This window comes from Pristis pectinata, chromosome 27 (genome assembly GCF_009764475.1).
Source record: "Pristis pectinata isolate sPriPec2 chromosome 27, sPriPec2.1.pri, whole genome shotgun sequence".
NCBI classification, from domain to species: Eukaryota; Metazoa; Chordata; class Chondrichthyes; order Rhinopristiformes; family Pristidae; genus Pristis; species Pristis pectinata.
In genome coordinates, this window is record NC_067431.1 from 27,358,539 (window position 1) to 27,430,627 (window position 72,089).

A 72,089-nucleotide genomic window follows, 5' to 3' on the forward strand; every position below is an offset into this window, starting at 1 on the left:
CACCTTAAAGCTATGCCTTCTAGTATTTCTATCCTGGAAAAAGATTCAGCTGTCTACTCTATCTATGCCTCTCATAATCTTATAAACCTCTATCAGATCTCCCCTCAGCCTCCGACGCTCCAGAGAAAACAACCCAAGTTTGTCCAACCTCTCCTTTTAGCTTGTACCCTCTAATCCAGGCAGCATCCTGGTAAACCTCTTCTGCACCCTCTCCAAAGCCTCCACATCCTTCCTCTAATGGGGTGACCAGATCTCCACACAATACTCCAAGTGCAGCCTAACCGAGGTTTTATATCGCTGTAACATGAACACTTTAAAAGAAGAATCCAGCCTGCCACATTGGACAAGGTCACAATGGAGGATCAATAAGGGACCAGGTCCATCTGAAAATCAGGCAGTAAAGGGGTGGTAAACCGACCAGTCCAGTTTCGAGACTGTTAAGCACAGGGTAGCATAGCTAGTCTCACAGCTCCAGCAACCAGGTTCAATCCTGACCTCCGGTGCTGTCTGTGTGAAGTTTGAAGATCCTCTCTGTGACCTGGTGCTTTGGTTTCCTCCCACATTGCAGAGATGTGTGGGTTGGTAGATTAATTAGCCACTAAAATTGCCCCGTATGGAGGTGGATGGTAGAATCAGAGATAAGGGGTAGGGTGGCATTTATTGGGGAAGTGAGGGGAGTAAAATAGGATTAGTGTGGGTTTAGTGTAAATGGGTAGTTGATGGTTGGCACAGACTGGTCGGCTGAAGGGTCTGTTTCTGTGCTGTGACTCTCCGACTCTGACTGGGTAAAGCAGGGACCTCTACTGCATCACTTGAGTTGATACAGTGTTGGACTGGTGCTCTGGTAATGTGCATAATGGTATCTTTAAATATCAGAGTACAAATCAACACCTGTTAATTAGAACACTCACAGTGCAATTCCAGTGAATGCTTCGTTACCTCACCCTTTGACATGAACTTATGGAGTATTTCTGTTAGCACATTACGATGAGCATTATGAGAAGACATTTTGTTACTCCCATGAGGTAGAAGGAGAGGACTTTTAAGACCAGAGGTCCAGGGATGACCACAAATATACGAAGCGAGAGCAGAGAAAGTAGATAACTCAAGGGAGGACGTGTGTGGACACAGAGAGACAGTGAAGAAGGAAGTAAGAGCACTGAAGAGAAAGCATGAGGAAAGACTGTAGCAAAAATAAAAGGGAATCAAAAGATGTTCTAAAGACATGTGAGCAGGAACAGGGTTATGAAACGGGAAATGAAGCCAATCATGGATCATGAAGGGTATTCACTTATGCAGGTAGAGGGCTTGGCTGAGATGCTAGCTGAGTACTTCACAAGTGAAGAAGATGTTACTGGAGTCTGGGCAAAGGAAGATGCCAATCAATATTCTGGATAGGGTAAGAACAGGTGCTCAGAAGGCAAATTGCACTTAAATCCAGGTGGGATGGATCCAACATTACTGAGCGAAGAAACTGCAGAGGTCCTGACTAAAAAAGCAAAAAGTCATGATGAACCTTTATAAGACACTTGATGTGGCCAACAGTGGGAGTACTGTGTGCAGTTCTGGCACCACACTAGAGGGAAGATGTGATGGCCTTGGAGAGGGTGCAGCAGAGATTTATCACAATAATTCCAGGACGTTGGACTTTACTAAGTGTGGATAGACTGGAGAAGCTGGGGTTGTTCTCCTTGGAATAGGGGAGGTGCAAGGTCAGTAAGTGTCAGAGCATAACAAATACAGATTATATACCTAATTAGAGTCATGCCCTCTGCTCACTGCTACCATCAGGCAGGAGGTACCGAAGCCTGAAGTCTCACACCACCAGGTTCAGGAACAGCTACTTTCCTACAACCACCAGGTTCTTGAACTGACCTGCACAACCCTAACCCTACCTCAGCAACAGAACACTACTGACCACCTCTTGCACTGCCGTGGACTTGTTTCTCATTATGTTTTTGCACTAATGTCTTGTTTTTCAGTGTTTCTTTTCACTGTCCTGTATAATTTATGTATAAATTATGTTCTCTGTGGTTAAATCTAAGTCCCTGTGATGCTGATTCTACCTGTACCTCACTGTACTTGCGCACATGACAATAAACTCGACTCGACTTGATTTGAACAGGGGACGGAGCAAGGAGACAAAATTGAGGGATCTTTACCTTAAGATGCCCAGCATTTGTAACAAGATAGATGAATTTATGGCAGAAATTGAAGTAATGAGTATACATAAAGATGGCATTCCCCCTAACAGGTGAATGTTGAACCAAGGGTCACCATCTCAAAATAAAGGGTCGGCCATTTCGCACAGAGGTGAGAAGCATTTCTTCACCCAGAGAGGATTGTATCCCTGAAGTTTCTCTCCTCAAGAGGGATGTCGAGTCTCAGTGCCGGGTACATTTCCGACAGTGGTCATTATCTTTTGAGATGTTAATGGAATCGATGGATATGGGGTTCGTGCAGGAAAATGTCAGAGCCATACAGCACGGAAACAGGCCCTTCAGCCCAACTCCGTCCATGCCAACCGAGGTGTCCACCTATGCTAGTCCCATTTGCTGTGTTTGTACCGTATCCCTCTAAACCTTTCCTATTCAGATAATTATCCAAATGTCTATTAAAATTGATCATTATACCTGCCTCAAGTACTTTTCTCTGGGTGCTCATTCCATGTGTGCACAATCCTCTGCATGAAAAAGTTGCCCTTCAGGTCCCTTTTAAATCTTTCCCCTCTCACCTTAAACCTATGCCCTTTGGTTATTGATCCCCTTTCCCTGGGAAAAAGACTGAGTGCATTCACCCTATCTCTGCCCCTCATGATTTTATACACCTCTATGATGTCACCCCTCAGTTCCCTCTCTCCAAGGAATAAAGTCCTAGCCTGTCCAACTGCTCCCAATAACTCAGGCCCTCGAGTCCTGGCAACATCCTCATAAATCTCCTCTGCACTCTTTCCAACTTAATAACAGGGTGACCATAACTGTACACAATACTCCAAGTGTGGCCTCACCAACGTCTTGTACAAGTGGAACATAATGTCCCAGTTTTTATACTCAATGCCCAGACTGATGAAGGCCAGTGTGCTAAGCACCTTCTTCACCACCCTGTCTACCTGTGACACCACTCTCAGGGAACCACATACCCGTACTCCTAGGTCCCTCTGTTCCACAGCACTTCCCAGGGTCCTACCATTCACTGTGAAAGTCCTACCCTGATTTGACTTTCCAAAATACAACACCTCACACTTATCTGGATTGAATGCCTTTTGCCAGTCCTCAGCCCACTGACTTAGCTGATCGAGATCCCTCTGGAATTCTGATAAATTACTTCACTGTCTACGATACCACCAACTTTAGCAGCATTGTGTAGGTTGTGTAGGTAAAAGATCAGCCATGACCGTATTGCAAGGAAGAAGAGATACGAGGGGCTAAATGTCCCACATCTGCTTCTATTTTTTTAATGTTCTTATGCAGTATTTCTTTGTGGGAGCCTGCTGTGCACAAGTTACCTGCTCCATTTCTTACACTGCAACAGTGGTAGCTCCTGACTGATGAAAAGTGCTTCAGGATGGTGCAGAACAGCCTTTCATCACTGCAGACCCTCACCATCCAGGGCATGCCCTCGTTACATTACTACCATCGGGGAGGAGGTACAGGAGCCTGAAGACCCACTCAACAATTCAGGAACAACTTCTTCCCCTCTGCCATCAGATTTCTGAACGGTCCATGAACCCATGAACGCTACCTCGTTATTTTATATTGCACTATTTATTTATTTATTTTTAAATTGGTAACTGAGGTACAGTGAAAAACTTGTCTTGCATACTGTTCGTACAGATCAATTCAATACAATGCATCAAGGTAGTACAAGGTAAAACAAAAACTGAATGCAGAATAAGGTGTTACAGTTACAGAGAAAGTGCAGTGCAGGCAGACAATGAGGTTCAAGGGGATAATGAGGTAGATTGTGAGGTCAAGAGTCCATCTTAATGTACTAAGGAACTGATCAATCATCACAACAGCAGGATAGAAGCTGTCCTTGAGCCTGGTGGTACGTGCTTTCAGACTTTTGTATCTTCTGCCCGATGGGAAGGGGGGAGAAGAGAGAATGTCCAGGGTGGGTGGGGTCTTTGATTATGCTGGCTGCTTTTGAAACTTCATTTATATAGCACGGTAACAGATCCTTCCGGCCCAACGAGCCTGCGCCCCCAATTACACCCATTAACCTACTAACCTGTACGTCTTTGGAATGTGGGAGGAAACCGGAGCACCCAGGAAACCCACGCAGACACGGGGAGAACGTACAAACTCCTTACAGAGAGCGGCGGGAATTGAACCCCGATCGCTGGCGCTGTAATAGCGTCACGCTAACCACTACACTACTGCGCCACCCCAAGTCGGCGAGGAGTGTAGACAAGAGTCCATGGAGGGGAGGCTGGTGTCCGTGACGCGCTGGGCTGTGTCCACAACTCTCTGCAGTTTCTTGCAGTCCCGGGCAGGGCAGTTGCCATAGCAAGCCGGATGCATCGGATAGGATGCTTTCTATATTTTCGTAATTTATAGTAATTTTATGTCTTTTCGCTGCAATACTGCCGCAAAACAACAAATATCACGTCATATAAGTCAGTGATAACAAATCTGATTCTGCAGAAAGCTGTTTTCCTTTTAGACCAGCAGTTGAAACTAATGGCCGTTGGGTGGCGGTGCCGAGCCTTGTACGGATGTTCAGGGGGCGCACCGGCAACTCTCGGGAGCAGGCGAATGCCGGAGGCAGATTAAATCCTCCAAACCCCTGAAGTTGTGACTTTTTTTAAAAAAAATCATTTAGAAGCCACTCGTTATATTTCTGGAGGTCAGTGAGCGCTGAATTGGGGAATGGATTTAAATGGGGACTCAATTGGGATTGGGACCTTGAAGGCTCTGGTTAATCTTGAAGAAACATTGTGCGAAGTCAGCTCAGGAGGACACGGCTGTCCGGGTCCGCCAACTGTGCCCGCGGTGTGACAACACTACTTGTTCTCACTGCATTGGCTGCCAAATGCGTGGGAGCGTCCCAAGGGATGTGCCGCCCAGCGCTTGGGCGAGAACCCCCGAACACCTCCCCCTCCCAATGCATCAAACTATCACTTCCCACCACTCGCCCGGGTGAACGCCACAGCCCGTGTCGCTCAGGTGTTTTAATCAAACTGCTGAAATGGCTGCAATTTCTCCAAATTCCAAGCGGCCAGTTGCAAAGCGGCCCGGGATTGGGGGGATCGGGGCATTGAACAGTACAGTACAGCACAATACAGGTCCTTCGGTTCATAATGATGTGCTAAATGATAAACCTCGCCTAAGACTATCTAACCCCTTCCTCCCACATATCCCTCTATTTTAGATTCCACCGTATGCTTATCTGACAATCTCTTGAATTTGACCAATGTGCCTCAATTGACCAATGAGTTATTCATTGATGAGAACATGCACCATTCAGACGGATAGGACAGGGTTAACCACAGCGTTCCCCCCAGTCGCAGGGACAGTGGGCATCGGTAAAGGTGCAGCGATCCCCCGACCCACTCTGGACGCTGCGTGTCCAGTGGTCAAACCCAGCGGAGGGGTGGGTGGGGGTGCGACCCCAGAGCTGCGCTCCTGGTACAGAACCAAATGAATGGTTTCACGTTCAGCCCCAACCCTGCAGCCGCTGCGGAGGACGCAGAGCGGCCGGGATCTTTCCCAAAACTCTGCACAGATCCGCACCGCACAATTCCTGGTGCACGCAACACATCCGTGAAGGTAGCGAGCAGGCAGGGATGCGCGCTGATGGAATTTTACTGCCTGACCTGCTGAGTTCCTCCAGCATTCTGTGTAGTTTTTGCACCGTATTATGGTTCATTTCCATTCCCAACGACCCCCCCCCCCCTTCCCCGGGAAATTCATTGCAATGAGAAGCCCGGGAGACCCGCGCGTTATTGCGCGGACCGGTGTCCGCCGGGCAAACGAGCGCAGGCAGACATCAGGGTGGCTACACCCGCGGGTGCCCAGCTGTCCGAGGCGAGGAAAGGGTTAAGCGAGAGGGTGGCGGGGTGGGGTAACGGGGCAACGTGCCTGATAATAACCGGCCACGGTGCGACCTTCTGACTGGGGGTGGGGGGGGAGGAGGGGGTGAGGGTCACCACGACCCCATCGCCGTCAGATAGAAGTGCTGGTGTTCAGTGGGTATACGCTGCTCCCTAAGTGGCTGAAACGCTACATTATATTGAAAAAAAAACACACGACCAATAAGCATTTTACAGGAGGTTCTCGTTCTGATTTGCTGCTGTTTACACATGACGGAATATATATAAACCCCAGAGCTCCGGCATACTCCGAGACACAGGTAGCTGAGGTGATGAAGCAACTTTCAGGCCGCCGTGGATTTTACCTCCTGGAGAGAACAGGCTGCAAAGAAGAGATTGCTGGATTTTCTATTATTTATCCAAAAGGGACTCCTTGCACTTTAATATAAAGGATCCATTTCGAACTTTCTGTTCTTTTTTATTTTAAAGAAACGAATTGCACCATCCCCTCTTTTCTCCCAAGAAAAAAATATTAAGAATCTGGCAATGCTGTCGGAGAGTCGCCGGCTGATAGTGATGGGGTCTGTCCTGGGATTGTGTCTTTGCGCTCTCTCCATGGAGAGGCAGTTTGTCAGCCCGGTGCGTTTGGACTTCGTGAACACCGGGCGCAGCGAAAATGCCAACGGGCAGAGTGTGGGGTTTAAAATCGAGGCGTTTGACCAGGAGTTCTTCCTGAATTTGGTGCCCGACTCTAGTTTCCTGGCGCCGGGCTTCACCGTGCAGTCGGTGGGCGCGTCTCCCACTGTAGCCTGGGGTACCAATGTCAACCACTGCTTTTACTCCGGTTTGGTGAACGCGGAGCCCGAGTCCTACGCGGCGCTCAGTCTGTGCAATGGGATGCGCGGCGCTTTTGCCTCCAGTGGATCGGAATATCTCATCCAGCCCGTGAAAAACGAGAGTGGCAGCGATGCCACTCATGTCATCCACCGCAGGAGTGTGTCCACGCCCCTGGGTAACGGCACCTCCCGCTGCGGAGTGAGTTGGACCCATGCAAATATAGCGGTGTTGGAGAAATTCAAAGGTGACCTGAATATTTCTTCTCTCTCTCTCTCTCTCTAGTGGAAATATTTGCAATGGTAGATTCATTTTAATATTTGCAAATGTTTCTAAATCTTTTTTCCTCGAAGGGACACGGGATAATGTTTTATAGAAAGCTCTTGGCAGTCCCTGGGAAGTGTGGATTGTTCACAGGCTTCCTGCACCTGGTGGTTTGCAATGTTTGGCTGACGGTGATTTTGCAGCCCCGGCTCTCTCCTCCTGCCCCGACACTGGTGAAGTGTTCACCCTGTCGCTCCCACAGCGGGGTGATTTGCACTGGCTCCCTTCCGATTCTGCAGCTCTGGCTTTCTGTGGGTGAAATATTTATTGAATGCAACCCCCAATGGCAGTCTTGGGACGCGCAACGCTGTGGGCAGCGGGTGGTGACTGCGCTCGGCGGCTGTGGTTGTACCTGGTACCCGGGCAGGGCACCGCTCCCTCGGTCAGAAGCCGCCCACCCCCTGGGCTCCGTGTTCCCGCTGTGACCGTCTCCCCCTCCCCCGGCAGCCGCGCATCTGACACGCGTCTGGTGGCGCTCTGTCCCCCCGGTGGTGGGGCTTCAAACCCGCTAGGTGGGAGGATCGTGGGTTCGATCCTGGCGACGGCCTATCCATATAGGCGACTGGAGTATCGATCCCGCTGATCAGAATATTGCACCAAATGATTGGGGTATCGGTCCTGATGATCGGGGTATCGATCCAAGTGATTGGGGTATCGATGTTTTTGATTGGGTTTTCGATCCAACTGATGGGGGACCGATCTTGGCAATCGGGGTATGGATCTCGGTGACAATGGTATCGATCTCGGTGATAGGGATATCGATCCGAGTGATCGGGGTATCGATCCAGGCAATCGATCTCGATAATAGGGGTGTCGATCTCTGTGACAGTGGTATCGATCTCGATTATGGGGATATCCATCTTTATGATTCGGGTATCGATCAGAGTGGTTGGGGAATCGATCCCGGTGATGGGGTATCGATCCCGGTGATTCCCAGGGCAGTGAGCGCGATGCCGTCTCTCCCGGCGGATTTGCCCCCGACCGGTGATGGCTTTAGCCGTTAACCCTTCGGGCTCCGCAGCGTGTGATCCCACATGTGATGAATGTTTAACTTCAGCCTTTACTGCGCGATCCTCTGCACCTTCACTCCTGCAGCGGCCATTCTGCCCTCGTGCTGCCTGCTTGCCCCTCCCGCCACCGGGCGAGCCCGAAATCACTGCCACTCTCACTTCACCCAAGGGTGACCGGGCTCCTCACAACCTCAGCCCTCTGCCACCCTGGGCTGGGCCCCGTGAAAGTATCTCCCCAACCCCTCACCTCACCCCCACCCCCCCCCCTCCCCGAGCCTGGGATCCTCCTGTTCCCACGCTCCAGCCACTGACCATTCACAATTCTGCCGCCTGTACACCAGGTCCCGCCCCCTCACCGACCCACCTCTGCCCGGTCCACTAATGCCCCCTCGCTCGCCTTGCTCCGGGTCTGCGCTCTCCCGGAGCCTCGCCTGGCTGTTGGCGGATGTGCTGTCTGCCAACTCTCGGGCATCCAGCTCTCTCTCGTTCCTTTAAATTCATCCTGTCCTGGCCAACATCTCCCCTCACCTCACCCAGCCTCCCCACACCTGCCCCAGCCTCACCTGCCCCAGCCTCACCTAACCTCACCCAGCCTCACCTCACCTGCCCCCACCTCCCCACACCTGCCCCAGCCTCACCTGCCCCAGCCTCACCTGCCCCCACCTCCCCACACCTGCCCCCACCTCCCCACACCTGCCCCAGCCTCACCTGCCCCCACCTCCCCACACCTGCCCCCCTCCCCACACCTGCCCCAGCCTCACCTGCCCCCACCTCCCCACACCTGCCCCCACCTCCCCACACCTGCCCCAGCCTCACCTGCCCCAGCCTCACCCAGCCTCACCTCACCTGCCCCCACCTCCCCACACCTGCCCCCACCTCCCCACACCTGCCCCAGCCTCACCTGCCCCCACCTCCCCACACCTGCCCCCACCTCCCCACACCTGCCCCAGCCTCACCTGCCCCCACCTCCCCACACCTGCCCCCACCTCCCCACACCTGCCCCAGCCTCACCTGCCCCACCCCTCCCCCACCTGCCCCCCCCCACCTGCCCCGCCTCACCCCCTGCCCCACACCCCTCCCCACACCTGCCCCCACTCCCCACCCTCCCCTCACCTCCCCCCCACACCTGCCCCCTGCCCCCCTCCCCGCCCCCCCTCCCCCCCTGCCCCACCTGCCCCCCCCTCCCCCACCCCCCCACCTGCCCCCACCCCCCTCCCTGCCCCACGCCCCAGCCTCACCCAGCCTCACCTCACCTGCCCCCACCCACACCTGCCCCCACCTCCCCACACCTGCCCCAGCCTCACCTGCCCCCACCTCCCCACACCTGCCCCACCTCCCCACACCTGCCCCAGCCTCACCTGCCCCAGCCTTCACTCCCTTGACCCAACCTGTCTGCTTTCCCAGCCCCTTTTGCCCTGTAAATGAGCTACACAAATGCAGATAACTGTTGCCCACAAGTGGCACTTTCTGCATCAAGTTGGACTTTGTACTGAGCAATGAACTTCAGTGCTGGCGGCCGAGCTCTCCCGATCTCTCCGGCGCGGATCCAAACTCTCCCGTCATCTGTCAGTTGTCAGTTCCAAGGGATACCTGGGCCCCGCAGCTGCCACTGTCATCAACGAGGCCAAGCAGCCAATCACATTGAAGGATTCTTAGAAAGCAAACCAGGAAGTAGAAAACTGCATTTTATTTTAAACTAAAGTTTTAAACATTTTTCAGAACATGGAATGAAGTTTGGGACAAACACAAAAATAAAGAGGAAGTTGAAATATCATAATCAAATTTTAAAATTTAACATATATATTAATTTTTAATTAGGTAAGGACTATTTGGGGAAATTGCTATTGCATTTTCAAGTTGTTGATTATGGGTCAGTATGCCGTTAAAATCAGTTCAATAAGCGTGAAGGTTTTTAGGGCTTTGCACGGTGGGAATTATTCAGAAGCACCTGAAGTTCTCAACAGATCACCGAGTTCCTGAGGTTGCACTGGGGAGTGTAAAACTGTGCCCGCTGTACAGGAGTAGAGAATCACTGACGGATGCCACTGCAGCTCCTGTCAGATTTTCCTCCATTCTTTTCAATTGGATTAAAATCATTACATTCATCCTTTGGTAATTTAGAAAGGTATCTTCAGATTACAGCCTGGGGATCAGAATGAAAGTTCTAACATCTATAAAAGTGGTTTTGCTGAAACTTTTGGCTTCTGTTTTTAGATCAGAAGCAAGCGCTCCCAATCCTGTACACTTATTGGGAGATGTGAGGAAAGTCTCGTTTCATGCAGTGATTGGTAATGATCTACAGAGAGTCAGGGAAATGATCTGCCTGTGGGTAAAGCATGGGGGAATGGGACTGGGACTCGGGGACAGCCACAATGCAACAATTCGATGCTTGAACATTCATTATTAACCATAATCTACTGGGAACAATTTGTGACACCTTCTTCTTGCCAGCTGAGAAATTCACCTTTTGTTAACTAGAACAAGACCAACTATTGACTGACTCAGAGTTCAATGGTGGGATTCATTCACGGAATCCTAAACTGATTGCAATCCATTTGAGATCTGGAGATTGACAGGGGTTTCATAGTCCTCAGATTCACAGGGTTGTTGATATTTTAGTAGGTAACCAGTTTTTTTAAAAGGTATAGTGCTGAACCATAAAGGTTGAAAACCTCTGGGCTGAACATGTGGTTGGGAGCCACTGCTTCAGTCCCAACCTCCAGTCATATCACCTGCAATGGTTTCTTTGTCTACTCCTCACTGTTACCTCTGGTGCTTCCCAAAGATCGATCCTGACCCCTAAAATCACCTGACGATATGCTGTTAGTTTCCACACATCTCCATCTCCCAGTTGTCTGACGTCCAGCAGTAAACGAGAAGTTTTCTCCAACTAAGTATTGGAAAGGTAGAATCCCTTCTGTGTCCTTGACAACTGTTCAAAGCAGAACCAAAGAGTTTGCAAACTGCTGTCATACTTGTTTCTGGAAAAAGTTCCTAGAACATAGAACAGCACAGTACAGTACACAGTACACAGTACAGCACAGGAACAGGTCCTTTGGCTAACAATGTCATGCTGAACTAATTAAACTAATAATTAAGTGCTAACTAAACTAATCCCTTCTGCCTATAAAATGTCCACATCCTCCATTCTTTGCACATTCATGTGCCTGTCTAAGAGCCTTTTGAACGCCTCTATTGTATCTGCCTCCACCACCAGTCCCAGGCAGCACATTCCAGGCACAAGTTTCTGATCCCATTTCCTTGACATTATTGAACCACCTGCTTCCACTCTGTGACTTTACGCAGTTCTCTATGAAAAATCGGTTGCCACATTCATTCTCCATTCATTTGAATCCATTCGGCTTATCCTCTCTACAAATACACATTCCATTCCCTGATGGAACCAGAATAACAATTGGTTGACAGTGATTTAAAATTAATGATATTTTTGATGTATGAAATTCGGTGGCATTTAAAAGACTCTTGGATAAGCTCATGGATAGGAGGAGTTATGGGCCCAACCCAGGTAAATGGGACTAGTTAGAGATTAGCACCATGGTCAGCATGGACGAGTTGGGCCGAAGAGCCTGTTTCTGTGCTGTATTACTCTGTGACTCTGTGGTGGGTCTTGCCTCTGTACAGGCACTAGCTGATCTAAAATGTTTCTGTTACATCTTCAGTTTTCTCTATGGCTGGCAGCATCTGTACATCCTCTTAAACGGTGCATTTATTGAGTTTAGGGTCAAGCCAACATTGCTAACTTCTGTCAGCAGTTATCCCAATGCAAGTTTGGCAGATTTGCTAATGTGGCTGCTGGGAAAATCTATTTTAACAAATCCTCCGGCTTAGCAATCTGGCAGCTTCACCATGGCCACATCCTCGTGTGTACAGCCATTACAGCTGGTCACACCAACACCGTGCAAACTGGACCCTGTCAGTATGGTGCCAGGGAAACTTGTGGTCATCAATCATCGGCCTGAAGATCTCTACAAATTCTGCAAAAGTCGGGCAGCAATTATTTAATACATGGATAGTTATTCTTATGATTATATCACCTGGTTATAGTAATATGCCAATTTCAATTCATCAGACCTGTCACAAGCCCTGAATTGCTCCAGCTTCATGAGATGTTCATGTTAGGAGCTGGGATTGCTGGTATGACCATTAAATGACAATATAAAATTGGTTTAACCTATCGTTGGCTTGATATATTGTCAGATATTTCATTCAGGTGCATTTTCTATTAATGTGCATAGCAATTTTACTTTGTGCATTGTTCTACTAGTAAAACTAATGTCCATTTAATGAAGGCTACCTCAGCAAAATGACACTCAGAGTCGCTAATGTTTTAATTTTCTCTTTTAAAGCATCCCATACCATGGATCCTTCACCTAAAGGGAAACTTGTGGGGAGAAAGCAGTAGATCCAAGCGATTTGCATCAATTCCCCGCTTTGTGGAAACCTTAGTGGTGGCCGATGAATCAATGGCCAACTTCCACGGTGATGATCTTAAACATTACGTCCTAATGTTAATGGCAGTGGCAGCCAGGTTATACAAACACCCCAGCATACTCAACCCTATTAGCATCGTGGTGGTGAAGTTTATGGTCATCAATCATGAAGAGAAGGGCCCGAAAATCTCCAGCAATGCTGCATTAACGCTGAGAAACTTTTGTGCATGGCAGAAAAAGTTTAACAAGGCCAACGATAAGAACCCAGAGTATTACGACACTGCGGTACTATTCACAAAACAGGTATGTGCCTTTCACCACTGTGTCACTCAGTTTTATCCACAAGGAGCACAGTAAGTTCAGTCTCCAATTTTGTGGTATTTTGTTTTCCATGTAAGTACAGTCCTTCCCATGCAAGTCTGACAGCACGGCCACTTGTACCTGGACAAAATAAACACCCTTTCAGACCATTCTCTGCATCCTGTTTCATCGAGAATTTTTTCTTATCTGTAAAAGGAAATAGTTTGATTTGGATGCCATGTTACAAGATGCATCAAGCATTGGCCACGACACACTAATGCCTAATAAATCATGTTTTGTGGTTCCTTCTGTAAGAGAAGAAAATAAGCAAAACACCCATTTTATGCCACATTTTTAATTTATTCTGTCTCAGACCTGGGTGTTACTGGCAAGGCCAGCATTCCTTGGGCATCTCTGATTGCTCCTGAGTGGCTCAGTTATCTCAGAGGTGGTTAAGAGTTAATCGCAGAGCTGTGGGCCTGGGGTCACATTGAGGTCAGACCAGGTAAATATTTCCTTCCCTGGAGGAGGTTAAACCGCCAGATGGGTTTTATGACACTCTAATAGTGACATGGTCACCATTACTGAATCTAGCTTTTTATTCCTAGTTAATGATGTGTATTTAAATTCCCCAGCTGCCGTTGTTGACTTCAAACACATCTCCAAGATCAATGATCCATTTGGATTACAGATCCATTGCTTTCAGACAAAATATATTATGTAGGATCTTGATCATTTCATCTTGTACTTTATCCTGTCAAAAACAATCAATATTTCAGGATTTCATAGTCCGACAATATTTTGTGTAATGGGCTACTGAATGAAGGGAATGGCTATTAGAATGAGGTCATTCTGTCAGCTGAAGAGGTTTATCCTTCCATATAGCTCAGTAGTTATGGAGGTTATGCATCAGATACAAAAATCTTGGCAATGAGCTGGATTAAACTGGTCTTAATTTGGCCTCCCCAATTCTCATGCAGATTCATGCACATTTGTTTTTGTATGCCAAAGTTTAAAGTGCATGAACAGCTTTATTTCTAGATCACTGGAACGTTGACCGTGACATTTTTGTCCATTCCTCTTCATTTAGACAGCTTTTGTGTTTTACTTTATTAATCATTAACTCCTTGTGTCTCCTTGGGTTCACAGAGCAAGTTTTTTGATGGTTTGGTTATTAATGAGACTTGTTTGGTTTAGATACTTAAATATATATCAGGTCCGGCCAAAATGTCAATGCTAAACCAGACTTTAGTTTAATCTGATTCAATCTGGTAATGTTCCAACATGGTAACAAGGATTTGTGTGAAGTGATCCAGCCAACTGAAGAGAGATAAGATTGATAATTCTTTGCACAGACTGATATAAAATCAATAATAATCATTACAAAAAAGCATTCTTTTCTCTGCTCCCCTTCTCCATTTCCAACTCTTTCCCCATTCCCCTTTTCTCCACTTCCAGTTCTGACCCTCTCTACACAAGCCACTCTTAATTAACCTAGACAATAAGTACCACCAGAGTTTTCATAGCCGAAGGCCAACATGAGATGACCTTGATTTGGTTCCTCAGTGAGTGCACAGCAGAGGTTTTAGTAAATAAGAGTGAGACCTTGCCTTATTTCAGTTTCCTCTCCTGAGCTCAGTGGCACAGACCAACCATGATAGGTTTGTTGAGTTTGAAACAAATGAAGTGACTCCAAAAATGGAGGGGTTGTGTCATGAGGAAAGATTGAAGAACATGAGTACATGTTTCTGGCTGGAGAGGAATGAGAAGATTTAGTCAAATGTTTAAGACTCTGGTAAATTTAGACAGGAGGGCTGTTGGAGGAGACACAACGGTCTGCAGATGCTGGAATCTGGATCAAAACATAAGATGCTAGAGGAACTCAGTGGGTCAGGCAGCATCTGTGGAAGGAAATGGACAGTTGACGTTTTGGGTTGAGAACCTTCATCAATCCAACCAAAGGGTCTCAACCTGAATCATCAACTGTCCATTTCCCTCCACACATGCTGCCTGACCCACTGAGTTCCTCCAACATCTTGTGTGTGGCTGTTTGAGGATGTTTTGTTTGGTTGGTATCCAGAAATTGAAACATAATTTCAGAATAAAGGGATACCAATTTAATACAGAGATGGGGAGGAATTTCTTCTCTCAAAGGGTTTGAATCCTTGGGGCTCTCTACATCAGAAGACTGTGGAAGCTGAGTCCTGAGGCACATTGAGGTGGATATGGAAATCAAAGGTAGGAAGGTAAAGCTGAGGCCAAGATCAGGTCTTATCGAAATGCAGGGGGAGCTGGAGGGGTGTAGGGCCAACTCCTGCCCCCGTTTCTCATGGTCTAATACTTTTAAGGTCCAAAGTAAAATCTTGATTGCAGATTTGAAGCAGTGGTGGATGAAATGTGAGTTGACCATTCTCTGCCACTTCAGACGCGCCTGTGAGTGGTCAGGTTAGCTGAAACTGCCGACAACCACTTTTGTGTCTTGGAGCAGCCCTTGCAAAACTTCAACCCCCACCATCTGTGACCAGTTCAGCATTGGAACGCTGCCATTTCCTGGTCTCCCAAGGCTGATGTTGGTCTGTTGTCCGTGGCTCACCAATTCCATTGCAATGAGGCCCTTGATGCCAGTGTCAGGCAGGTGATGTGGTAGCCCTACCTACTCTGAATGATTCTCAACACCAAGATAAGAACACTGAGAAAGATTTAACTATGATTTCATTAGCCTATGGATAACTGTACACTTATTTCTGTAGTTTACTGGTATAATCAGATTGAATAACAATACATTTTGATCCCGTGTAATTCAGTTTTTGATGGGAAATAATATTTTCCAAATTTAGTTCATGTGCAACTATTCTTACATTCAAAAAGTGACCCTGTTATGGTGAAACCCATTTTCCATTGTTTAATCAGTCAGAGGCAGCAGAATGTTGGGCTCAGAACAATGGAAACTCCATTCACAAAGTCTGTAATTTCTGTCTGCACACTGTGTGGAACCTAGAATTTAAACAATGATATTATCAAATAAATGTTTAATGCATTAATGTCAAACTCCTCTGTCCTAAATGGATGTGTTAGCCAATTTATTTATAAAATTATTGCTTCTGTTGACGTATTCAAGGAATGTGATGAGTGCTTTTACCGTAAAGATGGAAATAGTGAGGTGTGGAAACTCTTCAATTTCACTTCCATTGTCAGGATTATTATTTTTTGTTTCCCATTCATTTGGAGTTTGAAGTCCTGAGTTTCAGTTGCTGCCATTTAAGATTATCCTACGAATGTGATAACTTTGACCATTGATGAAATACTTCTTGAAAACCGGAATTGTACTCTGGCAGACAAGTCTCCCTTTGCAATTGGTTCCATGTCCAGAATACACTTGCTTGCAAATTTGTAGCTAGTGCAATATATAAATTAAGGTTACAGGAGAATAGTTGAGACACACTTAAAGGTTTAGAGGGATAGCATGAAGAATTATTCACGTGTGGGTTTAGTGTTCTGTCTTGAACACCACGCCGAACCCCAAAGTGCTTGTGGTCATGATGTAGAGCTGAGACAGTGGTCCTTTTTGTTCTAAGCATATGGATTAGAAGCAGAGTAGGCCACTCGGCCACTCGAGCCTGCTCTGTCATTCAACAAGATCATGGCTGATGTGATTGTCACCTGAGATCACCATTCCTGCCTACCCCTGGTAACCTGTCACCCAATTGCTTATCAAGTATCTACCCACCTCTGCTCTAAAAATGATCCAAGACTCTGCTTCCACCATCCTTTGAGACTTCTGACCCTCCAGAGAAATAGGATTGACCTCATCTCTTCTATGGTGGGTAACCCTTTATTTTTAAACAGTGACACATAGTTCTAGATTCTCCCACAAGGTGAAACATCCTCTCTCAATCCAACCTGTTAAAGCCCCTCAGGGTCTTATACATTTCAATTGTTCCTTCTAATCTTCTAAACTCCAGCAGATACCAGCCTAGCTTGCCCATCTGTCAAGGTATTAAACTAATGAACTTTCTTTGAACTGCTTCCAATGCATTAACATCCTTCCTTAAATAAGGAGACCAGTGCAGTGAACCGGAATCCTGATGTGGTGTTACTGCTGCTGGATATAATTGAAACACAAGCTCCGTATTTTTATATTCATTTCCCCAAGTACTAATTGATAACACTCTGCTAGCTTTCCAAATTACCTGCTGCAGCAGACTTTTGTGAATCATGCACTAGGATACCCAGACCCCCTCTGTACCTCAGAGCCCTGCACTCTCTCTTCATTTAGGAATACATCAGCATGTTTTGTGTTTGCAGACATAGACCTTTAATGGCACCTAGAGCTCCAAGCATTGGGCAGACCATTTATATTTATTACACTGGAAGTGAAGCATCACTGGGGCCATATGTAAATCTGTTCCGTGCTGACTGTTTGGGCAATCGCTCTTTCTGTGAGTAGATGAGCTTTTAACCTGTTGGTAGAGGTAGATAGATTTAATTCTAAATAAGATAAGATATCTTTATTAGTCACATGTACATCAAAACACACAGTGAAATACATCTTTTTGCTTAGTGTTCTGGGGGCAGCCCACAAGTGTCGCCACGCTTCTGGTGCCAACATAGCATGCCAGCAACTTCCTAACCCGTATCTCTTTGGAACGTGGGAGGAAACTGGAGCACCCGGAGGAAATCCACGCAGACGTGGGTAGAACGTACAAACTCCTTACAGACTGTGGCCGGATTTTGAACCCGGGTTGCTGGCACTGTAAAGCGTTATGCTAACCGCTACACTATTGTGTCATGTACAACACAGAAATATTGCTGCCTTTTAGATGCTACATAATCAGGCACAGGAATCTGAACCCTTCTCAAGTCAAGTCAAGTCGAGTTTATTGTCATATGCACAATAAGGTACAGGTACAATGACAAACTTGCTTGCAGCAGCATCGCAGGCACATAGGTTCAGACAACACACGAAACATAAATTATACAAGACAGTGAAAAAAATTATACATTAGTGAAAAAAAACACAATCAGAGACAAGTCCATGGTAGTGCAAGAGGTGGTCCATGGTGTTCCATTGCTAAGGTAGGATTAGGTTGCTGAGGTAGGATCTGATGCATCTGTATCTAAGATGATGAGGGCCATGATATGCGGGCATATCCCGGAAGCTGACCGCGATCCTCATCTCATTTTGAACTTACAGTAGTGATCAAGCCATGAGCAGCACTTTGCAATTGTTGAGGTAGCTTGTAAAGGTAGGTTATGTCAACAATGCTCTGCTCTTAGACCTGATGGTATTAAGATGAGCTGTCATTGACAGCTGGAGAAATGATGCCAATGATTCAAAGGCATGTGGCAATCTTTTAGTTGGTGCAGCCACTTTACATTCCAGCTCTTGGCCTAGGTAGCAATCCAAGCTTGCTTTTAGGAGTCCTGATGCAGGGTTTTGACCCAAAACATTGGCAGTCCCTTTCACCCCACAGATGCTGCTCACCCGCTGAGTTCCTCCAGTAGACTGTTTGTTGCTCCAGATTTCAACATCTGCAGTCTCTGGTGTCTCCAACCTTTTAGTAACCATCAGGGTAAACACAAAGTGGTAAATTAGTTGATGTGGCTTCACTGTGTCGCTGGCCTCATAAGCATAAACTTGTCTGTACTGAGAGCATGTTAGCCATCAATAAGATCTGACCTAAAGAGGGCAAGGAACATCAAGAAACCATGGCTGACATGTGGACAAGGCAGAAAGAAAACTGCGGAAAAGTATTACTTACTTTTATTAGTTGTGGTAACTTGTCAAGGTCAGCAGCCATATTAACTTCCGGGTGAAAGCATCCCAAACCGCAGAAACCCTTTATATACTTTAAAACACCGTGCAATTTTTTATCTCAGTATCCATCAGTTTTTCATAGAATCATAGAACAGTACAGCACAATACAGGCCCTTCGGCCCACAATGTTGTGCCAACCTTTAAACCTTGCCTAGGACTATCTAACCCCTTCCTCCCACATATCCCTGTAATTTAAATTCCTCCATATGCTTATCTAGTAAGCTCTTGAATCTGACCAATGTACCTGCCTCCACCACCACCCCAGGCAGCACATTCCATGCCCCAACCACTCTCTGGGTAAAAAACCTCCCTCTGATATCTCCCTTGAACTTCCCAATATCTCCCTTGAACTTTCCTACACTTTCTTTCAACTGCCCAGGGTCCTGTTTCCCATACTCCCTTTAAACGTAATCAGAATACTGGGAAATTTATTATCATACTATGTTATAGCTAAAAGAAGTGAATTAAAAATGTGTTGGGGTATTAATGGAAATAACATCCAACAGTCCAGAAACTCTGTTATTCCAGTGCCACCAAACCCTGATACACAATACAGATCTGGAACAATGCAGTCTACATAACTGGAGCAAGTGTCTCTTCTTGTACTCAAATTCTGTTGCAATAAAGGCCAATGTACTGTTTGCCTTCCTGAATGCGTACTTCCTCTTCATGTTAATTTAAAATTATTTGTTTTAAAAGATACCCATTTTTCTCCCTAGACATCCCTCTGTGCTCTGAAGCTCACTGTTTCAGCCCAGGGCTGTGATTAGTTTGGTTGCTGTGGTCTACTGCAGTGCTCTCAGGCTGGCTGGGTGGGTATTAAGGCCGGGGAATAGTCCAGGAGGAGACCAGAGATTCTGGGAGTGGGAGCAGATTGGGAAATCATGTCCATTGAGATAATATTTCACAATCTGCAATTTCCACAATATTATAATTTAGGTAGGATATTATTCATCAAGTACTGTTGTAAAGGTGCCATTGAGCTATAGCATTGCCCAGGTTCCTCAAGCACGGTTGTTATAATTCTGCAGTAGTAACTTTGGTACGGCTTTGCCACGGGATTTTTTCATCTGTCAGGATGGTGGACCTTTTAGACCCCAGTCCATTGTAGTATTTATTATAAAGCAAGCAGAGGGTAGTTGACCTCAGCAGTTAAATTCAATCAAGAGTGTGTTTTCTTCATGGGAAAATATAAAGACCTGGAGAGAAGGTTTGAGTGATCACACACTTTGTGACTCTGCTAATATGAAGACTTCAAAGTGAATTTGGATATCCTTGATCTGAATTTATTGCAGGGGTCTTAGAGTTCAGCAGCTCACTTAGGGGATGCTGTGCAGATGAAACTTTTGTCTGAAGTGCAGACCAACACATGAGCAGCAATAGAAACGAAGCACTATATTCTGCAATCTGTTATGCTTTTCCCTTTACTGCCTCGATTTACTTATGTTTTGAAATGATCTGTCTGGATGGCACGCAAAATTAAGTTTTTCACTGTATCTCAGTATATGTAACAATAATAAACCAATTCCAATTTCAGGAATTTTGAACAATAAATTAACAGGGTTAAAAAGACAATATTAGTTGACATTTTGAATGTGCATAGATAAAAGACAGCCTTGAAACTTTGATGATTCCTTCACGTGAGTAACATTCCTGGCCAAAACAAGGATAGAAATTTCCTAAATTATTAAGCCAGTTGTTATTTTATTTATCCGATGATTACAATAACATAATGCATCAGTTTTTGATGGATTTTGGTTATCATGTTAAATGATCTGTTGCAGTTATAGTGGACATTTTAATATTGGCATGCATCACTGGCAAGTCTGAGCCTAATTGTCCATCTCTGATTAGTCTTAAACTGTGTGCTTTGTTCTGCTATTGCTAATGATGGATAAAAGCCAATTGTTTGGTTCGCTTAATGTCAGAAAGCTTAAAGTAGGCCATCTACATTCTTCTTTACTTAATTATAAAATTCATGCTCTAAGCCTGATATCCAAACATATGCAGGTCATTTATTAATTCATTGCCGATCATTTAAACCCTTAATCATATTGTAGCAAAGTGAAGTCAAAATCAGGATCCCACATTCTCATGCTAACTGCACACCAGTGATTCTGTGGGAGAATCTGAGCCGTAAGCTTAGCAAAAGCTACCAGGAATTAATGTAATGGTCCTAATAACAAAATCACAATGCTTCACTGGAAGTCAGCGCTGTTTACCGACTTTGAAATGTCTATTCATGCAGGTTGCTATTTATGGTTTTGATTTTTAGGCTGAGCTTTGCTATTAGAAATATATCTTGACTTAGTCAAATAGATCAGCTCAGAATAGTTGATATGAGGATATTATGGGTTGAGTAGATGTAAGTACTCAAGACCTCTGTCATTAATTATGAGCTTTCTATTTTTATAAATCATCAGGGGTAACTTCCTTTGTAAAGGTATCTTTTTTGTGCTGAACTCTCTGATTCTTAATAATTTAGGATGGTTGGTTTTACCTTCAGACTTATGGGCAGGGAATGCTACGATATTATTTAAGGCATTTTCCCATCAAGAAGTTTCCCAAGTAAAGTAAAAATTGTGGAGTCACGACTGTTCTTATCAAAGCATCAGTCAGATTGGGAAATGTTGCACTGAGAAGTAATTCACCTTGAATGGATTGCATAAAATCCTTTTTGATTTCTGATGATTTGATTTCTAACATAATTTCAAAATTTGGTTAAATTAATGCAAAAAAATCTGATTTTTTTATTCAACATCTCAAAGAACATTTGCTGACTTGTATTCGTTAAAGCTTATAAAATGTAAGTTTACAGAATCCTGTCAAGTATCTACTAGCAGAGATACGAAACCGGTGTACAGTGTTATTAAATACAAAGGCTTGAACCACATTAATCTTGGTTAGTGCTTGGAATGAGGCACTTGGGATGTAGCCTGAAGATCAGAACTGAGTTTTCACAATGAGCAAAGCAAAGATACAGTGTGTTAGTGCACGACTGTAGTTCGTCCAATGGGTGCTCTGTGTTCTTGTGTGTAGCCAGAGATGAGGTTCCAACACCTTATATGGGAATAACATTGTGATAGTATTTGGCATTGCTTTGGCAGTAAGATGGATATGCCTTTGTGCCTGTGTTTATTTCTGTCTCAGCTTCGCTCTTTTCCATTTGCTGGTTCTCTTCACAGATGTTGGAATGATCAAGAAAAAATACAAGGATCTATATAAAATTTTTTGAGGTCAGGCTATCCCACCTTTCAAAGTTCTTCACACAATGAATTACTTTAAGAGGTCGATGACAATTATCTAAAGTGGGGAATCAATTTGCAGTGGCCAGCTGACTCCTCTAGCAGCTCAGTGGACAATAGTGAATGTTCAGTGAGATGGCAAACAGCACTGCCACACTTCAGGGTTAATTCGACTGCTGGGATTTTCTGTCTCTATTTGATCTGGAGGACTGGCTGATGCACAGTTCCACACATGGACTGCAGAAATCTGTCTTCCTCACATAGGCTCATAACAAGTACTGTAACCAGTTTAGTAAACCTCCTTAGTGAATCATGAAGACACTTAATGCCCAAGTGAAGGTCACATGACAACACAGCTGGGAAACTCATCGCTGGCATGGTGTTGAAATGTGCAGACCAAGGGAATTTACGGCTTAAACCCTGGTTTATCTTGAGTTAGATTTGCAATTGGTGTCCTCAATAATCTTGTCAGTGAGAATGGAAGTGAGGTCCCACTTTGAATTTCAATCTGCAGAGCCACGTTGGAACACGAGTGCGGGTGGGCGTTGGGTTGGCAGCAAGTGGGGCGCTCTGACTGTTAGCAAACGGTCACAGGCCAAGTGGACAAGTCTGCTTTGCCACTTATTGAATGACAAAGCAGATCCAAGGAGCTGTTTTACTTATGCTTGCTCCTCTCCTCTGTGTGTTGTTATCTGGGCTCACTCGTCAAGGGTAATCACGTGCCTGGTCCCAGGGAATTTCCATTGGGAGCTGATACACCAACATTAGATCAGCATCCTAAAAAAAGATAGTGAGAAACTATGTTCTCTTTCTAGTGTTGGTGAAGTTGGCACTGATGGCTAAATTTAAAATACTTTTTGGTTAATAAATTCTAAATTGATCTTTTGTTTCTTTGTAGCTCATGCCAGTTTGGTTTGACAATTTAATTTGCTGGTTTAAATCTGAGTGATCTTTGTAAAAATTTGCAGTACTGCCTTGCTTAATTTTAGCTGTTTAAGTTACTGATGACAGGGAGCTGGTTCTGCCTGGGGACACGACATACACAGAGGAAACATAACATTTCCTGATGAGTTAACAAAACACAGGTCACAGTGATGATGTCTCCATGAGCGCTCGGGATTCAATTGGTTTGGCCAATTCAGTACTCAGCATCTTGTTCAATAGTAAAATCCTTCATTGTAAGGAACTTGAACTTGCAACAGGTCAAAACAGAACTTGGAATAGAGTTAAATTCTTTTGCTCGATTGCCATTTATTTAAATATATTGGAGATCAGATTTGGCTGAATTCAATAGGCTTGTGTAAGTGGAGACTGAGTTGAATTCTTCATCTTGAACTGCAGACATTTCAATAATTTCCTTCAAAGTGTGACAGGCATATCATGTACAAATAGTGGAAGACTGAATAAAAGGATATAACAGCAAATCTTTAGATATTAACTGTTGTTCTGCACTTGGTGGAGAATTTGGTCTGGTAGCCAGTTAGTAATTGTTTTCTGCACAGATGGGTTTATCTGTTCAGTATAAATAGAAAGTACCACATCTTGCTGGAGGAACTCAGCAGATCAGGCAGCATCTGTGAAGAAAAGCAGGCAGTCAGTGTTTTGGGTCAGGAACCTTCTCCAGGCCTGAAGAAGGGTCCTGACCCGAAACATTGACCGCCTGCTTTTCTCGACGGATGCTGCCTGGCCTGCTGAGTTCCTCCGGCATCATCGTGTTTTTCATCTGGATTCCAGCATCTGCAGTCCTTTGTTTCTCAAGTCCCACATCTTCCCTGGCCTTGGGCAGTGCACTGGGATTGTCCTTACAGGAGCTTGTAGTAGGGGCTGTCTAACTTAGTTGCAGTGTAAAATAGAGTTTAGTGAGAGCAGTGGACATTGATTATTGGGGTATATAGTAATGATTTTCACCACAAGAACCCCATTGACTTTTTGCTTCTGGTGGGGGGATTTGGGGGGCAGCAGGCGTTAAACTGTTGAGAAATAAATCCCCCTGCAAACCCATTAGGTGTCCAGAATGCTCAATACTCCTTTATTACTTGTACTCTCTTAGTTCATTTTATTGGAGTAGTAACATAGCAAGATATATTTGAGGTGCTTTGTTAAATAACTTAAAGTTAACATAGATCTAAGAACTTGAGAACTGTTGTAAGCAGCACTGCCAATGGATCAGAAGAATCACAATATACAATTCAACAAGCGGCAGTACTTTAATCTGAACATGCATCATTGACCCAAGTGCTACTGATAAAGATCCGCTATCTGGCTGTCCATTGCTCCATCACATCAGGCTGGTTAGTCTGCTGTTTATGAGCTGTATCTCCGCCTCACAATCTTTGTGAACAAGTATCTCACGGGGTTGTGACTGGTCAAACCCTGGAGGGCTTTGCATGGACAGAATTTATCTTAAACTCTCCTAAAAGCTTAGCACAGGGAGAATGACACCATGCTCTTGTCTTTTAGCTCAGCTGCTTTTAACTCTTTCTACTCTGTGATGGCATCATTCTCTCTAACAAATGGCTTCAGTATTGGTATGTTTAATTAATCACCTGCAGAGTTTCTGCAGACAAAGGTCAAATTCTGGCCTACTTCCCAACGGGATCCACTTTTTCTAGATTTGGACTTTCAGTCACATTATAGGCTTTTATTTAATCAATTATATCCGAGCACAGTGAAAACAAAGCATTGCCTTTTGCCAGAATTCTGATGTCTCCACTAGTATAGCTTAAGCTTCCAGATCACCTATCACAGCAGGTATTGTTTTAAGTTATTTGAAACCTACCTCTGCCATGCCTGGTAAAGAAGATGATCAGAGATTCTCATCAGGTCCTAGACAGTTGACCTTAAAAGCTTCGGGACAAGCCCAGATGATGTTACCTTAAGATCTATAAAGGAAAGCAAGTTTACGCAATGATGGCCTACATTATGTCACAGTGTTTCTTTTAATTTTGCCCCTTAAAATAATCGTTACTGACAATCAAGAAAATTGCAAAAAAATCTGCATTACGGCAGTCCAGCCCCTGAAAGATGAAAGGCAGGTAAATATTTCCATGGGATGCTATAACAGAAGAGCTTTTAGGTATTACCATGGGGACTTAGAGGGCACTGTGGCCTCAGGGTTTTATGATGGAAATTCGGTGTGCAAAACACATTCAAGATCTCATTTTCAAACTAAATCAAGGTCAGAGAAAAGGAGGAAAATATTACTTTTGTAACAGGGCAGGATCTGAGCTTGTAAAGAGGGGGAGAAATTGGGATCAATTGGACAAACACTCTCTGGAGCCATTCTGAACCCACCTCTCAGTGATTCACCACCCAGCCCTTATCTCCCTCTGCAGAGCCCTGGGATGAGGGGATCTGTTATCATTGATGTTTTAAAACAGATATACCCAATCAGCAATGTGCAAACTATCAGATCAGTGTGTCAGTGATCCATCTTCTGCACTACCTTAATCCCAGTTGATGACTCAGCTGTGAATGTGAATTTTTACCTCCTTGGTTCTGCAGCTGGTTTAAATCAAAACATTGAATGGAATTGCTTACACTGCTGTACATGGTACAAAACAAAGATTCACTGGGTATGGAAACTGTTAAACCAGTAATTCTCGCTAAACCTTTGGCCCCTTCTACGATTACCAACTTCAGTATGCTGGGACTGCACTTACAAACCATTCATCAGAACGGTTTAAAGATGTAAATAAATTCGTGGTATCTGGGTTACAGTGACATTGTATTTAAATGCGATCTACCGAGCATACTTGACAAGATATATCGGTGTCAAAGGACAAGCATTCTGAACATCACATGATATAAATCTAGAACATTCTGGACATCATTTAGAGTTGTTTTATTCTTCTCAGAAGTGTCTCCTCTCTTAAGCAGCACAGGTGGCGGTGAAGGGGGAGAGTGTATGGTACACTGGGAGAAATGTGCAGGGTTGTTGGTGCTGCTATGGATGGTGCAGAAAAGGCTGAGTTATCGTTACTGAGGGTGAAGTGAGCTCTACTCTCCCAGCAGGGATGTGTGGGGAGGTAAGGGTAGAGAGTGGATGGTTTGGGAAACAAAGGCTCCCCAAATAATCAACTAAATATAAGGTTAGATCCATACTTATACAATAGTTTGAAGGATTTGTGTGTGTGTCCTTTCAAAAGCTGACAATGTTAGATTGCTCTGCACAGCCTGTCTTGCAGAATTTGATAGATGTGACATGAGTCCTTCAAATTTGGTGTTTACACTCAGATGTAGGAAGTCATTCAGTTTAAAGCTGATAGGGAAAAAAAAATATTTTTTATGCTTGCACATCATCGTGAAACAATTTCAGCTTTCAGTTTGGTGTGGCAAAGTAATCAGAGAACATTATCCTAGAAACTAAAACAAACACTGGACACTCTCAATTCTTTGGCATGCAGTCACAACTTATAAGAGACATAAATCTATGCAGTGCCACACCATGCACTGTGACTGCTTAATAACCAGCCTTCAAATTCTTGTGAGAATGCTTCCTCCCTGGCTGGATCTAGCTCTTCAGTATTCAGCTGGCAAGTACACTTTGGTGACTTTTAAAGAAAATTACTTGGAAATAAAGTTTTGATTAAAAAAAACTTACCATATGTCGGCTGACCTCCCAGTTATGACATTTACAATAAAATGAAAACATATGTAACCTCCTGGCAAGGACAGACTCCATGCTGAATGATTTAACCAGGCATTAGCTTGACAGATGTGAGTTTAGTACTTGGACAGCATGCACCTTGAGTTAGAAATGTTATGTGATTTTGCAGCAATAGTAAGACCTCATCTTTTTTTTGCTTAAGGTTACAATTAACAGCATGCAAACTCAGCACACCGTACAGTTCTTTGAAACCTTAAACGTGGATGTTGTTAAATGGTTTATTTTAATGGTTAGGTTTTTCATTTCTGGTTAATGCTTCTGTTGCTGATCACTTTGTGAAGACTGTACGTTTTATTTGCTTCCAGGACTTGTGCGGTGCTCAGACCTGTGACACACTAGGGATGGCAGATGTGGGGACAATGTGTGATCCAAAGCGAAGTTGCTCTGTTATAGAAGATGATGGCCTCCCATCAGCCTTTACCACTGCTCATGAACTAGGTAAGGATTATACTGCATGCCATTAGATTTAGCAATATATTTCTGCATTTTATCCCCTACTTTCTTTCTGTTCATGGCTAACACGAGAGGACATAATTTTAAGGTGCTTGGAGGAAGGTTTAAGGGGGATGTCAGGGGTAAGTTTTTTACACAGAGAGTGGTGGGTATGTGGAATGCACTGCCGGCAGAGGTTGTGGGGGCAGATACATTAGGGACATTTAAGAGACTCTTACATAGACACATGAATGATAGAAAAATAGGGGGCTATGTGGGAGGGAAGAGTTAGATAGATCATCGAGCAGGATAAAATGTCGGCACAACATTGTGCGCCGAAGGGCCTGTACTGTGCTGTAGTCTTCTATGTTCTGTGTTCTATATGTTCTCTGCATTTTATTCAGTGTAGAGCAATCTTGTAGATTAGACTGATATTCTACTCAAGTAAAATACAACTAAGTAGGGCTAAATATATTTACTGACATTTTAATGCATTTTTGAGAATGTGAGAAAAATATTATATTCATCCAATTATTTTAAACTAGCAAGGTAAATCCGGGGTGAGGAAATGGGTCTAAGTTTAAAGATATGATGTGTGTGGATATGACAGTCAAGAGATCCAGAGGCTTCACTACTTCTTAGTTTTTGCCCTTGAATACCACAATAAATTGTCTCTGAGGGTTTACTGATTACTTATTTTATCGTTCATATCTGGCGAATGCACACCGTCAGTGCGAGATTCCTGGATAAATACCAGAAGCCACCTTTAGTACTGCTGTGCAGAATGAGTGGAGGCCTCACAATGTTCACCTGGAGTGACTTTACTGGATGACCTTTCTTCAGTACAAGCTGCCTCTACACAAACTTTTCAGACAGATATGTTGCTGAGTTTGGTTAGGCAGTAGGGAAAGCTGACTTTCTGCTCTTTTACAATTGAAAACCAATAATTTCTGTAAATAATATCATACTTGGGAAATAAATGAATTCTCTGTACACAGCAATGAACAATCACTTGAGAGATAATGAAAGATAGATCCAGACTACTGTGCAGCACTTGGTTTTGACAGAAAACTAGTTAGTAGCTTTGGTTTATCCTAATAGATCTAGAACATAGAACAGCACAGGAACAGGCCCTTCGGCCCACAGTATCTGTGCCGCCCATGATGCCGTTTGCACATCGGCCTGCACGTGGTAAATCTGGTCTCTAATGTAATTATCCCACCAACAGCAGCCGTGCCTTCAGCTGGCAAAGTTCTGAGCTCTGAATTTCCTCCCTGACCTCTCAGTATCTCCACTCTCCTTCTCAAAGGTGCTTTTAAAATCTACTTGGTCCAAGATTCCAATCATTGGCCCTGATATCTCAGTGTCATTATCTTGTTTGATAATGCAGCACCTGGGGACATCTTAGTGTGTTGAAGGTGCCATGAGTAGTACAGTGGCACAACTGGTAAAGTTACTGCCTCACAGCGCCAGAAACCTGGGTTCAATCCTGACCTCTGGTGCTGTCTGTCTGGAGTTTGTGTGTCCTCTCTGCCACCGCGTAGATTTCCTCAGGGTAATCTGGTTTCCGAAGGCATGCAGGTTGGTAGGTTAATTGGCTGCTGTACATTGCCCCTAGTGTGTAGGTGAGGGGTAGGATCTTGGGGGAATTGTGGAGAATAAAAAGCGGGATTAATGTAGGATTACTGTAAATGGGTGGCTGATGGTTAGCACGGATTCAATGGGCCAAAGGGCCTGTTTCCATGCCGTATCTCTATGACTCTATGATTCTATAAACAAATGTTGATACCGACAGGATTTATAAGCTGCATTGTTATCTGAAAGCCTTCTCTCATTGGATTCTAGGACACGTATTTAATATGCCCCATGACAACGTCAAGGCATGTGAAAATGTATTCGGGAAGCTGAAGGACAATCACATGATGTCTCCCACCCTGATACACATTGACCGTTCCAGACCGTGGTCAGTGTGCAGCGCAGCCATCATCACCGACTTCCTGGACAGTGGCCATGGTAAGCCAGGATGCCTTGCTACAGGGCTGTGTGAATTTTAAGTGCTTTTCTGTCAGTGAATAATCCGTGCCATCTTCTCTGTGTCGCGGATAGAATTTCATAAAGAGTGATACAGTTAATTTGGTCCGTTGTTCTTTGTGAACCGCAGCACAGCCCCCACAATACCGCTTCACTGTGTCCCTGACAGAAACAATAGATCCATTGTGGAGGGACAAGAAGATCAGAAAACAATGGATTATAATCATAACCCAGTGAACCACTGCCATGCAATGAGGGATGAGATCAGACTCGAATATGAAATGGGCTAGTTGCTAACTAAAAGTACAGAGGAGAATATAATAAGCAGTTCAGGGGATGTTTACTGGGTTGATTCCTGGAATGAAGTGATTGTCTGATGAGGGAAGGTTAGCATGTAGGCCTCTACTCATTGGAGTTTAGAAGAATAAGAGATAATCTTATTGAAACATCGTAAGGTTCTGAGGAGGCTCAACAGGGTTGATGCTGAGAAAATGTTTCTCCTCATAGAGGAATCTATAAAAAGCAAACATAGTCTTGGAATAAACTATTTAAAAAGCAAATGAGAAAGATTTTCTTCTCTCAGATGATGGTACGTTGTTGGAATTCTGTACCGCAGAGGGCTTGAGTCATGGATTATATTCAAGGCCGATTTAGCCTGATTCTGGGACAACAGAGGGATCAAGGGTTATCAGATCGGTTGGGAAGGTGGAGCTGAGACCAAGATCAGATCAGCTATGATCTTAATGAAAGGCAAAGCAGGTTTGGGAAGCAATATAGCCAACCTCTGTTCCTCTTTGTCCTGGACTATCAATCAAGTTGAGTTTATTGTCATGTGCACAGGTACGGTGAGGTACAGGTACAATGAAAAACTTGCAGCAGCATCACAGGCACATAAATTCAGACAACATTCAGAACATAAATTATACATAAATTATATAAGACAGTGAAGAAAGAAAAAGACTGTGCAAAACAAAACATCAGTACAAAATAGAACCACAATCAGAGACTATGGTGGTCCGTAGTGTTCCGTTGCTGAGGTAGGGTTAGGGCTGTGCAGGTCAGTTCAAGAACCTGATTGTTGTGAGAAAGTAGCTGATCCTGAACCTGGTGGTGTGGGACTTCAGGCATCTGTACCCCTGCCCGATGGTAGCGGTGAGAAGATGTCATGGCCTGGATGGTGGGGATCCTTGATGGTAGATATTGCCTTAATATAAATGCTGAGTAAAGCCTGGTACTCAAAACTAGTCATTACCATTCAGAAATTATATATGTCTTGTTTAATTCACTCATTTGATAGATCTATGGCAGGCAAATTCGGTTGAGCATTGTATGAAATATTCTTTTAACACAGACTTGCATAATACTTTTATCTTTATTTTAAATAACTTACTACCTCAGAGATTATTAGTCATTTTACTATAACTGAAGGATCAAAGGCAGGCACAACAAAATTCCAAATGTACCATGGAGCTCTGGGAAAAATTCCTGTCACTAGCAAGGTAAATTAAGAATTCCCAGAATACAGGGCTGTTTTAATCCATATTGTGCCGTTTACTTTATCAAAATGAAGCATATTGCATTTTGACATTACCTTCTGATGCTTTCTATTTTACTGGGTGAGCAGCACAATGCATAACATACTTGAATGGATATTTTAATCTAGATCTGTCAAGAATTAATTGGGTTTTTAGACACACAGGTGCATTATCTCAAATATATTTTAAAATATTCCCCAATCCTCTGCTTGTGTAGCCTCAGCTGTTTTGAATTCTGCACAGTGAATGATGAAAGAATGTCAATCAGGATTTATGATAGTTGTAAATTTCTCATGGAATTACATATAATTCAAGTGCTCTTCATGGGTGTAACCTACTGAGGAATTTATAGCTAATTTATTTAATTCAATTAAGATAGTGTTGGGGGGAATTGTGTGGGGAAATGATGATTGACTCCTAGAAACTAGTTTTGAATTTTAAGACCAACAAAGATTTCCTTTGGCAATTACGAAGATTAAAATGAACTTGGGAAGTCTTGCCTAACTTTTTCGTGGACATGAGGTCACTTACACAAAGCTGTCCGTAGTTTGGGACTAATTCAGCATTTTTGCTGCACATGGTATTAATTTAGTGCTATAATTTACAGACAGATAAATGTAAACTCAAATAATATAGATTTTAAAATGGTATAAAACAACTCCATTGTAAGTTATCTAGAGGAAGTGAATAGTTTAACACAGTGGCATTGTTTTATGCTGGTTTTGTCAAGGGGTTGAAAAATTTTATTAAACCAGTTTGATCTTGGTGGATGTGCAAATTAACAACAATATCACCTGCCCAAGAGGAACTACTAAGGAGTTATATTGTCCATCTGAAGGGGGAAAGGAATTGTTAGTGCTTCTCCCCACAAATGCTGCTCAATCCACTGAGTTCCTCCAGCAAACTGTTTATTGCTCCAGATTCCAGCATCTGCAGTCTCTTGTGTCTCCATTACATTATCCACGTTTTTGATAAGTCACTTAGATACACTTAAAGATTGATTTGACTGAAAGCTGAGACTCTGAATAAACATTAGAGATAATTTTTAAATTAAAATTAAATTTTAAATTTTATTTACAGCGTGGTAACAGGCCCTTCCAGCCCAACGAGTCTGCACCGCCCATTTTAAGCCCAAATTAACCTGCCCGTACGTCTTTGGAATGTGGGAGGAAACCGGAGCACCCGGAGGAAACCCACGCAGACACGGGAGACCGTACACACTCCTTACAGTCAGCGACGGGAATTGAACCCCAATCGCTGGCGCTGTAATAGCGTTGCACTAACCGCTACGCTACCGTCCCGCCCTTAGTGGAACCTTATATAGCAGATAAATAAAAAATTGCTTTGAATTATATATAAAACACCAGAAATACTCAGCAGATCGGGTGCAGAGATAGAAGCAGAGTTAATATTCAGAATGACCTTTCATCAGTTTTCAGCTTTTCGTGAGTGCTTTGTATACACACTTTAGGTGTTCTGTTCTGTATCAAGCAATTATATTTATTTTAAGCAAACATCCAAATTTATTTGAAGAGAAGAAATGAAAGGCATTTGAATTCAAAATTCAACATCTTGGTAATATTTGTTGGTAACATAGTTCATTCATTCCTGTAAATGAATTGGTGTTTACATTTAAATGGCAAACAAGGAGTACTAAGAACAACATTAAACCTATGCAGACACTTCAATCAGCTTGCAGTGTTTATCTTGCAAAAGCAATAGTTAAAAGCATAAACCATGTGTCATAAATTACTCATGCAAGATGCAAAAGACATTTTCCAAATATGCAGAGAAAACATGTTTAAAACTCAGCATTTTTTCTGCTGATTTATTCAAGAATTTGAAAAATTTTATTTTATCATTTTAATTTGCTGATGCACAAATTAACAATATCGCTAAAAAGCATGACACTATGAGATTTATTATCCATTTTTTAAAAGGAGTCCCAAGTTATTTATTTACAGAAATATTGCAAAAAAACTGTGTGCCTGACTTGAGAGTCTGGATGGAAGTCTGATATTGAGGTTGGGTGGAGAATGGAGAAGATTTACGGAAGTATGAACAAATGAGTGATAACTTAAGGCGTGAAAGGATACAGTCCTAATGCAGGCAAATGGGATTGTGATAGGTGGGTACAAAGGTTGGTGTGGACGTGGTGGACTGAAGGGCTTGTTTCTGTGCTGTATAACTCTATGACTCTATGACAAGGACTCTTACCCAGTCTATATACATCAGGATAAGGTTGGTGGTGCAAGTATCACTGGATTAAACGGTGACAAGTAGCAGTTGGGAAAGCACCAGCATCGTTCAAGCTGAAAATGCAGTAGCAGTGATTGCTGTGCACCTGATAACGATCGCATGGCACAACTTTGTTAACCCTGTTACAGCTTCTGAAATGTTTTGCCAAGGTAACAGTTTTAGGACTGAGTGAACCAAGCAGAGTTGAGAGGTTTTGTTCAGGTTACCTGACCTGTATTACTGCCTGAATTCAAAGTCTAATTGAACTGGGTACTTTTACAGTTCAATGATTTGAAATACCACATGGTGTGATTACTTGTTTATAAGGATTAGTGTAATCGTGCCCTTTTGCTCAAGAAAAGACTTTTTTTTAAAAAAAGCAATCCAGCTAAGCAAACTCATATAGATATCCAACATTCGTAGATGTATAGATTTATGTTATTAAGTATAAGTGGAGTGGGAGAAGTTATCTTGAATTTAACAGAGACTATTTTGTAGAGGGTTCTCTGTGACTTGGAATTGAAAGCATTAGACTTGGTCTCTTGAATTACTCATGCCAGATCATTGCGAATTGTGGGCTGCCTCTTCAGTGATCTAACAATAGATTTCATTGTGTTAGATCTATTAAATCTATAATATGAATTTTGTTGGCATTTTTTGGTCATTTACGAAAATTACTGTGCAATGGGTCCAATTCTGAGACCCACACTTTAGAAAAGATGTCAAGGGAGGAGAGGAGATTTCTTGGAAATAGCTCATGGAAGAGGGTCTTCACATATTGAGAGAATAGTGATGATAGAAATGTTCTCTTTAGAGCAGAGGAGGATAAGATAAGAAAAGTTGTGTTCAAAATGATGAGGGATTTTGTTGGAGTAAGTTAGGAGAAACAGGAGGGAGAAAGTTTCCACAGGCAGGAGGACTGGTGAGCAGAGGGCATGGATTGAAAATAATCAGCAAACAAATTAGAGATGTGTGTGAGAGAGAGAGAGAAAGAGAGAGAGAGAGGTGTGGAAAGTGAATTATTCTTTCTCTGGAATGCATTGCCTGAATGGTCAGTGGGAGTTTATCCAATAGAAACTTTCCATAGGGGATTAGATAAAGAAAACAATTGGAAAGAATGGTTGACTGGGACTAATTAGTTCTTCCAAAGAGTCAGAACCATGGCATGAATGTTTATTGTGTGGTATGATTCTGATTTTCATTCCCCTAGTGTAAATTATTGAATTAGAATTAGAATTAACCTGGATTCTTTAGAGTCGAGGGTAAAATGACAAAAAGTCCAATGGATTTCTTGCATTTTCAGGGTAAGCAGCTGCAATAACATCATGGAATTAACTTATGTTTGAAAAATATCGAATAAATATGATTTTCATATGGTAAATACTTAATTTCTGATTGCATTTAATACAAAATACAAATCTACCTGTTCATCTATCTATAGATTGATGGCCCCCTTATTTAAGGAAGGACACACTGGCATTGGAGACAGCCCAGAAGAGATTTATTAGGCTGATTCCTGGGTGAGAGGGTTGGAGGGCATGACAGTAGATGTTGAGGTGTTTGCACTTGTGGGAGAATCTCGAACAACGAGGCACAGTCAAAGATTAGGGGGTGTTCATTTAAAACTAAGGTGTGCAGGATCTGGCTCTCACAGAGGGTGGTGAATCTCTGGAATTCTTTATCCTGTAAGATTCTGGAGGCTAGATCATTGGGGGCATTTAAAGCAGTAGATACATTTTTTAAGGGTCAGAGAATTGAGGGCTAAGGGGGAATTGGCACAGAAGAGAAGATGAGGCTTGGGAGTCAGCCATGATCATAATAAAAGGCAGAGCAGACAAGGTGGGCTGAGCGGCCGACTCCTGATCCTATCTTGTTATGTTCCTGTGTTCTATATACCTACCTAATTCCCACATGTTACTTACCCAAGTGATGTATACCATTTGACTCATATGTTTGAGGTAGTACTTCCAGATGCTTATTCTATGAGTTCTGGTTCCTCTCTCACCAGTTAAGTGAGTTACAAAATAGATTGATCATCTGTTATGAAGTTTACCAGGTCTTCAGTATAGAGTGCAGGTGATTGGGAATGAGGGAACTGTTAGCAATTTGTGCGGCACTAAATTTCCAGGGGAAAAATGAAACAAAGGAGACTGCAAATGCTGGAAGTCTGGAGCAATACACAAAATGCTGGAGGAACTCAGCGGGTCAGGCAGCATCTGTGGGGGGAAATGGACAGTTGATGTTTTGGGTTGAGACCCTTCGTCAGGACAAAATAAAACAAATTTTGATTTGATTGTACCAATCTGTATCAACAGAGCTTCAGTTGCTAATTTCTTCCATTCACAGGTGACTGCCTTTTGGATGAGCCAGTGAAACCAATTACATTACCGGACAGCCTACCAGGCGAAGGCTACAACTTGAACAGACAGTGTGAACTGGCTTTTGGGGTGAACTCAAAACCATGCCCATACATGCAGCCATGCCTGAAACTGTGGTGTACAGGAAGGGCTCGAGGGCAACTGGTGTGCCAGACCAGGCACTTCCCATGGGCAGACGGAACACACTGTGGAGATGGAAAGTTCTGCATGAAGGGTGCTTGTGTGGCAATGCAGGATGTGACAAAGCACAAGGTAATATCTGTGAATGAACATCATTGTCTTTTTGCTCATGTTACACTCGTGTCTTTCATTTAATTCTTAATATTTGGAACTGGAATTGGTTTATTATTGTCACATGTACTGAGGTACAGTGAAACGCTTGTCTTGCATACCGTTCATACAGATCATTTCATTACACAGTGCGTTGAGGTAGTACAGGGTAAAACAATAACAGAATGCAGAATAAAGTGTTACAGTTACAGAGAAAGTGCAGTGCAGGCAGACCAAAAGGAGAAAGGTCATAATGAAGTAGATTGTGAGGTCAAGAGTCCATCATTTGCATTCAGATATTCAGTCACATAATCACTTCTTCATGTAATCTTTCTATTCACTAAGACTTATTGGAACTGGAATTGGTTTATTGTTGTCACTTGTACCGAGGTATAGTGAAAAACTTGTCTTGCATACCGTTCATACAGATCAATTCATTACACAGTGCATTGAGGTAGTACAGGGTTAAACAATACAAAATGCAGAGTAAAGTGTCACAGCTACAGAGAAAGTGCAGTGCAGGTAGACATAAGGTGCAAGGTCATAACGAGGTAGATTGTGAGGTCAAGAGTCCATTTTATCGTACTAGGGAACCATTCAATAGTCTTATAACAGCGGGATAGAAGCTGTCCTTGAGTCTGGTGGTATATACTTCCAGGCTTTTGTATCTTCTGTCCGATGGGAGGGGAGAGAAGAGAGAATGTCCGGGGTGGGTAGGGTCTTTGATTCTGCTGGCTGCTTTACCAAGGCAGCGGGAAGTGTAGACAGAGTCCATGGAGGGAAGGCTGGTTTCTGTGATGTGCTGGGCTGCGTCCACAACTCTCTGCAGTCTCTTGCAGTCCCGGGCAGAGCAGTTGCTGTACCAAGCTGTGATGCATCCAGATAGGATGCTTTCTATGGTGTATCGATAAAAATTGGTGCGTGTCCAAAGGGGCACGGCAAATTTGTTTAGCCTATAGTTTCTTTATAATTTCTTTAGTTACGATATCAAATTAGCGATTTGGACCCTTATAATTTGGGTCCTTAAAAATGGAGCAATTTGTTTCCGAGTTACTATTAGTCAAGATCACATAGTTTATCTTGTATGTTTCCTATCTATAGACAATAATTTCTTAATGTACAAATGATATTGAATCAGTCCCAGCCTGGCTGTTTTATGATTTGCCCGTAAGCAGTTTCTGGCTTCATTTTCTTACAATGTTTCTGTTCACTCACAAGTAACATACAAGAATGCATCCTAACTTTAGCTGGCTGGAAGCATAGTCATTAACCTTGCTTCAGTGAACTAACATCCTTCGTGTTTCAGTTTCAATAGATAGCTGGCCTTGTTACAGTTCTCTGCAGCTGAAAAGTGACTAAATGTATCAAGATTACTGTATAAATTAGTTACTTTTTCTTTGAATCGAATCACACCAGAAATTCTGTGAAATGGAGAATTTGCATTTGAGGTGTATGTCCATACCTGATCCTAATGCTAAATCATTAAAGTCATAAGGCAGTTAACCTGCTTAGAGCTCCCAAATCAGAAATAGATTCTAATTAGTTTTAACGAGAATGATAATCTATCAAGGCATCTAACAATTTGAACCTAGAAACACATGCTCTAAAGATCCACAAGCTTCCCGCAGATGTATCCAAGGTGTGTGAATTCTTGCACTTGTGTATCACCTGTCAAAAAGCAATTTCTGTTATGTTGCAAAGCAATGTAATGAAACATAGTAAAACATGATATACTTTATCTGACATTGTTGGTCTTACAAAATAATATCTGTGATGTCATGGATGTTTAGAATGTTAAGCTGGACAAAGATAATCAACTATATTTGTAATCAGTTTTCCAACATTTGTACATATATAAAATGTGGTTATTTAAAAATAGCAATGGATCTAATACAGTTTTAAGTAACCATGCAGTGAGTACCAGGTAAATTGTTAAGTTGGTAAATTGGTTTGTTATTGTCACATGTACAGTGAAAAACTTTGTTTTGCATGCCATCCATACAGATCATTTCATTACAACAGTGCATTGAGGTAGTACAAGGTAAAACAATAACAGAATGCAGAATAAAGTGTTACAGTTACAGAGAAAGTGCAGTGCAGGCAGACAATAAGATGCAAGGTCATAATGAGGTAGATTATCTGATCAACAGTTCATCTTATCATACTAAGGAACTGTTCAATAGTTTTATAACAGCGGGATAGAAGCTGTCCTTGAGCCTGGTGGTACGTGCTTTCAGGCTTTTGTACCTTCTGCCCAATGGGAGGGAGGAGAAGAGAGGATGTCCAGGGTGGATGGGATCTTTGATTATGTTGGTTGCTTTACTGAGGCAGTGAAGTATAGGCAGAGTCAATGGAGGGGAGGCTGGTTTCCGTGATATACTGGGCTGTGTCCACAACTCTCTGCAATTTCTTGCAGTCTCAGGCAGAGCAGTTGCCATACCAAGCCGTGATGCATCCAGATAGGATGTTGTGGGACAGTGATTAAACCACTGATATAAATGGATATAAATGATCCAGCGCAATTTTCTCCATCCAAGATATATTTTGTGTTACAGAAGTAAAAAAAAATTCACTTAGTGCATTGTTATATAGCATGAATTGCAAAGAAGCATAATAGCTAAACTAGTTTGCAAGGATTAACAGTTACAAATATGAAACTGGAATCAATGATCTTACATGCAAAACTCTACAGTCAACAGAACAATCTGTCAGGAAAGGAACAGAAAAAGGGCTTTATTTATTGATAAGCATTACACTCTACATGCATTTAAATACACATGTTGTTATGAAAGGTTTAGTTTCCAACATTTCAGAAAGGATAATGGGAAAACTAAGGAAACTCTTCCCCATGGTAAACGTGAAAACCTGCTGTCCAGATTCACTCCTGACCTTGGCTCAGTGTGTGCAGTGAACAGGAAAGCATCACTAACTGTAATTGTTCACAGAAGGCATGTATCCAAATTGCTCTTCAACATGGGAACACTTCCTTTGACATGCTGCAGTTTCTGGATGAAGTAATTGTTTTAATTCTTATCACTGAGTCCACAAGCAAATCAGAATGGTCAGAATTTAATTTTAGTGATATTCAATCTCTATTAATCTGGAATGTAAAATGTATGGAAGCATTACAGTAATTGATCACAGCATCGCAAAGATTTTTGGCAATCACATTGATTTGGCAATAGCAAGCCCAATCAACTCTGCTTTAAAGTTGGTCAAGCTAACGTTCACGTACAGCTGGGTTTCATTTAAAATTAATAATGGTGTCATGGAGTCTTTATTATTTTCTAATATTGGCACCAATTACATTGTATGTGGTATAAGCATGAAGGTTTAAAATCTGTTCTAATGACCACTACCTATTACAGGTCGATGGGAGATGGGGAAAGTGGGGTCCTTATGGATCATGTTCACGTACATGTGGAGGTGGTGTGCAGCTTGCCAAAAGGGAATGTAACAAACCAACCCCGACCAATGGTGGAAGATATTGTGAGGGGATCCGTGTCAAGTACCGTTCATGCAATTTGGACCCGTGCCCTGACAATGGTAAGAAATTTATTGAAGTCATATCGTGTTATTTATCCAGCTTCTAATAACATACATATTGTGTGCAGTCAGCTTATTGGGGCCATTCCATTATGTGCATTCTGTAATGCTAAGTTTATAGTAAAGTGGGAGCAAAATAGAACCATGAGAACCATTTCCTCAAGAGATCTCAAAGCATCTTCATTACCTTGTTTTCTTGTCTCAAAGTCATTACCTCTTTCCTTTCTCAACTGACACTAACTACCTTTCAGCCGATGGATTGCTTTACTAGCATCCCTTTATTACTGAGGATCTATCCCTTTTTCTGGCTCTTTGGTGGTTGGATTTTCCAGCTATCAGTTCCAGTTGTTTCAGAGTTGATATTCAAGTGATTCGAATTTTGTATTGAAAAGTTATCTATTATTAACATTGATGGACAATCTCATGCAGAGAGGCTTCAAGGTTGGGGAAACTGTACACAGCTCTGAAGTCAGAATTCAAGAGTATTATTGGAACCAATTTTTAACTGATTCAATTTGAGCAGTACTTGAAAGTGTTTGTGCTCTTCATGTGAAGTAATTGATGCTTCAGTTGTGAAAGAAAATGCAACGAATATTCTTTACAAAAATATTTTGGAAGGTCTGAGATATATATCCACACCTCATTCAAACCTGTCACATGCTTAGGAGATTTGTTCAACATAACTGCAATAGTTTTTGTCAAGCTGTTCAACATTTCCATCAGTTGCACCAATCTTTGCTTTGATTGTTATTAAGACAGATACAGTGACGCCAGGAATAGTGAGATAGGGGTAGAGTGGATTCGCTCAATTAAGTTTATATAAATTAAAAAATAATGCTTATTTTTAGCTACTTATAATGGAGATTTCCTCAAGCAATGAAACAATATTTAATTACATTGCTGAAAGCAATCACCCAAAACGGTGGACAGACTTGTAAAAGTAAAGCAGAAGATGATACATCAAAAAAGTCCCAAAGGTTCACTAGTTGTATTTACATTTCCTCCTTTGGAATATGTGAAAATGTCTGGAGAGTAAAAACATGACAATTTTATTTTAATTTCTTTGTATGCTCTGCATTATGGTCGGAGGTCATAGAAAGCAACAGGTTTAAGAATATCCATTATTGGTGTGAATTTGTAAGTCAGAGTCCAAAGATGGAAAATTGAGGACAGAGTAAATCCAGTTACAGAACTGCTAAGGTCATGGGAAAGGTAAACAAATAAAATTGCAGACACTGGAATATGAAACAGAAACATAAATGCTGGAAGAGCACAGCCAGTAGCGTCTGTGGAAAGAGAAACCAGTCATCATTTCAGGTTGAAGACCCTACCTCCTGATCCAAAATGTTGACTGGTTTCTCTTTCCACAGATGCTGCTTGACTGGCTGAGGTCTACCAGCATTTCTATATTTGCTAAGGTTACACTCTGTTATTGAAATAAGGTAAACTTTGCCTGGTGATTGTAATTGGGAGTAAGCCAACAGGCCATCATTACTAAATGACTAATTTCATCAAAGTGCCTGCATTATTTCTGTAGGGTATTGGAATATAAAAGTATCTGACATGCTGAATGTTAGTTTGCACTCACTAAAGGCAGTGTTACTGGACAATTGGACAATGCCCATTACTTGCAATAACTGGCCAGAAGACTGTCGGCCTCTTTGGGTCTTTTGCATTAAGACAGCAAACAGGAGAATTATTCAAGACAAATTATTCACCTAGTTGTGTAGAAAATATTAGATGTTGAATTGTTTGTGGATGAAGTTTTTCTTATGTTGTAGATATTAATAATTTTATAGGCAATAAGGGATTTTTTTTTCAAGCAGAATAAAAACTCTTAATTGCTGTGCAGACGTTCAGGACTGTAGGGCCATAAAATTTATAAACTGCACTGTGATAAAGTCAATTATTTTATATGCATAATGCCATGATACGTGGCACGTATCCTTTAAAGTAAAGTCGACTGAATGACTTTTATAAATGGTTTAATGTTGTGTGCAAAGTACACTCATGACGCTCAGCACACTAAATACATAATTACAGTTCGCATTTCTTTGAAACAACAGACTCAACTATTTCCAGCTAGTTACACAGCAGTAGATTGCACAGACACTCACAACAATGACACACTGTCTTCTGTTAAGATAGACCCTATCTAAAATACAACATTCCTGTGTTTCACTGCTCTGGTTCATTTTTGTTTCTTTTGCCATTGGAATTAGCTGGTAGAAGTATCTTATCATTATAGAGTACAAGGGATAGAATCCAGCTGCAAAATGTACAGTGTGCAAAACAGTGCTATAGGGCAGTGCCACTGCCCGTGACATTAGGCCATGAATGCTGAGTGAGTACCCTGTGTGAGTACCCTGGATAAACAACAGTCAGTATACCTGGAGTAATGGGAATATCTACTTTGTTCATTCATTGTAACATTTCACATTCCTGTTAACCTGAAAAGCACCTGATTTACTGGTTAAAGGTGAAGCAATAATTTTGCCACATGGCAGATGTGATGATTAGTTATGGTTACACCCTTCTGATTGATGGTTTTCTTTGATCTCCATTTAAAACACAGGTAAAAGTTTCAGAGAGGAGCAGTGTGAATCCTTCAATGGTTACAATGTCAATACCAACAGACTTGCCCCATCTGTTGTGTGGGTTCCAAAATATTCAGGAATATCATTGAGGGACAAATGCAAGCTTGTGTGCAGAGCGAATGGTACTGGATACTTCTATGTTCTTGCACCCAAGGTAAGCATAATGGACCCTTTACTACCAAGATATCCATTTTCCAATTGGGAGGATTGTTTATAGACAAATTAGCAAATTTTCTGATAGAACTCTCAAGGAAAACTTCCACAGATTCTAGTTTATAAGACTTTACTCTTTCAATGTCTTATTCCAAACATATTGTCATGATATAACATTAACATGCAGATTCATACCTATTTATTTTGTGGTTTTATGTAGTTGAATGACTCAAAGCTAAGTGTGGTGATAGTTGCCAAAAATAGGATATCACGTCTTGGTTCACGTTCAAAATGTCTCTGTTATTTTCATTCTCTAAGAACATAAGAAATAGGAGCAGGAGTAGACCATTCAACATTTTTGGGTGATCTTCCCCTTAACTTGACTTTTCCCTCCCAATTCTCATATCACTTAATTTTCATGGAATCCGTAAGTTAATTTATCTCAGCTCTAAATATATCCAAACTCCCTTGGGTAGAGAACTCCAAAGATTTACAACTCTGAATTCTCCTCATCTCTCTCCTAAATGGTAACCTCTTGTACTGAGGGTCGGGATCCTAATTCCAGACTCTCCATTCTGGAAAAACAGTCTCACACCGTGTCAAGCTCTCGAGATACTTTATGTTACCTGTTAGCTATTCCCTTTACTATAGAACTAACCTTGTAGTCTTTGACCTGAAATGTTAACTCTTCTCTTTCCAGAGATGCTGCCTGATCTTCTGAGCATTTCCAGCATTTAGGTCATATTTCCAGCATCTCCAGGTTTAAGGATGGTGTGCATTTCCCTTTACTATGGAAATGCACACCATCCTTATTTTAAAACATCCCACTCTATTCTGCTGTCCCTACTGGAAATCTGTTCCATCGTCTCCTTCTTCTACATTGTAAAATGTTTCAGAAAGGAATGTTAAACTTTGACTAGACCGTACGCAGAGATTGGTGTGAATTCTGGTGTCCCTGCATCAAAAGGGATATCAAAGCTGTGCAGAAAAGATTTACAAAGCTGTTAGCAGAATTGAGAGGATGAAACAGGCTCCTAATTTACTATGTCTCCCCAAAACCCCAGGTGGTGGATGGAACTCCATGTATGCCAGACACTTCAGCAGTATGTGTCCAAGGCAAGTGTATAAAAGCTGGTTGTGACGGAAAGTTGGGCTCCAACAAGAAGTTTGACAAATGTGGAGTATGTGGAGGCGATCACAAGAGCTGCAAGAAGGTTTCTGGTTTATTCACAAAGCCCATGTATGTTTTTCCTTTTTCCTTTCATTTGAATTTAATTGTTATTAAGATAATATTATTCAACTTTAATGCCATTAAGGACAGTTGTAATTTGAGATTTATATAATACCAAGTACTGACAAATTGGATTAGTATGGAGAGGTACTTGATGGTTGGCATGGACACAGTGGGGGGTCAAGGGCCCCATTTCTGTGGTGTAAGTTCAAAGATAATTAGTAATTTTCGTATGGAAGAATTATAAAGTCAACACCAATAAATTTTCATAGTGACAAAATGCCCATTAATGCTTAAGAAAACACCCAGTAAGTGAAGATGCATGAGAACAAGCAGGCAGCAGAAGTGGAGACATGTTGGTGCAGCTCTGTGGAGTTCAAGCAATCACCCAGTCATGTTGTAGATAATGTAGAGGTGTACATTGTTATAGCACCGATGTACAGTTGGACTCTGCTGGGGGAAACACTAAATGGGATTCAAGTGCTGAGACAAGGAGAGGGGAAAAAATCGAGAGCGGCCCTCCTAGAGCTGTGTTCACTCGTTCTGGTCGACAACTTGGAGTAGGAGTTGAGGGACTGTGAACAATTTGCTTAGTTGGCCTGGTCACATGATCAGAGCTGGAAACAAAAATAAGTTATAGACCCTCACACTTTCAGAAAACGATGAACCACTTTTGAAAAGTTCCACCGATTGAGATCTAGAAAGCTGAGGCTTGTAACACCAACAGCGAAATGACCAGGTCAGAGGTATCTTGTATTCCCTCACATGGCGCTCTAACTGAGGTCTCCAAAATGATTAAAAGAGTTCACAGTTTGGTGAGAGGAGTCCACAGGAAGAAGTCATAACCTTAAAATCGGAGCCATGTTGTTCAACGAGTGACATCAAGAAGCAAGCACTTCTTCAGTCGAAGAGCTGCGGCAGTGTGGGACACTTTCCCTCAAAATGTTGTTGATTCTGGAGGTCAACTGAATATTTCAAAACTGATAGTTAATTAGATTTGTGTTGTGCTAGGATATAACTGGGTATTGAGTCAAGGTCGGCAAAACAAACTAAGATCCAAATAAGCAGTAATCTCGTTGAACAACAGAACATTTAAGGGGACTGATTCTCCCCCTCCTGTTATTGCTGCTTTTTAGATACCTTTCTCTCCTTTTTTTTTCATCGCACTAGTAATTATCTCTAGTAAAATGCACATGGGCAAGCTTACTCAAGTCTCTGCCATTATTACTGGATGCTGGAAGCAATGTCAAGGGTTCTGAATAACTCTTTCTGTTTATGAGCCTCCACACATCATGTCCCACAAACGTGCAACTGGGAGCTATGGAGAACATTCCTCCGTGGCATCAGCACTGAGCTGCCCGATTACATTCTTGCCAGTTTAGCCTGCAGTCGTTCAGGGAATTCTTATAGAGATTCAAAGAAGTAAGATGAGATTTAACCATCTTTATTTTATTACAAGCAGCAAAGGTTTTAGATCTGTCTTTGAGGGATGGTTGCATTTTGTCAAGTATTTAATTTTGTTAGTGAAAATTAAGAATTAATGAAGACATTTAGTCTAGCAGGTAGGATTTGTGGGTTTGTCTGGGATTATCAAAAGTGGGATAAAGAATATGTGAAGATGCTCCTGTAATATTTCAATGTTTACCATACTTACTAAAGCTGTTTCCTTTCAACAGACATGGGTATAATTATATTGTGACAATACCAGTTGGAGCCACCAGCATTGATGTCAAGCAAAGAGGATACAGGGGCATGACAAATGACGACAATTATTTGGCTGTTAGGAATGAACATGGGAAGTATATACTCAATGGTCACTACATTGTTTCTGCGGTTGAACGGGACATTGTCATAAAGGGAAGCCTGCTGAGGTATAGTGGAACGGCAACTTCTGTTGAAAGCCTTCAAGCTTTTCGACCCATTCAAGAACCATTGGTTATTGAAGTCCTATCAGTTGGAAAAATGACTCCACCTCGAGTCCGCTATTCCTTCTATCTACCGAAGGAAAATAGGGAAGATAAATCTTCACATAGCCCTAATAAAAAAGACACAAAAGGAATCTTGCTGAACAATGAAAGTCTGAGCAAACTAAATAAAATAAACTCACGGCAACCAGATTATAAGAGGCCTATTTATAAATGGGTAGTGAGAACCTGGTCTCAGTGTTCTGTTTCTTGTGGAAATGGGATGCAGCACAGATCTGTTGAGTGTGAAGACAATCATGGAAAAATAGCATTTGACTGTGATACCACCCAGAAACCAGAAGTTATCCGGCATTGTGGAGATCCTTGCCCGGTGTGGGAGATTGGTGGTTGGTCACCATGCTCAAAGAGTTGTGGCAAAGGCTTCAAGAGACGTTTAATCAAATGTAAAGCTGATACTGGGCATGCTTTACCCCGAGAACACTGCAGTATAAGGAAGAAGCCACAAGAGCTGGATTTTTGCACTGTGAGACCTTGCTGAAAATCCTCAGTGGATATTATTTCAGATAGAGTAGTCTTTAGAAATGGCAGGTGATTCTTGATTCACAACAGTGATGGTTATATCTGTTACACCTGAACCCAAATGGAATATTGAAACAAACAACTGCTCCACATTGGGAAACATGGAGATCTGTGATGTATAATTAGGAATGAAATTACCTAAAATTTACATGTTGAAGTCTACCTCTGTCATTTGTACGTTGGTGTTAAACTGTTTTGGTGACTTCATTGACCATGTACTAATGTAAGAAGAGATGACTGCCTATTGAGCACTTACATAATGCAGTTTGCCACCAAGTTAGAAGCAGTCAAAGATTTTTATGGTTTGATGATGTTTTATTCACCATTGAGCATAAAATAATACAGGGACCAGTGTAGGTGCAACTGCAATATAATGCAGGGATGCCCTAATGTGATATATTAATGGGTCAATGGTAATGTGTGACCATTCTTAACTTCAGAGATGTGGAAGTTAGTTCATTCGTAAACAGGCAACTTTATGTGTTTTTCAAAATAAAATATATTAGGAAGATACATCTGTTCTTTGTGAAAGCAATAGAATATTTTACCTGGTAATGCTATTGTGTGACATGTCAAGTGGCATTTAGTCAAATTTAACTGGTGTCATCGTTACAAAATGTTACATTAGAACATAACTCTATTTATGAAAGAAAAGTAGAGTATTAGACTTGTGCTAAAGTCAGATTAAATATGGCAGACTTTATGTCTGAAATGAGCATTATAGTATTGGTAGATGGGCCTGTTTGCAAAATGATCTCTTCCAACAATCTCTTAGTAAACTACGTTTTATATGTAATAATTTATTCTGGTAGGGACAATATTACATGGTGCATAAATCATTTTCTGTATGCTGGCAACATTATTTATTGTGTGTATTGGGTTCCAAAACCATCAATGTAAAACCAAACTGACAATTTAAGTACTTCTTTGTGTGGTGAGATTATAACTATGGAGCTATATGCTTTGTCCATGTTTGCACATTTTATAACCTTGCCTGCAAACATTTGTGATAATTTTGGAAATATTTCATTTTCTGTTACAAGAAGAAACCATTTGTAGAATTGTTTCATCCAAGAAAAGGTTTGAATTCTTAGTATTTTGCAAATGTGTCACTAAAGTTCAAAGCCACTTGCATTGATGGTTTGTTAAATTTTCCCTTTGTATTGTGGCAGTACTTTTTTTTAAAGAAAACATCATTTATGCCAGACTCTGTAACCCTTTCACTTGTGTTCTGGTTGGGAGGGACTGCAGTTACCGTTCTTCCATCTAAAAGATGGTTCATATGTTATTGGGGTTTATTTTACTCTTTTGCATTTTTAAATTGCAAAAGGCATAAATAGCGTTTATTGGCTGTTACGTATACCATGTATACATCTGTTTAATTGTGCACAATAAAACTGTAAATATCTATGAACTGGTGGTCTTATTATTGACAGTGACAGATAGAAATGTCATCTGTCAGTTGTGCTCATCTCTGTGCATTAGCTTCAAGTAGCAAAATGTGGGGTTATGAGTACAACTGGATGATCTGATATGTGTTTAAAAGGGAATTTCACCTCTATAGTATTTAAAGACATCTCACACAAAAATGTCAAGTGGATTGGTTCACAATGTCCTTTATGACACAGGATATCAGCAAAATAAACTTTCAAAACTCAAAACCTTCTAATGAATATCAAATACCTTTCCCCAAACAGAATGATTGTGTAAGTGCACAACCTGGACAAAGACTCATACGCTGGTAATAAATGTCTAAACTCTCTTCTCTCGGCTTATACCTACTACTTGGAATCTACTCTTTTACAAAAACATGCACGTTATTTCTACAAGTCTGCTTACGTTTTCTTTGCATTCTGTATGTTCTAGTTTATGTTCATTATTTATTACAGCAAAAATTAGTGAAGAGTTAGAATTACTTATAGAACAAATTCCCAAATGTACTATTATTTATTTTCTGGAGAATTATTGTCAAGGTATGGGGTAACCTTATATCAGATTCTGAATTTGGTAGAGATAACTGCATATTTTAAGCAAGACAAAATTGGTTGCTACTTTGTTCCTGGATTACAACCTGTTACAGCAGTTACTGCCCGCAGTGGTTCTTTATCTTATTCTATTATTTTGAATGCTCGTGTTTCAGTGCTTCTTCTGAAGGTGCTGATCCTTTTTGGGATATTGGTCCATTGAACTCATCATCCCTCTGGAACCTCAGCGTAATAACCCATGAGTACTTGTTTATCTGTGAGGTAAACCTTTCTTTACCGTGAGATTTCATCCTGGCCACTTCCAACCTATTGCACAGTGTGATCAGCCTTAGGCACAGACAGAACACTAAAGGATGTCTATAAAGTCTGGGCTAAGCTTGTCTAATGTTATACTCTGCCCCCATTTCTTCAAGAGCAAATGCCATTGTGTAGCAAGCTGATTTTCAGTCCACAGGAGGTTGCTTGGATGATGAACTCCAAGTTGATGTGTGCTCAACTACTTCCAAAAGCGCAGAAGCATATAGCCATAGATGTGATGGGAGATCTATCTGTTGTCTCATACAAGGGCATTGTCACATGTTCCATTACATACTTATGCAAGTGCCAGCACAAAGCTGCCAACTATATGGAAGTGCTTATGCTGGAGAGGTTTGATTTCTTGTGTTGTTTAGCTCTAGTCAGATTGTTGACAGTGGGTGTAAGAGAAAGGGTGTTATTTCCCTTGAGGTGGGAAAAGCAATTGCCCCCAGCTCAAGAGCCCATGGACTTTACGTCCAGAGTCCATACTTCAGCAAAACAATGATTCCAGGACATTGCTCTAACCCAACCAGTTGATACAACAGATAGATCTGCCATCACATCTACAGCTATTTGCAGCAAGCAGATATCTGGCCTGTGGAACACTCAGGAGACTGTGACTGGGTTGGAAATATCTGTAGCCTAGAGGCACTAGGGAGCATGTCTCAGGGCATTGTTGGTTTGCAAGGAGCTGGTTACCAGCTTTAGAAGATGCTCTCCACTAGGCATTTTCTTGTAGATTTCAAGACCAAAATGGAAAATAGCTTCTTAGAATCTTGGAAATAGATATCTATGTCAGTATTTTGTCAAAGAATGGCAGTTTTGTATGGACTTCAACTAATTACTTCAGATGACTTGGGCTCTTGTTTGGTTGCAATTAGCAGCTCCAGGCTAAAGAGAGCTCTTGCAAACTCTTGAGTCCAGAATCATTACAGGGTTTCTCTGGGGCTTTACACCAACACCGAGGGAGACTTAAAGTGAATGGAAGTTCAGGGGCTAGAGAAAATAGGGCAGTTTGTAGAAAGATGCCCACACAGATACAAGAGACTGCAGATGCTGGAATCTGGAGCAACAAACAATCTGCTGGAAGAACTCAGTGGGTCGAGCAGCATCTGTGGGAGGAAAGGAACTGTTGATGTTTTGGGTCAAAACCCTGCATCAGGACCTCATACAGGGTTTTGACCCGAAATGTTGACAATGCCTTTTCTCCCACAGATGCTGCTCGACCCTCTAAGATGCCCATGCTGTTGGGATGAGATTGCAAGTAGGGAAAATTGATATATGTCGTATTTTATGATGACTTTAAACTCTAAAATAAACATAGTTTCACTGCGTGGTGTTGTGAGCTCACTTGTGTATAAAGTTTAAACTTTTTGAGAGTTGACTGATGCCTCATGAATAAGTCATGGGAGTGAGAAACTTAATGTAAGCATGTGGGAGAAAGAACAACAGTTGTGGTGGATGTTTGGTTTGTCAGTCTTTATTCATTGACCACTTTAGGTTTTCATCTGTGGTGTCAGAGGAATATTGGAACAGATGTCTCCCATTCATCTCCTCAAGGCTGTTCCATGACTCAGTGAGATCTTGGGGTGATCTGCCACATAATTCCAGATACTCCTCCAGCTCAGGCAGATGGTTGCTGATCCGACCCTCCCACTCACTGCCCTACTGTGTGGAGGCAGCCCAGTAGACTTCCTCAGTCTGTCAAGACTAGTGATTGGTCCTTGGAGCCTCCAGCTCACTTCCCTCTAGATATCCATTATTCTCTTCACAACATTAGAATGGGGATGTACACTTGAATAGGTGTCTGGACACTTCATTGTTAATTCAAAGGTTAATTCACCGGTTTCATGGCCTTTGTATTAATGTGCTGAGTCTCTCAGCAACCCTCAGGAGACCACGGTGATGCAGCTAGTAAAGCCACTGCCTTACATCTCCAGTGACCCAAGTTCGATCTTGACCTCTGGTGCTGCATCTGTGAAGTTTGCATGTTCTCCCTCTGACCGCATGGGTTTCCTTTGGGTACTCTGGTTTTATTCTGCACCACAAAGACGTACGAATTGGTGGATTAGTTGGCTGCTGTAATTGCCCTACTGTGTAGGTGAGCAGTAGAATTTTGGGGGGGGGGGGTGTTGATGAGAATGTGGGGAGAATAAAACAGGAATTAATGTAGGATTAGTGTAAATGAGAGGTTGATGGTCGGCGTGGGCTCGGTTGTCCGAAGGGCCTGTTTCCGTGCTGTTTGGTTCCATGAAGCACGTGGGCGGGGAGAGGACATCACAAGTAGAGGCACACAGGTTGTGTCGGGAAACTGGAAAGCATTTTCAGATTCATGCTTTGATTGCTGTTGAGTTGTGAAATGAACAGCCCTCTGGTGTTATCCAGATGTGGGAGAGTGGTGAATGGCCAACTTACATATTAAGGTGAAAACAGAAAATGCTGGAAACACTCAGTAGGTCAGTCAGCACCTGTGGAGAGGGAAACAGTTAAGGTTTCAGGTCCTAGACCCTTCGTCAGAAATGGGAAAAGTAGAAAACAAGTTAGATTTCAGCGGCAGAGAAGGTCGGGAATGGATGAGTAGAACATGGGGTTAGTATGGAATGGTGCCTGCTGGTTGGTGTGGATGAGTTAGGCTGAATGGCCTGTTTCCATGCTGTACAATTCTATGATTCTAACAGAGGGTATATCTCTGATAGGGTGAGACCCAAAAACTTAAAGTGGCAGTTAGAATCTCATTATGCTCCTTTGTGTTATGTGTTGCTTTGGACGGGTCTAGGACTAGCCCAGTAGGCCCACATACTAATGGAAAGAGGAACACTGAGCCAACATGATGACAGGCAGAAATGGCCAGATCTGATCTTGACAAAAGGAAAGAGTGAGCAACCTAAAGTTGGAGAGTTCACAGTGAGTCCAGAAGGCTGCCACATGCCCATATGGAAGATGAGGTTTTGTTCCTTCAGCTTACATTGTAACAGTGCAGGAGTGATTTACGTGTTGAGCTGACTGTTGGGTCAGTTCTGGTTGGGAGGAGCTGTTGCTAGTGAGGGGGTAGGAGTATGGTGGGGTCTCCAACTTACAGCTGACAGCTGGAGCCCGCCTTGGCTTCACAAAGAAATCTCAGGCCTTCTCCTGAGTGACTCCAGTGGTCCATTTAAGAATCTGTGGCTGGGCTGTTCAGTGCCTGACACAAATGGGTGGAGGACTCTTGGCTGTTAAGATACAAATGTGTAGGACTTTGGTTTATATATAAGCAGTCTCCCGGGGAAGGAGGAGGGTGGGATATTCACTCATTTACAGGTCAGAGTAAAAATTGGCTTGTGTTGCAGTCCTGGCCCTCCCACACACCCTATCCACTCTACCTCTTTGACTTTTAACTGGGGGAATACTTTAGATCATTCTGATCCAGGCCAGAGTTTGCTAGCTTGTAGCTATTAGCTGTTTCCCTATATAAATCTTTTAGATGTAAACCAGATTTATACAGAAGACAATTACTTATATACCCCAGTAAGTCTATGTTCAGAAAAAAAGTTAGAATCACAAAAAACATGAAAGAAATTGCATCTCTGCCCTTGGCATTATGCAGTGGTTTACATTTGAAACTGCTTTTACTCAGTTCCTGGTGCTTTTCAAGCTGAAAAATTATGAATACCATACTTCTGAGATGACCTTATTTCATATTTCTTCTGTTACTTCAGAACCATTGCAGCCTACTTATTTCCCAGGGAGTTGAGTGGTTCTTAATGTTGATGTACAGCTTGCAGCAAAATTTGCTGTTTTTTAATAGCGCAAGAAATTTTGTTTGAGGACAACATGGTGTGTAAACTCAGGCCTGGATCTTTCCCACCCCATTAAGGAAAAGGTCCAGTCTTGAACATTGTCCTTCTTGCTGGTTACAGCAGTTGCCAGGTAAAACTCTTACTCACTGGCAACACTGCTGGCTCAACACTTAAACAGTGGAATAAAGTAACTGAGTGATGGCATTCAGAATTATTGCCTAAGTCAATAATAGTTTGGAATCATAGAAACATGGAAAAATAAGAGCAAGCATCACCTATTCAGCCCTTCGACACCTGCTCCAGCATTCAGTACGTATCATGCCTGATCTGTTAGTCGTAGTGCCATATTCTTACACACTCTCTCCTTGATGCCTTTCAGAATTGTTAAGTCATACAGGCCCTTCAGCCCAACCTATCCATGCTGACCAAGATGCCCATCTAAACTCATCCCATTTGCCTGCATTTGGCCCATATCTCTCTAAACCTTTCCCATCCATGTACCTGTCCAAATGCCTTTTAAATGTTATTGTATTTGCCTCTATCTCCTTAAATATATTCAATGACAGCATCCAGATCCTTTTGCAGAATTCCACAGTCACCTTCTGAGTAATTTCTCCTCATCTCAGTCCTAAGTGTTTTACCCCATATTCTGAGGCTTCTGGAACCTATAACCAAGGGAAACCTTCTCCCTACATCCAGTCTATTGAGCCCTGTCAGATCACCACTCACAGCCTCCACTCCCCCGGCATTTTATACAGAAGCCCTTAATTGCACAATTGTCAGTAACAGGCTCAAATTAAAACATTAGGATTAATATCATTTGGCAGTCCATGGGTGAAATTTTATATCTCATTGCTTCTATGAAAAACAGACCACCTGTTTCTCTTTAAAAGAGAAAAGACTTCAGTTAACGTGGTGTGAAACTATTGTTAAACTTTCCAGGTTATCACCCAGGTGATGAGATAATCATTGCATTACAATTGTACACATCTAAAATCAACTGTTTAAACAGAACAAACAGTTGGTATTCAATAGAACCCATTTACCATGTCTGTGGCTCGTTTGCTGGGAATGTAAATGCATTTATTTCATCATCAGATAAACTCGAAGATAGTGAACTTATTTTTAAAGGCTGCACTTTGCTCACATTGAGTTCCAATTCATAACTCTGCTACAGAAGATTTTTCCCCCAATAAGCTAGTGCAGCTCAGTAGCATCACTTAATTTGCAAAGCCATTTAGAATTGTAGTCTAAACCTAGAACAGGTTGACTAAACTCACTCCTGCTTTGCTGCATTTATATCTCTGACTTAAGTTTTATTCTAGTAAAAACTCAGCAGTTAAGATTCTTGTTTTAAAAATGGAATCTACTTTTGTGGCAGGAGAATGTAGGAAGGCAACACGGTGTGTGAAAATGCTGGGAGTGATGCCTAGTGACCTTACTTTGGAAATGTCATAACTGCAGTGTCCCAGAGAGAAAATACCCTGCCAATTACCCTATTCCATTTAGCAAAGGTAATCTTTGTTTGTATCATTAAACACACTTAATGAGCTTTTGTGTTTTGATCATGGAGGAAGTGTGAAATTCTATGAACACCTTCCCTTTGGATCATGTGGAGTCTTAGAATTATGGAATCATTTTGGCACAGAAGGATTCCATTCGAGTCTGTTTAACTCTGTGTGTGTGTGTGTGTGTGTTGTTTCAAATACTTTCCTCACTTTGACAAATTTCCCATGAGAGTGGAGACAATCTTCAGACTAAAAGGAAAATGTTCAACCTACGATGAGTACATTCCAGGATCAAGGTCACCCAAATCTCAACAGTCGAGTTATGGGATGCAGTTGATGCTTAAGTTAACCAATGTCAGGAGGTTGAGCTCTAAAACATCATTGACCTCTTCACCAAAGCACACAAAAGGATTAGCCTTATACTTAACATCCTCGAGATCAAGGTCTTTTACGAACCTGCCCCTGCTGCATCACACTGTCCTCTGACAACAAAGGTTCACAATGAGATCCTGGAAAATATAGACCATAATTTGCTTCTCAGAAGCCACCTCTTGGTAAAGGCATAAATCAACAATGAACTTCATTACTACTTTCAGTGAACCAGCACAGCCTTTGGTCAGTTGAGGAAAAGGCTATTTGACGATCTAGATCTCAGACCCGGCATAAAACTCATGGTCCAACTGGGCACACCACCACCAGGTCCCACACCACCTGGTTCAGGATCAGCTACTTTCTACAACCACCAGGTTCTTGAACCGACCTGCACAACCCTAACCCTACCTCAGCAATGGAACACTACAGACCACCTCTTGCACATCCATGGACTTGTTTCTAATTGTTTATTTTGCCCAGTCATTGTCCACACTGTCTTATATAATTTATGGATAATTTATGTTCTGTGTGTTGTCTGAACCTACATGCCTGTGATGCTGCTGCAAGCAAGTTTTTCATTGTACCTGTACCTCACCGTACTTGTGCACATGACAGTAAACTTGACTTGACTTGACAACAGTGATCCCGGCCCTCCTTTATGCTCCCGAGACCTGGACGACTTACAGCAGGCATTTGAAGGCACTGGAGAGTTACCATCAACACAGTCCATAAGATCATAAAATATAGGAACAGGAATTAGGCCTTTGGCCCATCGAGTCTGCTCCACCATTCAATCATAGCTGATATATTTTTCAACCCCATTCTCCTACCTTCTCCCCATAACCCTTAACCCCCCTTACCAGTCAAGAACCAATCAATCTCTGCCTATAAATACACCCAATGTCTTGGCCTCCACAGTCCTCCATGGCAGCGAATTCCACAGATTCACACCGTCTGCTGAAGGAATTCCTCCTCATTCTCAGTTTTAAAGTGATGTCCCTTTACTCTGAGGCTGTGCCCTCAGATCATAGACGCTCCTACTATCCTCTCCATGTCCACTGTATCCAAGCCTTCCAGTCTCCACAATATCTTCCAAGTTCACTGGAAGGATGAGTAAATCAGTATCATTGTCCTTTCTCAGGTCAATGTCCCCAGTGCTGAGCTCTGAATTCCTCTCAGCCAGCTACATTGGACTGGGCACATTGTTTGCATGACTTTACTCCAGAAACAGACACTTTGTTCTGATCTCCGTCCTGGGAGGAGATCATCAGCTGGACAGAGGAAAAGTTTCAAAGATGTGCACAAAGCTTACATGAAGAAATGTGATATCCCCTCTGATTGCTGGGAACTACAAGTCCATGATGCTTAATGTGGAGAAGGAGCATTCGGGATGGTGTTTGAGAATCTTGAAATCCTGAATCTCGAATTGGGAACACGCAGAGACCCTTGTGTAGTGACAGAAAGAGAGTATCACCTCACAAACATCCCACCTGCCCATCCTGTCAGCCATCGTCCTCCCTATCTGTGGAAGAGTCTGCAGTTCCACATTAGCCACTTCAGAACCCACAAAACCAGAACTTATCCCCGTTACAAAGGGACTGCCCAAGAAGAAGATAGTTTCACCGCTGCAGAGTTTTGGCCCGAAGCGACGACAATTTCTTCCCCTGCAGGTGCTGCTCGACCCACTGAATTCCTCCAGTAGATTGCTTGTTGCTTCAGATGCCAGCATCTATAGTCTCTTGTGTCTCTAGCTTCTCTGTTACAGACTTTAAGCAGCTGCAACAATGCAGTACACTTCCTGAACCAAGAATTCAAGTTTCAGTGGGGAATCTGTAGATGAGAGATCACTGTGAATGTTTCCTTCAGTGGAATCTAGAAGTTCTGGACACTCCACATTGATGACATGACCTATAATTTACCTTCTCCGTGAAAACTGGGATTCTTATCATTGTGTTAGAAACTTTTTCTTGCAAACACACCAGTGAGAACAAGCCCCAAATGTAAATGGAGCTGTACACGCAGAAAAAAATACAAGGAAAATCCTCCTGAAGTACAGGAAAATAGATAACAGGAATCTGATCAAGGATGTGGGAACTTCACAGGACATGCTCTGATGTTGGAATAACATCACCAAAGTATTCTGGAGTAACTGGGAGAACTAGCATCACAAGTGACTTTTGCTGAAATATGCTGCTTTTGGTTGAAATATTATAGCATTTTAACAGAGAGTCCATTATTTTTTTATTTGTGTTAATATTCAGCTATTGAGAGACTGTTCTCCAAGCATTTTCCAAATGATTTTACATATCAATACCAATATCAATACCAACCAATACCAATACATCATAGATGTTGATCAAAAGAGGTATCTCACTGTCACTGCCTGTAAGTGTATTTCCATAATCGCCATTAAAGGTTTACATGGATATTAAGGTTAATAATTACTATTAAAACAATTCATACATCAGTTTTTCATATAAACGATGTTTTGGGTAATAAAGAATTTTTGTTCTCTGAAGCCTTTGAATAGGCCTCTCAAGCTGTTAAAGGAACCCTTTTAAAAGCTAGTGAGGATTCAGAGTGAATGAATGCCAGTCTCAACAGTAGACAGGAGTAAGCAAACAGAAAGACAACCAGCAGCTATGAGACAAATCTCTCTGCATTTTACCATGAATCATCAACCATTAGTTTTTTTCCTTGAACTCCAATCTCCAAGATTACTAACAGATCATATTCCCCTGTCTGGCATCTCTCACATCTCTCACTGTTCCACATACAGTACTTTGTGAATCTTGTTTAAACTCAGTGGATAATTATCACACATAACTGCCTTATACAGGGACAATATTCTTTGCAGCTAATGTCAATTTATCTTATTCTGATAAGAATTGATCCAACCCTCAAGGGGATATCAAAGGGACATAAAAAACATCAAGGACAAAAATTGGAGGTAAAATTGGAACGTGATGGATACACAAAGGATTCTGGAGCAAAGTTAATGACCTGCAAATGATTCCTCAGAAATGGACTGAGATGTCAGATTTAAAAATGATTATGTGTAATGCACCAATCATTTTTGTGTGTGGCTGTTAAGTTCTATCATGTTCACCTGTTTATATTATCTTGACTCTGGTAATTGCAAATCTCAAGGATTGAAGTTGAATCCTATGCTACTGCATTGAACATAGAACAGTACATCACCGGAACACCCCCTCCCCCGTCATGTCTGCGCTGATCATGATGCCAAATTAAACTCTTCCTATCTGCCTGCACATGGTCCATATTGGTAACTGGTAATTAGTTTATTATTGTCACATATACTGAGGTACAGTGAAAAACTTTGTTTTGCATGCCATCCATACAGATCATTTCACCACAGAATTACAGAGAAAGCGCAGTGCAGGCAGACAATAAGGTGCAGGACCATAATGAGCTAGATTGTGAGATCAAAGGTCCATTTTATCCTACAGGAGCTCAGTTCAATAGTCTTATAAAAGCAGGATAGAAGCTGTCCTTGAGCCTGGTGGTGCGTGCTTTCAGGCTTTTGTATCATCTGCCCGATGCTATTCCCTGTCTGTTCATGTGTCTATCCAAATGCCTCTTAAACGTTGCTATCATATCTGCTTCTACCACCCCCTCCCCCCTACCCAGCACCAGTTACAGACACTTACCACTCTTTGTGTAAAAACATTGCCTTGTAAATCTCCTTTAACCTTTTCCCCCTTTCACCATAAATCATTGTTCTCGCAGTTCTGACATTTCCACTCCAGGAAAAAGACTGACTACCTATCCTATCAATACCTCGCATAATTTTGCATACTTCTATCAGGTCATCCCTCACCCTCCAACGCTCCAGAGAAAACCATCTGAGTTTGTCCAGCCTCTCCTTTTAACTTATACACTCCAATCCCGGAAGCATCCTGGTGAACCTCTTCCGTACCCTCTCCAAAGTCTCCATATCCTTTCTATAGTGTGGTGACAAAAACTACACTTAATACTCCAAATCTGGCCTATCCAAAGCTTTATACAGCTGCAACATGACTTGCCAACTTTTATACTCACTGTCCTGACTGATGAAGGCAAGCATGTTGTATGCCTTCTTTGCCAACATGTCTACTTGTGTTGCTCCTTTCAGGGAGCTATGGACTTGCACCGTGAGATCCCTCTGTACATCAATGCTTCTAAGGGTCCTGTCATTTACTGTAGACTTTCCTTTTGCATTGGAGCTCCCAAAATACATCAACTCACACTTGTCTAGATTAACTCCATCTGCCATTTCTCTCCCCAAATTTCCAAATAATCTCTAACCTGCTGTATCCTTTGACAACCTTCCGTGTTATCCAGAACACCACCAATTTTGTTTTATCTGCAAATGTACTAATCAGACCACCTACATTTTCATCCAAATCATGAATATATATTACAAACAACAGAGGTCCCAGCACTGATCCTTGCTGAACACCACTGGTCACAGACCTCCGGTCAGAAAAATACCCCTCCACCCACTTTGTGTTGTATGACCAAGCCAATTTTGGATCCAATTTACCAACTCACCATGGATCGCATGTGGCTTAATCTTCTGGACCAACCTACCATGAGGGACCTTGTCAAATGCTTTACTTCAGTCCATGTAGACAACATCCACTACCTAACTCTCATCTTCATCACTTCCTCAAAAAACTTAGTTAAATTTTTGAGACAGGACCTTCCCCTCATAAAGCCATGCTGATTATCCCTAATAAATCCATGGTTTTCCAAATGTAAGTAAATCCTGTCCCTGAGAATCTTCTCTAATAATTTTCCTACCACTGATGAAAGGCTGACTGGTCTATACTTTCTCGGCTTTTCTCTGTTGCTCTTCTTAAAACAAAGGAACAACATTGGCCATTCTCCAGTCTTCTGGGACCTCACCAGTGGCTAAGGAAGATACAAAGATCTCTGTCACGAGGAACAAGGAGCAGCAGTAGGCCATCTGGTTCCTCAAGCCTGCCCTGCCATTCAATATGATCCTACCCCAGGTATCAATTCCTCTTTTGTGCCAGAATCCTATAGGTCTTAATTCCCTGATCTGTCAAAAGACAAACAGTGATAATGAGGACTGGTTTCTCAGTACAGATTTTGACAGATGTAATCTCATGGTTTTGCCCCAGTCCCAGATATTTAACTTTGATTCCAAATTCAGGTCTCAGTTTCATAACCTCACCCCTGAGATTGGGTCAGAAAAGGTAGGTGAGGGGCTAAAATCCTGTAAAATTGTGATATCAACAACATGGCTCTTGTTCCTTGATGAGTTTCCTCTGGAGACAGGCAAGGAACTTCCTGACTGGAATTAGAATTGGAATTGGAATTGGTTAGGGACATTGAGGCCTACTGATCAAAGGATATCCAGGGAAGATTGCATTGGCTGCTGCCTGTCAGTGCAAGGCACAGTGAGGAGACAGCCAGGCGAGTTTTACAAACTCTCTCCTCTTTGACCTTCTTGTCAGCTGTGGGTAAAGAACGGATCTTTCTGGGTTCCACAAGGACTTCATAGATCTCCTCACCTCTGTCCACTTTGAGTCAGGCAACACAAGGTTTCCCCAGTGCCCTTGAATATGAAAGGAGGGAGTTCCTGGCCTTTTGCCATCATTGATCCACAATAGTCCTGGAACATCTCCATCCCCTGGAATCTGCAGTCCCTTGTATCTCCAACCTCTGAGTCTTGGATTACTGCCATGGCACTCTTTAGTTTTTGTTCTTCTTGTGAATGTGATGCCTCTGATGCTATGTGTCTGTGATGCTGCTGCAGGTGTTTTTCATTGTGCCTGTGCGTACATGGACTTGTGCCGATGGCAATAAACTCGACTTTGACTGTAACTAAATACGTGCTCCTACCTATGCAAATGGTCACAATGGGAAGTTGGTCCAAGAAGAATTGCCAGGGCTGGGAGGATTCTGGAGCCTGTCGCTGGGTTCCTTTTCATGTGTCTCCTATCCGTGAGAAGATCTGGGCTTCAGTTTCTAAATAGAATGCATCTTTTTTCAAGTTCCTCTTCTAAACAGCAAAGGCCATTAAATTTTCTTCTTTGTATTTTGCTTTGAGGAAAAGAAAAAAAGTAGCAGTTTGATGTAACACTTGTTGGCCAATAACACTGGCAAGAACATAAAGCCAATGATAGTGTTAATTGCACAAGAAAAACGACGGATCATGTACTTTATCTAGCCACAGTCTATCCAAGTTATTCAAGAGCAAAGGAAGAAGTGTTTCATTTAACAAATTCTGGATAATACTGAGGAACAAGTATAAGTCTATTGGGTTGCCAGAATGCACATTGTTAGTACAGTAACGGTCACAGAGGGGATTCTGCTGGTTTGGTCATTTATTACTTGCTTCATATAAAAGAAAACTCTGGTTCCTCGACTCACAGTGCCGATAGCAGAAAGGCTGATTAGGAGGCTGGCTTAACTTGTACCATATTTATTCAGGAGATGAGCTTCAACAACTTTAGCCACAAATGCAACTGAATTGAGTGATTTGCAGCGCCTGTGTTCTGTGCAAACCCAGCTTAAGGCAAGATGATGAAGTAAATCTGGTGAGCAGCAGTCAAGCAGAACAACATATGTTTGAAGTGTGCATGTTTTTTAACTGCTTCCTGTCCTCATTTGAGCACATATTCAGTGGTGATCATTAGATTTATGCAGACTGCACAATTCCTGAAGCATTGAATCTTGGCTTTGTGAATTCACACACTCATTCACGATGAATACAGCTTTGTACCGTCTGTAGTTGTTGGTGTTCTTACACTTGGGACCACAAACATGGAACTAACACACAGTGTGGGTCATACAGAGGAATTCAGGTCAGGATATCAAGAAGCAGCCTACTCCTGTCTTATCTAAAGGAATTATCAATCACTTATGGGTTTGTTTAGATTCTTTGGAGGAGATCTTACGGTAGTCAGCTGCTACATTTGAACAGATTTTCTGGGCATTACTGATGTGAACTTTTAAGATTAGACCCACCAGCATGACCAGGAGCAACCAAAAGGCAAGGCCCTGGTATTACATCCCAGAGTGTGTCTCCAGCTTCACTGTCATCCATACAGCTCAGTAGTGGTGGGGACATGGCGTTTGCCTGAAGGAAAAGCAGGAGGAAGGGTAAGAAGAGGAAAGAGAGTATGGCAGGCAGTAGAAGAAAGGTTCACTCTGCATATGCTGTCAGGTGGACCTAATCGCCTTGTAGTTCAGATGAGGATCCATTCCGCAGACATAAAACCAGACTCTGCCTGAATGGAGTAAGACTTCCCCACCATTCAGACTTGGAATGATAGGTGCCAAGTAACCTCACACCAATGTCTAGCTGTGGCCATTTTTATCTAAGTGAAGTCTCACCACCTTCCTGTTCATGTTCACAAGCCCATTCTATCACCAGCAAAGTCCTGGGAATCACCGGCTTCAGAACTTGCATAGATTTTCACCGTCTGGACCCATGTCAGGATGGTATGAGATTTGGTCTCTGCCGTGTGAGACTCAGACGACAGCAGCTAATTTTGGTTTTGTCAGTGATAGAGGATAGATCAAGACAACGTGCCGGGAGGAAGCCTTGAGCTTAATACCATCAGTTTTTTTACATGATGCACACTGCAGATGTTTCACCAGGGTATTTGATGGTGTCGGCGATGCTAAGGGCAGTTTTTGACTGAATGAATTAAAGCTGCTTCAATGTCTCTGGGACTGCTTTCACAAGTGCCTAACCGTGATGCATTTTTCTATGTCTTTGGAGCTGTGGAGGAAACTCTCTCACAACTCTGACCAACTAGTGGATGGTGGGAAGTCTTTTTGAGGACAGGATTTTAGCATCCCACTGCAGCATATATAACCACATACCTGCTCCTGCAGCCACAGGGATTACTGGAGATAAAGCGAAAATAAATACTTTAAAAAAGTGAGCTGGACTTTTCACCGACTTTTATAGATGCGCCGTAGAAAGCATCCTATCCAGATGCATCACGGCTTGGTATGGCAACTGCTCTGCCCATGACTTTTCACCGACTTTTATAGATGCACCGTAGAAAGCATCCTATCCAGATGCATCATGGCTTGGTATGGTAACCGCTCTGCCCATGACTTTTCACCGACTTTTATAGATGCACCGTAGAAAGCAGCCTATCCAGATGCATCACGGCTTGGTATGGCAACTGCTCTGCCCATGACCGCAAGAAACTGCAGAGAGTTGTGGGCACTGTTCAGCTCATCACAGAAACCAGCCTCCCCTCCATGGACTCTGTCTACACTTCTCGCTGCCTCGGTAAAACAGCCGGCATAATCACAGCCCCCACCCACCCCGGACATTCTCTCTTCTCCCCACTCCCATCGAGCAGATGATACAAAAGCTTGAAAGCACATACTGCCAGGCTCAAGGACAGCTTCTATCCCACTGTTATAAGACTATTGAACGGTCCCCTAGTATGATAAAATGGACTCTTGACCTCACAATCTACCTCGTTATGGCCTTGCACCTTATTGTCTGCCTGCACTGCACTTTCTCTGTCACTGTAACATTTTATTCTGCATTCTGTTATTGTTTTATCCTGTACTACCTCGATGCACTGATGTGGTGAACTGATCTGTATGGATGGCATACAAAACAAAGTTTTTCACTGGACCTCGGTACATATGACAATTTATGGTGAAACATCAATACTGAAGAGACTGTAGTTGAACAGGGAGATTAAAAGAGGTAGCCTTACTATCAGGATATTTCAGTTAAATATGAACTTCCTTTGTGCGTTACAATAAAGGTCTGTTTCTATTTATCAGAATCAATTAACCCTTGGAGCTTCCTCGCCCCTCCTGTTACTTTTTGCTTTGATCCTTCAGCCTCCCCTAGTGATGCCTCTTGATTCTGCATTCTTTAATTTTCTGAGTATCTTCTCTGGCCCCCATTTTCCGAGGCGGATGACCATGCGGATCTCTGCCCATCCTTTCCTTTCATTCCCAGCTGTTTTGGTGCTTCCCACCTTGACCTGCAGCTGGTTTCTTGCTCGATCTTTCCTTATCAACTGTCTCCTGCAGTTCAGCTGTCTGTGTGGTCCCCTGTTGATTCTTCCTCACTTCTGCTTTCCATTTCAGTACAGTTGTGACAAGCTCTGATTTATATTTCTTGGCTGTTGGCTATTTGACTTGCTACTGCTGAAGGTACAGCTCGCCTACTGTTAGCAGTCTGTTTTCCTTGCTGCAGCTCCAGTTGTTTAGCAACTCTACAAGATGATGTCTTTGTAGAACTTTGTAACCTCAATGTGGCTTGTTTCCTGCTTGAACTCTCCTCAGCTATTCCAGGACGTTTTCAATGAGACCTCAGTTTCTCCAAAGCTTCTTAAAACATCTTTCTTTGTTGATCCAGTTACTACTTCCCTAACCTTTCTCCTCCCAATCAACACGCCTAAATACAGTAAAGATACTGTGGACAAAGGGACATCTCCTCCAATTAATATTCTCACAGACTCTGTGTTGGTAATGACAATCAAACTGCCAGGAAAGATTGTCCGGCGACTGAGAGCAATCCAAGGTAAATTCATCTCTGGGTAGCTCAGTGAGTCACTGATGTAAGAACTGGATATGAACTTAAACCACATTGGACAGCTGTAGATTAACTAATGATCATGAGTGTCGTTGATCATTGGTAACCTTTGGAAAGAAATGGCCTACATATTACATTCTAAGAAGATATCTGTGGTGAAATGAACTAAAGTTGTTGAGGTCATGATGTTATAAACAGCCAACAATGAAAATTGTGTGAAATGTTTGTTTTGGAAAATGTCCTGCAATGACAAAGCAGATAACCCTCCACCTTCGCAGTCTCAAACATGAAATTTACTCCAAGGGTCCTGATCCCCTGACAACTTAAGTGGCTTCAGTCAGTGTAGCAACCCTTTGTTCTACAATATCAGCTCGTGGAAAACTGTGAGGTCAGGAAGATCCTGGAGGGAGTATGAAATTAAATATGGAAAAAAATGGAACAAAAATAAACAAATACAAATATTTTTTGTTCAGTGCCAATATTTAATCCAAACCAGTGCCTTGGACTGACACATAAGAATGTGACCAGAAGTCAGTCTTTCTGCCCTACAAGGTTATTCCACCATTGAGCAATGTTCTGGTGATCTTTGATCTCAATTGCTTTGCAGTCTAATCTCCATATAACTCTGAAAAGCAGCAACATAATCAAAGACCCCTTCCACCCTGGTCATTCTCTCTTCTCCTTCCTTCCATCAGGCAGAAGATACAAAAGCTTGAGAACAGCTCCAGAACAGGATAGAAGCTGTCCTCTAGACCCACCAGGCTCAAGGACAGCTTCTATCCCGCTGTTATGACTCCTGAATGGACCTCTTTTGCAATAAAGAACTCCTGATCTCTCACTCTACCTTGTTATAAACCTTGCACCTTCTTTGTTCACCAACACTGCACTTTCTCTGTAACTGTAACACTATATTTTGCATTCTGTTGTTGTTTTTCCTTTTGTACTACCTCGGTGTACTTACATATGGAATGATCTGTATGGATGGCATGTAAACAAAGTTTTTTCACTGTATCCTGGTACATGTGGCAATAATAAACCAATTACGAATTACCAATTCTCCTAAGGTTCAAAACATCATCTGATTCATAGGCTGGTTGACTTAATTGCATTAAAATATTGAACTAAATAATGTTAAATCTAAATCAATCTGCATGATGGTTTGACCTGGAGTTACTAAACACCTTTGATATCTCGGGCAGTTTATTGGCTCGTCACTTGCAAATGTACAGGTAAAGCTACCTTTAGTTTGCACTTCAGCAAAGTTAATTGAACTCAGCCAGAAGCAAGAAGGCATCAATTTAAAAATATGGTCAAAAGTGAGAGGAAATGATCAGGAGAATTTAGTTTTTTAAACAGAAAATTGTTAGAATTTGGAATTTTGATGTTTATTAATTTGGGGATCTAGGCTAGAGTTTAGTGACCATCTTGAATTACCCTGGTGAGTGTGATGGTGAGTCAGCTTCTTGAATCTGCTGGTGACAGTGCTCCCACAGCGCTGCTGGGAGGGATCACCTCTATCTTTTAACGGGTGAATAACAGAGCAATTGAACCAGAGAATGATGATCCAGCCAGGGGAGGCGAGGAGGTTTGCAATTCATGAACAATATCAGGAAGAGGACATTTTGGTTCCGTCATCATTTAAGGTCATGGCTGATCCTCCAATTGTGCATTTCCCCACCTGGTCTCCATATCACCTTGATTCCTTTCGTGTCAAAAACCCATCAATCTCAGTCTTGAATGTACTGAACCATTGAGAACCAACAGCCCTCAGAGGTAGAGAATTCCAAAGATTCACAACTTCCCTGAATATTTCTTCTTACCTTTGACCTAAATAACTAATGCCTTAAGCTGGCAGGGAAAATTTAAAAACAAAATGTTAGAAATCCTGTAATAAATACAGGACCTGCTGGAAACACTCAACGGGTCGGGCAGCATGACTGTCTCTGAAGCATTAACTCTGTCTCTCTCTCCACAGATGCTGCCTGACCTGCTGAGTGTTTCCAGCAATTTCTGTTTTTCCTCCAGTATCTGGCACTATGACCCCTACAGTAAAACTTTGATAACCTGACACACTTTGGCTGTGCCAGACTTGCAGATTTCCTTGCCTATTGGATGTTATTCATATTAATTCCCCAATGTACTTTTAATTAGTATTTTTTTAATGATGTCACAGAACATTACAATAAATTCTCCACTGAACGAGGTAAGTTTCAGGAAATGTGACAACCGGGGACCTGGTGAGTTATGGATGAGTGTGGTAACTAGTGAGTTTCAGGTGACTGTGGGAAACACTACCAGGAAAACTGGATGCCAAACCATTGGGATTTCTGAAGGCAGATTATTGGAGGTTTACTGTACCTTATTCTTTAACTAGTGACAAGAGTCTCTCAGGTACACCCAGTAGAATTTTGTACCTCTCCATGAGATCATCCTGATCCCACTAAACTGCAGGGAATATGGACCCATTCCATCCAGTCTCTCTTCAAAGGAAAACATTTTCATTCCAGGAATCAAACTTGTTAATCTTTTGCTGCATCCGTCTAAGGCAAATATATCCTTCTTTAAATAAAGAGATCAAATCCATACCTAGCAATCCAAGCTGTACTAATTGCTAAAAAAAAATAGCTTAAATCTTCAGAGAAGGTAGCTAAGTCATGGTGTTGTAACAGCTAACAAGAAATGAGATATGTAATCTCCTAATGTTTGGTCCAATTCTGCTGCACAAGTATATGAGAGAATTTGTGCCATGTTGGGCTTATAAATTCATTTAGAATTATAGGAGAGCAGCCTGGAGCTTGTAAAGTTCTGACATGGGCACTGCATTGCAAGGAGGCAGTACAGATTCAAAAAATCCTGAGTGCTCTGCTGGCGAGCCATCTTATCAAAAAATGACTCAATTTGTGTCAGCTCTGTTGCCAAGTACTGGAATAATTTTTGCTCTTCGGCTTTTAGCATGGACTGAAACCATATTTTCTTCTGTAGAAAAATAAAGGTAAAAGATAAAAACAATGAATGGACTTTTCTATTTTTATTTTATTCTGGGCCTTGCTTCCAGGATATAGAAAAATATTTGTTTGATATTTATTAATAGTTTCAAGGTGGTTCAGTGGCACAGCTCGTGGAGCTGTTGCCTCACAGCCCCAGTGATCAGTCCTGATCAGAATCAAAATCCAGATCAGAATCAAATTTATTATCACTGACTTAGCTGATGTGAAATTTGTTGTTTTGTGGCAACAGTACAGTGCAAAGACATAACATTACTATAAATTATAAAAACAAATAAATAGCGCAAAAAAAGGAGTAACGAAGTAACACACACAATGCTGGAGGAACTCAAGAGGTCAGGCAGCATCTGCGGAGGGGAAGAAACAATCGACGTTTCGGGTCGAGGCCCTCCTTCAGGACTCAGGCAAAGCTGATGCAATTGATGAGAGCATGGGTGCAGGAAGCAGCACCAATGCAGTCATCAATATAGCGGAGAAAGAGCTGGGGAGCATTATGGGTGTAGGCTTCGAGCATGGACTGTTCCACGTAGCCAATGAAAAGGCAGGAATAACTGGGGCCCATGCGAGTGTCCATGGCTACACCTTTGGTTTGGAGAAAGTGGGAGGAGCGGAAAGAGAAGTTTGTTGAGGGTGAGTACCAGTTCCGCCAGAGAGAGGAGGGTGGCGTTGGAGGGAACTGGTTGGGTCTGTTGCCGAGAAAGAAGGGGAAAGCCTTTAGTAGTGTTTATGGGTTCATGGACCTTTCAGAGATCTGGTGGCGGAGGGGAAGAAGCTGTTTCTGAATTGTTGAGTGTTGGTCTGTAGGCTCCTGTACCTCCTCCCCAATGATAGTAATGAGAAGAAGGCAAGTTCTGGTTGATGAGGGTCCTTAGTGATGGAAGCCACCTTCTTGAGGCACCGCCTCTTGAAGATGACCTTGATGGTGGAGAGGACTGTGCCCGTGATGGAGCTGGCTGAGTCTACAACCCTCTGCAGCCTATTGCAATCCTGTGCATTGGAACCTCCATACCAGGCTGTGATGCAACCAGTCACAACGCTCTCCACTGTACATCTATAGAAATTTGAAAGAGTCTTTGGCGACGTTCTGCATCTCTTGACCTCCCAATACATGTTCTCCCTATGACTGCCTGGGTTTCCCTGGGGGCTCCGGACTCCCCCCACATTCCAAAGACGTGCGAGTTGGTAGGTTAATTGGCCACCCTAAATATCCCCCTGTGTGAGGTGAGTAGTGGAATCTGGGGGGAGATGATTGGGAAATTCGGGAGAATAAAATTGGATGAGTGTAAGACTGGTGTAAATGGGTGGTTGATGGTGAGTGCAAACTCAGCGGGCCGAAGGGCCTCTTTCTGTGCTGTATTACTCTCTGACTCTGGTTCTATAAGGAGAGTATCCATAAGGCAGGATTTAAATCAAGCAAATCAAGAGACGTCATTTAACGAATCAAGGTCTATCTACACCATCCACAAAATGCATTGCAAAAAGTCACTAAAGTTTTTCTAGCAGCACCTCATAAACCCATGACCTCTCCTACCCGGAAGGACATGGGCAACAAGGACATGGGAGCACCACCATCTGCAGGTTCCTCTCCATGTCATGTATTATTCTGACTTGGAAATCTTCCACTGTTCCTTCAAGATCCTGCAACTCCCCACCCGACACCACTGTAACCATGCAACACACAAACTACGGGAGGAACTCAGTGGGTCAGGTTCCTCCAGCATTTAGTGTGTTGTCCCAGTTTCCAGCATCGGCAGTTCTTTGTGTCTCCACAGTAACGATGCTCACCAGAGGAACCACAGGGGTTCAGGAAGTCAGGTCAGCATCAGCTATAGAAGGGAGGTTAGGGATGAGCATTAAATGCTGGCCTTCCCAGTGAAGCCCACACCCTGTAATAAAAACACCAAGAAAAGGAAGAATCATTCAAAAAAAGTGCTATCAGTAGGGGCAACACACAAAGCACTGGAGGAACTCAGCAGGTCAGGCAGAATCTGTGGAGGGAAATGGACAGTCGATGTTTTGGGTTGAGACCCTTCATCTGCACTGAAAGATAGAGGGAAGATGGCTAGTGTAGAGAGGTGGACGGAAGGGGTCTAGCAAGAGCTGGCAGGTGCTATGTGGATCCTGGCTGGTGGGGGGGGGGGGGGTGGGGATGATAGGCAGACGGAGTGGAGAGTGGGAATGGTGTCAGAAGCTGGAAGGAGATAGATGGAAGTGACAGGGGACTGAAGGTGATGGAATCTGATAGGAAAGGAAGGTGGTGCACGGAATAAAGGGAGGGAGGTGGGGAGGGGAAGCGGAGGGAGGGGTGTGTGGGTGGTGGGCAGATGCAGAGGGTGGGTGAGGGGAAAGGGAGGGGGTGATGGGGGCCGGTGAGATCAGGAGGAGAGTGAAAGGAGAAAAGGGAAAAGGGACAGAGGGGAGTGGTTACCGGAAGTGGAGGACTGGGAAGGAGAATTAAAATGGCTGGCAACTGGGAGATCCAGGCAGCCAGAGGGGACTGATATCAGTAGGAGATAATTTACATACAACTCGTTCAAGTGGAATTTTTTCAATTTTGCTGGTTTAACGACACCATTAACTTTCTTAAAAATGGATCAACACAGGAAGAAAGTGGGTGAATGCCTAAAGGGTCATGTGAAAATAGAAAAACAAAGGACTGCAGATGCTGGAATCTAGATGAAAAAACAACAAGATGCTGGAGGAGCTCAGCAGGCCAGGCAGCATCTGTGGAAAAAAGCAGTTGGTGACGTTGTTTTTTTTGAACCAGAACATTGACCGACTGCTTTTCTCCACAGATGCTCTCCCTGGCCTGCTGTGTTCCTCCAGCATCTTGTTGTTGTTTCGTCATTGGAAAATATGTATGTTCATACCATTTATTTCACTGATAGAATTCCTGTGGTTGTTGGTTGAAGGAGCATCTAACTAGAATAAGGTACATTGCAATTGACTGTCCTGTCTCAGACACAGTAATTACTCCAGGACAGACTTCCCCAACCATCAGGTATGTCAGTCACAGGACAGATTTCTGGAGCAGGCTGCTTCTAACTATTCCAGGATGTTACTGCTCGACTAAGTTTCGTGCAGGCATCTAATATAATGTAAAAATCTGTGGTAGCAGAGATTACTCCCATATGCTTTGGAAGCACCAACATTTCACCACTGGTTCTGGTAATGCTTTAAGTGTGAAAAAAATCTTAATTATTAAACATTTGGAACCAAATCATCTTCAAATGACATTGCCAAATGATGTCAAGATCTTAACAAATAATGGATGAGGAAGGTTAAGAAATATTGAATTTATTGGAGATCTTATCAACTTAAAAAAATCAGTCTACTAACTTATTTTTAAACTTGGTAAGATACTTGGAACAACTTTATCTTCTTGACAGCAGATTTTTTGTATCAGACAGCTCCACACCTGTTGTTAATCAGGGGCCCTGAAGATGTGAAATTTACTGCTTTTCTATTGAGGCAGATGTTGTGAACTCCATGGAGTTCGATTACCATGGGACTGAGATGAAGCTGCTGAGATTACAGCTGCAGTGTTCAGAATCCTATCACCTTTGTACATTAGCAAGAAGCCAGTTAGACCCTGAACTCTTCTCAGAAATTTGACAGGAAATCTCAGCATATCAGAATTATATTGACTTCAAATACACATCAAACTGCCACAGATACATCGCATATTTAAAGGTGATGTTTTGTTATTTAAAATGGACTTCAAAAATCATTGGAGCAGATCTTCTGCCAATATCTGTCCACCAGGTCAGCTCCAACGTCTGCGGATTACGTAACTGTGTGCGCTGAACATGCCTCTGCTAAACCCATTGAAATGAATAGCAAAATTCAGCTGCTGGGAGAAACCTTTCTATCTGGAATAAAAAACAGAAAATTCTGGTAATACTCAGCACATTAGGCAACTTCTGTGGAAAGAGGAACAGAGTTAATATTTCAGGTGAAAAACATTTTGTTAGCATTCCAACTTGCAATGTTAAATCTGCTTCTCTTTCCACAGATGTTGATATTTCCAGAATGTCTTTTTTTTTCAGATTTCCATCATCTTAAGATTTTTTGATTTCCAATCTTTTTACTTGATTTAATTGTTGTTTAAAATATTTTCCATTGTGAGCAGTTAAGGGAGAATTGATTGATATGACGTATTTGGACTAACAGAGGATCTTTGATAAGATGACACACAAAAGATTATTAAACAGAATTAGAGCATATGTTATTGGGAGTGGTGCACTCTCCTGGACAAAGACAGAAAACAAAGAGTAGGAATAAATGGGTCATTTTCCAGATGAGTGGCTTTGATTGGGGATGGTCCCACAAGGATTGGTGCCAGCTTTTCAAAAAACACTGTAATTAGAAAGAGGGGATCAATGATGTGGATGAGTGGACCAAGTGTAATCTATCCAAGGTTGATGTGTGGCAGTGTGTGTTGTGGGGAGGATGCAGAGCAGCTTCAGGGGTATATAGATGGGCTCAGTACATAGGCAAGGACATGGGAAATGAAATTCAACGTAGAAAAATGTGAGGTGATCCACTTTTGTAGATAAAATAGAAAGGCGGGGTACTTTTTAAATGGTGAGAGATTGAAACGTGTTGATGTTCAGAGAGATGTGGGTGTCTTTGTATAGGAATCACTGAAAATTTACATCCAGCAAAAGCAAGCAATTTGGAAAGCAGACGGTTTGTTGGGCTATTTTGCAGGGGGTTTGAGTGCAATTATAGAGGGCTCTGGTTAGACTGTGCTTAGAACATTGTGTGCAGATAATGTTTCCCAACTTAAGGAACGATATATTCATGATAGAACGATTGTAACAAAAGTTCACCACATAGATTCCTGAGATGGTTGATTTGTTGTATGAGGAGAATTTAAATGAATTGAGTCTATTCTCTCCAGAGTTAAGAAGAATGAGGATGATCTCATTCAACCTTACAAAATTCTTGCAGAGTGACAGGGTAGGCATGGGTTGATGATTCTTCACTGGGATATCTAGAACCAGGGGATATAGTCTCAAAATAAAGTGTCAGCCTTTTAGGACAGCAAGGACAAGAAATTTCTTCACTCAAAGGGTGTCGAATCTTTAAAATTCTCAATGCAAAGGGCAATGGAAGCTCAGTCACTGAGGATATTCAAGACAAATTGATAACTTTTTGGATATTAAGGAATCAAGGGATACGGGGTTTGTGCAGGAAAGTGGTGCTGGGGTAAAAGGTCAGCCATGATCTGAAAGAACGGTGGAACAGGTACGATGGGCCAAATGGCCTACTCCTATTCTTCTTTGCATGTTATGTTCAAATGTCAATACATGTGCATGTTTTATTAGTCTTTAAACTAAAAAAGTCTATATTTACTTTGTGAATATTAAAGACATTTACAAACACTAAATAACAGCAAGAGCTTTGACATACAGTGAACCTTGGAGATGAGGCCTCACTGCCTGTCAAAACTATTCTGTCATCACATCCTCCTGGTGATGTTGGCATGGTCATGTAACTTGCTGGGAGTCAAGTTCATAGCCAAAGGTTGCATCCTGGATGACCTTATGGTCTGAGGCTGGTGGCTAGTGATCTTCAGCTGGTAGAAGATGTCCCTCAGTTTGCTTCCTTATCAGGAGGCATTACTTACAATGAAGTTCTGGTTGAAAGATCGAAATTTGAGTGTTCAAGTTTCACCTCAGAGTCGTGAGCACACATATTGATGGTGGAGTTCTGCACTGTTGAAGGTGCTGTCATTTGATGAGTTTTTAATCCAAAGAGCTATTTGATTTTTGAATGAACATAAAAAAATCTAATGGTGCTATTTTGGAAGAGAAGAGGGATGTTCTCCCTCAAACAGCAACGAAAACCACATTTTCTAGCAAGTATCTTATTAAGAGATCTTGGTGTGCACAAATTGGCAGCTGTGTTTCCTGTATTGTTACACTGACCGTAATTCAAAAGCATTTCAAAAGTAACATTCAAAAGTAGAACATTTTGAG

General features: G+C 42.3%; 1 protein-coding gene across 1 annotated transcript; it reads left to right on the top strand.

Annotated features, from left to right (window-relative positions):
- Window positions 1–6,377: 6,377 nt before the first annotated feature.
- Window positions 6,378–47,014, top strand: LOC127583631 (A disintegrin and metalloproteinase with thrombospondin motifs 15-like). Its single transcript, XM_052039807.1, has 10 exons — window positions 6,378–7,124; window positions 10,554–10,580; window positions 12,613–12,956; window positions 26,991–27,123; window positions 28,963–29,130; window positions 35,268–35,551; window positions 38,938–39,115; window positions 41,691–41,866; window positions 42,930–43,105; window positions 44,773–47,014. Exons 1-10 carry the CDS (start codon window positions 6,581–6,583, stop codon window positions 45,557–45,559), a joined length of 2,817 nt encoding a protein of 938 aa, XP_051895767.1. The 5' UTR covers window positions 6,378–6,580; the 3' UTR covers window positions 45,560–47,014.
- Window positions 47,015–72,089: the final 25,075 nt, after the last annotated feature.

Excerpts from the sequence above, each read along its gene's own strand:
- LOC127583631 (XM_052039807.1), top strand. The coding sequence starts at position 6,581 with ATGCTGTCGGAGAGTCGCCGGCTGATAGTGATGGGGTCTGTCCTGGGA. Across the intron at positions 35,552-38,937 it reads AGGATGTGACAAAGCACAAG|GTCGATGGGAGATGGGGAAA; the intron begins GTAATATCTGTG and ends TACCTATTACAG. Across the intron at positions 41,867-42,929 it reads TCTATGTTCTTGCACCCAAG|GTGGTGGATGGAACTCCATG; the intron begins GTAAGCATAATG and ends CCAAAACCCCAG.